Here is a 72,089-nt window from a genome sequence, read left to right as displayed (position 1 = left end):
ATTAGTAGTAGTCGCAAGAAGTAGTGGTAGTTGCAGTTAGTAGTAGTCGCAAGAAGTAGTGGTAGTTGCAGTTAGTAGTAGTTGCAAGAAGTAGTGGTAGTTGCAGTTACTAGTAGTCACAAGTAGTAGTGGTAGTTGCGATTAGTAGTAGTCGCAAGAAGTAGTGGTAGTTGCAGTTAGTAGTAGTCGCAAGTAGTAGTGGTAGTTGCAGTTACTAGTAGTCGCAAGTAGTAGTGGTAGTTGCAGTTAGTAGTAGTCGTAAAAAGTAGTGGTAGTTGCAGTTACTAGTAGTCACAAGTAGTAGTTGTAGTTGCGATTAGTAGTAGTCGCAAGAAGTAGTGGTAGTTGCAGTTAGTAGTAGTCGCAAGAAGTAGTGGTAGTTGCAGTTAGTAGTAGTCGCAAGTCGTAGTGGTAGTTGCAGTTAGTAGTAGTCGCAAGAAGTAGTGGTAGTTGCAGTTAGTAGCAGTCGAAAGTAGTAGTGGTAGTTGCAGTTAGTAGTAGTCGAAAGTAGTAGTTGCAGTTGCAGTTAGTAGTAGTCGCAAGTAGTAAGCAGCACTTGTAACTAGTAGTAGCAGTTGCAAGTAGTTGAACTCTCAAGTAGCAGTAGTAATTGCAGCTAGTAGTAGTAGCCAATACGAAAATAGCAGTAGTATCAATTTGTAGCAACAATAGCAGTACCATTCTTTAGTAGTACTATGCATAGTGTCATTTGGTTAGTTCAACATCCCCCTCAACATGCCCTGAAATTTTCATCTTAATATCCTTAACCGCTCCTGAAATATTGCTGATACGCCACTTTGGCTACCCCAGGGGCTAATTTTATCTCCAAAGGCAAATTTATTTTACCTTTCGACTATTATAAAAAAATTAGGTACCTCGAATTTTTTGATTAGTTGTCTTTAGGTGGGGGTGGGGGTAACTAAAAATGGAAGGGAAAGTAGTTGATTACCTTCTTATCCCTTTCGAATCTTAAATCTGACACAATAATTTTTTATTTCCGTTCGAAAGAGCCTCTCGGAAGTTTCTACGAAAACCATTTCCATTTAAAGTAAAGTAACTGGAAAAAATCAAGCCTAAACAAATAATTAATTTATTGAAGGCTAATGGGTCTTTACTACCGGCAATTACTTAAAATTCCGGTACTTTTGTCTTATAGCCACAACACTCGAGAACTTGTATCGTGAACATGAGCCAACAACTGGTTTTCACAGTTTTTATACCAGACAATTGGCTTCGCCTCGGTGGGACTCTACATTGTAGTTATACTTCAATTAAATATTTAATCGTTATTTTGGTTAGGTTAGTTTAGGTTACATATTTAATATAATGTGCTCTGGGCGGCCCCTTATTGTTTATACCATATTTTTATACCAGACAATTAGCGGTACTTTTCCATTATATGGGACTTAACAGGGAAACAAGTCACGAAAAACACCTTTTTGACGAGTCAATTCAAGAAATCGCTATACAGTAATGCAGTAATGCAACAGTTTAATACAGTATTTAAACTGTTGTTTTTTTGGGGTTTATGGGCGAGAAAAAGGTACCTAGGTTCGGTTAGGTTACGTATTTAATATACGCTATGCATTACCCCTCACCTCACCCCCTAATGTGCAAATATATAGCCCAAATTTGTTTTTAAACTATTATATATTTATCCTATTTTATTTATTTCATTAGCAATAACAAAACTTGATTTTTTTAAAAGGTCATTATAATGGGAAGATACCCAATTAGCTTCGGCTCGGTGGGACTACACTGTAGCTATATTTCAATTAAATATTTAATTGGTATTTTGGTTAGGTTAGTTTAGGTTACGTATTTAATATAATGCGCTCTGGGCGGCCCCCATCCATAATTCTTTTTGTTATAGTTTCCGTAATTTTGTTACTAAACTATTGTATTTCCATCATATTTTGTTTTATTTCATTAGCATTAACTAAACTTCACTTCTCGACAGAACTTGAGTGTGGTGGCTATAAGACATGTGGACCAAAATTCCTAAAATTCAAGGTATTTCAAAATATTAAGTTTCTGTAGTTTTTTGTTTATTTTCCTTAGGAGAATAGTCCCTCTAGACCCCCTCAAATGACGTCTTAGCGCTAACTTTCGTCCCTCCAAGCCACTAACTTGTTTTACATACATGCTTCATGTGTACTTATACCCAGTGCAATGCCCTTTGCGAATCAACGAAATACAGCTGAAAGCGTGATATATCAGTTTACACTATTTTCTTTCAATATCCAAACCTTGCTTCAATACAGACACAGTATATATAATTAGCAGCATGATCTTTCCCTATCTCACCCATTATAAAAACCCGGACCGAGGTGCGAGTGCTCCAGAGAACGTATAAACATAAGCGACATTAGATCTTTTCACGGGTGGCATAACAGACAATGGACTACCAAACGTTGCAAGTCTCGGTATAAATGTATGAGAAGTCCACTACATAAGGAGACATGTTAAGAAAACAATTCTTACTTCATAATATGCAAAATAATCCTAGTTAACATATTTTCCAGCAGAAGAACCTTTATCATCACTTCTTTCACTGTTGTACGATTTTTTAAACAACTAGGAAGTTATAATATAAATAACGATAATATAAACAACTAGGAAGTTACTATGCAATGGCTTTTAACCAAATAGGATACACTTGGCCGCCAAGTGTAACAGAATAACAAAGATACATATCTTGTTACGGTTTGTCTATAACATAATCACTTTCTTTAAAACTGGCCTTAACAGAACACAAAACTAAAAAATCCTTTTTAAAGTGGATTTTTATGGGGAGGACACACCTCCCCATTCATAGCAATTTCCCCAAGGAAAACTCCCCCAAGGAAAGTTCCCACTCGCAAGATTGTACCAGCGAAAAAAATCCTTGCTTGTATATCTTTAAAATACAGATATTCAATATATATAAAAAAAAAAAATCAGTTTTAAAGGAAAAGAAAATGAACAAAAAATATTTATTTGGTATTTAATTTAAAAAAATAAAGAGCGCTTATTTTAAATCGTAAATAGATAGAAACCTGACTCACCTCAACTTCTTGGAACTCATTACTCGCATTGACTGATTTGGCAGGAACATCAATATTACCATCATCAACAAGGCCTCTCTTCTGAGCACGCCACTTTGACCTCCTTTCGAGGAACTGCTTTCCAAATTCCTTTGCCTCTTTACCATCACCCAAATACGATCGAACGTAGTCATTGACATCATAGGCCGATTCCACTTTTTTAAGAAGGCAATAAAAGTAGGAACTGAAAAAACGCGAGTTACAATTAAAATAGGTTAGAATTAACTAGAATAAGCACGAGGTATACTGAACACTAAAAGCATATTACAACATTAAGCAATTTCTTTTCAGGGAAAAGATGGGGATGGGGGGGGAATAATAATAAAAAATTATTTTATTTTGCGAATAAAGATTAAACATAAAGTCAGAGAAATTCAGGATTTCAAGATAGAGACCTCAAGAAACTCCCACCTTTAAATCGCTGGAGAAGAGCCTTAATCTTTTCTCAAGTAAATATTTGAGTACAATGTCACTTGCTTTCTATTCCAATGAGACTCTAAAACTCAAATTTCACTTCCAAGATGTTGTATCTGAATACTATTGCATTTGGTAAGTAATTCTTATACCTTAGAAGAAAAACCCTTGCAAATACCTTATTCAAACATACATGCAGAACTTCATCTCCATGGAACAAGGAGGAGGGAAGAGATCATTTCTTCTATTAATTAATTTATTTCATAATAAAATTAATAAATTTAGTAATAAATTAATTTAATTTTAATCAGGTTAAAGTGAATTAGAATAAGCATGAGGTATAATGAACACTACAAACATATCACAACATTAAGCAATTTGTTTCGAGAGAAAAGAGGGGGGGGGGGCCAATAAGAATAAAAAAATCTTTTATTATGCGAATAAGAAGTACCCATAAAGTCAGGGAAATTCAGGATTTCAAGACAGAGACCCAAGAAACTCTCACCTTTACGTAAGTCGCTGGAGAAGATTTTTAGTCTGCTTACATGTAAATATTTAAGAACAAAGTCACTTGCTTTCTTTTCCAATGAGACTCTAAATATGAATGAAGGTATCCAGGACTTAATCTCGATGGGACAAGGAGAAGGGAGAAGGTTATTTCCTATTCTCTGCAGGAGGAAGGAGTGATCAGTGGTCATGACCCTATTCTCTACAGTTTAGCAATTATGCCGAGTTTTAAGGATTCATAATCTTATTTTACTCCCAAGTTTATGTTTTATATATAAACGAATGTGATTTCGGCAATTTAATAGTTACGAAAGCCGTTTCTCCATCCAGTATCATCTTATCCAATCAAGTAACTAGTCTCCAGTGTAGAAAACAGAAATGTAAATTTTGATAATACCAATTAGGCTGTCTTTGCAGTTTTTTCTTTTCATATTTATCTTTTAGTTTTCATTTGCTTGTATTTCATTTCTATTTCATGTATTCATTTCATTTCATGCATTCTATTGTATGTATTCATTTGTTTCAGTTTCTTTATTATGTTTTAGATGTAATTACTTGGCTTGAAAAAAAAAGGGGAGAAAGAGAGAGAAGAAAAATAAAAGGACTGTCATCCTACTCTAGCAATTGAGATAAATGTGCACTTGAACGAGGCTTTAACCTTACTCATCTATCCAATTACCTAGGACAAACAGTATAACCAAACCGTCAACTAAATCGAAATGTCCAAATTCATGCAAAGTCGTCATCAATAAATGTAAGTGCTTGTAAAGTTACAAGCAAAAGCACCTTAAACCTAGCGAAACATTTCCAAGTAATAACCTTTCATTAAAAGAATGAAAGGAACCTCTCATAAGAAGAATTCCACCTGCCTTAACGGGTTTCGACGCTTTACTTTCTTTACCCGGCATAGTCGAGCGTCTACCATAAATCTTTATGGTATCCCTATGTTAGGTAAAACTTATGAAATACATGCATACTAGTAAAACTATTCAAAAAATGCATACAAAATAAGATTGGTTCTATTCTAAATAAAGTCCCATGGGTCACTGAAACGCAAAAACAATTCTGGAACAATTAAAGACTGGTCCGGACTTGAGTTATAAAATAAAGTGTTTTATTGGTATCTGGAACCAATTATAGATTTAAAGTCCTTCAAGCTGGTTTGGAAACAATGTACAAATACAAAATTCCCCTGGCCTTAGACTTCCCAGATAAACCCTAAACAAATTATTGTGTATGATTATAGGCGTACCGCCGTCTTAATTGGCTAAAAATGAAAACAGTTTGCACTGCAAGTGGTCTTGCGTGCTTTATGTATTTACAGTTTTTTGTTATATCTTTGTTATTCTGTTACACTTTGCGGCCAAGTGTATCCTATTTGGTTAAAAGCCATTGCATAGTAACTTCGTAATTGTTTACATTGTAATTCATTGTGATCAGTCAGACAAATTCTTATTAATACTCCCCTGTCCTTGTTACAGCTTTTTTCGTACGTTTGTGCTATAAAAACGTGAGTTTACAAATAACTTTAAACATTTGTTAAAATTTCTTCATTAAAACATTTGTTAGAATTTCATTAATTGTAGAAAAATATAATATAAAAATTTTGCTACTAAGGATGAGGAGTAGAATGACGCAAAGGACTTTAACCCACTTGATGGCACTGGACTGCATTGTTAATAATCTTGTATCAGAAGATAAAAATTTGATTCTTTTACTAATTGTTTCGGTAATTGAAAATTGAAATTCAGTTTAGTGTTTTAGTTGTTGGCCGCTAATTTACATTGTCAGCTTTTTCATCATCTTTTCCTTCTTTTTTTTCAGTCGTCTAAGGGCTCATATGCACTACAAATTTATTTATCACACCACGATATCTGCCCACAAGATAGGAGGAATTTCCTCTTTTGGTAGGAGGAAATACCTCCTCCCTCCCTAATTAAAAATTGGTGGAATTAAAATGAATGTTTACACTCTCTCTTTAAAATTCATAACCAATGAACAAGAGAAATAGTCATACTATTACTATATATTCTTACAACAAGGTACAAGTGATAAAAGGAATAAAGCCCCTTGGCTGAAAAGTGAGCTTTGATCTATTGATTTGAATCGTCTCTTACTTGTATTAAATATAAAAAAACAAGTTTTTTAAACTGAAAGTAAGGAGCGACATTAAAACTTAAAACGAACAGAAATTATTCCGTATATGAAGGGGGCTCGCGGCGCCCGAGAAGCGCCGCGAAAAAAAACAGCATGGCTGATTTGAACACTTTGAAAATAAACTATTTTTTGAACAAAATCAAATTGCTGCCTTCTATGTAAAGTGATGTTTTAGATTGTAAATATCTTATATTAAGTTGGAAATTGACTGCTTTTAGTTGAATTAACCAAATGCTACTATGTGCATACTACTAAGCGCTGACTTTAAATAATAATCCAAATTTTAACAGTAGAGATGATTTGAACACATTGAAAATAAGCTATTTTTTCATTTATAGATTGGAGCATTGGGCCCTTATTCACCATCGTCATCAGGTGAAGGAGAGGAAGAACTCGCGTCTACGGAATTTCAGATCATTCAGGACAATTCACATATCAATGAATGGGATGGTATTGTTAATTCCGATGAAACACCTTTTAATAATTTTCTCAGTAATTATTTCAATGTAGAACCTAGCACAGTTGAGCAAGGTAATGTTCCTAGTTCAGAGGCGGACTTGCCATTGTTATGTAAAAACACCTTACAAATTTTAGACGATTTTACAGGGAACCCTCCTCTATCCCCCACTGATTACCTACTTCCACTTCAAACAACTGAAGTGGAGCATTCACATAGCCCAAATACTGTTGAACAACTTGGGGGAGGGGTAAAATACAAGAGGGGAAGGGGGTACAACATTTCCAGACTTTCAATTATCTAATACAATTTTAAATGCAATAGCTGTCTACACTGTGACTTTTGGCGATCCTTTTAATTCACTTATGGGGGGAAATTTTGTGTTTGATCCCGTAGAAATTGTGCATGACTATGTAGATAAAATTCTTGCACTACTGGAGAACCAAATTCAGTTGTGGGGAGGTAGGGATTCAATTAAGGTTTCAATTGTTTTAAAGGTTTTTTATTTAAATGAGGGGAAAAGTGGAGTCTATTCTCATTATATACATTCCGAGATGCGCGTAATTTATCCGAATTTAGAAAATTTTGAGGGTGTTTTTTCCGAGTGGGTAGGACAAATTACAGCGCATCTTGAGAGCTATAACGAAAATGGGAGCGGGTCTGTAGTTTTATAAACTAACAAATTACGCGTAAATATTTGTAAATTTAATAAAGATTTTATTTTAAGAGGGGGGCATAGGGACACGGGTATAGTTTCAAAATACAATCCAGATCTAGAAGGTTGTCATGGTGTCCAGCGGATCTGTTTTGAAACAGAGCAAAAATCTTTCAGGTATACTTTCCTCATGTCAGATTTCCGACCATTGAAAGATGAAGCCAACAAAATGAATTGAGATCACTGGGCTCTACATGAGACGGAATGATTTAATTTCTCCATTGTAGATTTCTCTTGTTTAGAAGGAAAATACCCAGTAAAGCTAAGATCCATTGATATTTTTGAAAGGGCTAATGCCCATTTAAATATCGGCATTACTGTGGTTCAGTATGAAACTGAATTTGAAGATGGGGCTCGTTCTAAAACGAAGGGGGTGGTTTTCCCTGTAAGGGGCCCGTCAGTTGATTTGGTCAAACACTGGGTTTGGTTGTTGTATACACCACCTAGTGACCCTGCCAATTCAATTGGTCATTTTAATCCTATTACCGACATCAGTAGAGTTCTGGGGAATGGTAAGCATAGGGGGACCCGTTTCTACTGCCCGACATGCCTGTCACAATTTCGTAGTGATATAAAACTAAGGGATCATATGAAGCATTGTAGACGGCATGGCTATCAGACAGTGGAAACGGTTTAAGGGGATAGGTCCATTCTACGCTTTAAAAATTTCCAAAACACCCTCCTCCAATGCAACAATATATCTTTAGACTGTGAAACTAAGCTGGTGGAGGTGAACGATCCACGATTTCCAAACCGAATCAAAGAACACCAAGCTATTGCAGTGTCCTATGCTCATGCGCAAAGAGACAGTTCTAACACGATGCGGTTGTTAGAAATAGTAGAAACATTAGATGAGGGGGACGAGTGCATGGTCAAGGCACTGACTAAACTAATTGGCACGGCTAATGGCGCTATTTCTCGTTTGAGAAATACCCATTATCCTTTGGTGCTATCTGCAGAGGATCGTGTCGCGATTAAAAATCAAAACATATGTGGGTTGTGTAAGGGTAAGTTTTAAGAGTGGGATACGGAGACTACAGGTAAGCGAGGGGGGATGGTGAAAGTCAGAGATCATGATCACTTGTGGCAGGAAATATCATCTGGGGGTAGTAATTTTAGGGGGGTAGCGCATCAATCATGTAATTTAAGTGTTAGCCAACAGTTTTTTATCCCTGTTTTATCCATAACTCAAATTATGACTTAAAATTTGTTTTACCAGCACTGGCACGTATGCACAGGGAGGGAGGGGGAGTAGACAGTCCATGGGTAAATAATTCATTTACCTATTGTATTATTCCCAAATTGGCCGAAAAGTTGTTGCTTCTCGAGCGGAAATGGCAGGCGGTGGATAATTGAAATACGTGCTGGAATAAAATCAGGTTTTTAGATTCTTTTAGTTTTTTCCCAAGGCATTGAGTCAATTGATTCAGGTACAGAAAAGCGACAATTTTGATAGCTTTCCCTTGCTTAAACAGCACTTTCCAGACAGTGAAATGTATGACTTATTAACCTGCAAAGGCGTATACGCATACGACTATTACTGTTCTGGCGCTCGCTTAAGCGAGGTGAAACTACCTCCAATTGAAGCTTTTTACAATTGACTGACCAACAGTGAATGCACAGCCGAGAGGTATGAGTTTGCCAAGAAGGTGTGGGCTAAGGGGAATTGTAAAAATGGGTGGGATTATTGTAGACTTCACTTGGCCAGTGACGTTTTAACTCTGTTGGATATAGTCTGTAAGAACACAGACCAAATCTATTCAGAGTTCGGGTTAGATATAGGCTATTATTTTTCCGCACCTCATTTAGTGATGGATTTGCTTTTCAAATTTAGCTGGGACGAAATAGGCCTAATCACAGCTGTAGATCACCACCTTATAGCAGAGCATTCAATGAGAGGTGGGTATATTTTTCATGGGTATTGCGTCTTGTCGACTGATCCGAGTAGACAAAGCATCGTTACAATGTCAAATGCAATGCTCTTGGACATGAACTCATTGTACCCCTCGGCAATGTCCCACTACTCTTTGCCGTGTGGGAACTATCAATGGCTTGAGAATCCTATTGAGTTCCCCGACATTACCACCGTCGAGGACAATGGGCCACAAGGATGGTTCTTTGAAATTGATGGGCACATTCCACTGGCGCTTCACGACTCCGTCAAAGATTTTGTTTTTCCCTGTATCAATCGAACAGTGACCAGGGACTCGCTGAGCCCCTACAATCGATCATTGGTTGAGGATATGGGGATGTATCGGACCCCCTCTAAGCAAAAACTGATTGCTGATTTGGACCCTAAGGAGAATATCGTTGTTCACCATGTGCTTTTGCACTGAATGGTGAACAATGGTTTCAAGATCACCAAAATACATAGGGTCCAGCAGTTCAATCAGAAACCTTATTTAAAGACGTTTATCGATACTTTTGTCGATAAACGCTCTAGGGAAAACTCAAAGGTGGAGAAGGAATTGTACAAACTCATCCTAAATTCAGCGTTTGGCAAAATGTGTGAAAGCGTACGTAATAGATCTCGCTGCGACGTCGTGACTGACCCTCTAGAGTGTGCACGAATTATTGCCGATCCCAATTTTACATCGTTCACGAGCATAGAGGCTGGCATGGTTCTTCTACACAGGAAAAAGCAAAATGTGGAACTGAACAAGAATATAGCAGGCGGCAGTTCAGTCCTAGAAATTTCAAAAAAGCTCATGTTGTCGCTTTTCTACAATGTGTGCAAGGTGTCATGGCCACGGGCGGGAGAGGCTTAAGTCTACTATGGGTATACAGATTCTCTGCTGTTAAAGGTAAATGGGACTGAAGATTTATTGGGTGATTTAGAAAAGGGGGAAAACATCAGCTCGCGGATGGATTTCACCAACTGGAATCCATCCCTCTACCCCGAGTCAGTAAAACGTCAAGCCCCCAGCCAATTATCCATTTAAATATCAGAGACGGGGGACGATATGATATCATGGGGGGTGTTCCCAGTCCCTAAAGTTTATTGTGTTGAAAATAATAGTTGGATTGAAAAGCAAGCGTGTAAACGAGTATCTACGCATTTTGTAAAGAGCAATTTCAACATGAGTGTGTACAGAGACTGTGTAGAAAGTAGCCTAATGCCAAGAGCACAGGTGCTTGAAATTCACTCTCTACAGTACAGAAATTATACTGTAAGAGTGGAAAAAAATACAATGTCATGTATATCCTACATGTTCTATGTGATCGAGACTGGTGTGGGTACCATACTTTATGGCCGCTATCCTCTTTAAGATCAAGTCGAATGCGTTGACTATTGTAATCAACTTGGTCTTGATAAACTAACCTAATCTGACTAATCTACTAACCAACTAACCACCAACCTTTCATAAATTAACTAACCACCACCACCACCACCACCACTGACCCAACTAACTAACCCACCCACTCCCCTCTAGCAGGGACTCCAACGATTTTTTTGCTTTTCCAACGCGGCTCCCGGGGGGTGGGGGGGCCCTTCCCATGGCCAGCTCCCGGGGGGGACCCCACCTTTAAATTCACTGTAATGTTCGTCTTCGCTAGTTCGTGTTCCAAGTTTATTTTGTTGTTGTATAAAAAAGTGTTGTTGTTGTACAGAAAAGTGTTTAAAGACACTAAGTGTTCTTGCTGTTGATGGAAAAAAGTGTTCTTGTTGCACAGAAAAGTGTTTAAATACAGTAAGTGTTCTTCCTATTGATGGACAAAAAGTGTTTTTATTTTTATTGTACATAAAGTGTTATCGATGTTCATGTTAAACAAATATTTGTTTTCATATTGCCGAAATAAATGCTGCCATGAAATATTGTTTTTTGTTGTTCTTGAATAGATAGATCAATGGGAAAATTATTGCTACTACTTATTCATTGGACACATATGATTTACAGTTAGTTGTAGTCCGACTGTTGTCAGCAATATGTACCAATTTAAAACACCCTTAAGATCGTTTCTGTGTGGGCCCTCAATGTCGGGGAAAACAACACTTAGCTAAAATAATTCGAAATTGCGATAAAATGTTTTTGGAAAAACCGAAAAAAATCTACTATTGCTATAGTATTTGGCAGGAGTCCTATGATAAAATAAAAGCTATTGCCACCACCATACCAATACAATTCATACGGGGACTTGATGTTTTAAATAGAATTGAACCGAACTCGTGGCTGATTATTGATGATTTGGCTGAATCCATTGGACAGTTCTCAAAGGAAATGCTACAACTGTTCACTGTCCGATCTCATCTTTAACACATTTCCAAAACCCTAGTTCTACACAATCTGTTTCATCAGAGCAAATGTATGCGAACCCTTGCTTTGAATTGCACTATCTATATTATCTATCGAGTTGTTCGTGATTCTAGCTCGCTAATAACTCTCAATAAACAGATATACCCCGGCGCCCCAAAATTTCTGTTGTCAGCGTACACTCAGGCGACTAGCAAGCCCTAAGTTACATTTTTCTGGATCTTAATCAGAGCACGCCCGAGTATCTACGTGTAGTCACCGACATTTTCGACAATGAAATTACAGTAATCTCCAGGTGAACAATAGAAATGTCTATTAGTTGCCATTATGACACTGAAGAAACTACACGAACAACGGCATGTATTTTCCGCTTTAAGCACTTCAAAACCCTTTCTCAGGAAGGTCATACTCAAACATGGGGTTGACACAGATTTCATTAATCTAATATCTGAACTATGTTTAAATTTAACTGAGGGCAATGTTCAACTGCCAGAAGGTGTTAGACAACAGACAAAGCAACATCGTTCCACTGCACGTGCCTTGGCTTTTAAAAACAAGGTAAAAAAATTTAAAAGAAAACGACTCCTTCAAGCAGGCGGTAGCTTTTTCACACTTTTACTGCCAATAATTGCAGGACTTGTAAACAGTTTTCTCTAGAGAATGGCAAAACCCTACAAATTGACACCATTTGAACTTGTCCTCCCGCCCGTCGAACATTTTGAAGACAATCTAAGCAAATTCATTAATGACGAGAATATTGCCGATGACAAAAAACTGCTTTTACTCCAAGATGCATTGCGACGTGCGGACAAACATAAACATTATCGTGAGAGACCCGCCGCTGTCGCCGATCCCTCTAAACAGGAAACATCTCCTCTAGATTCTGCTCATCCAAAGGAGATAGAATTGAATTCGATTATATCGAGAATTCGGAACCTATTGCTACTCACCTATTAAGAAAAGAATAAAAGAATATTATCATATCTCATGTTGGAAACTGGTGATCAAGTTCAGGTCAACAGCACAGGGAAACGAATTATAATTCAGGGAAAAAGTTATAATCTAGTTGATTTAATTTGTGATATGGTGACGAATCGTAAAGGACTTTTATCCTTTGACAATAATCTATACACCTTTCTAAATGTACCAAACTTTCCCAAAAGTCCTCCGGCAAAACGCTTTCCCAAAACGCTTTCTAAAGTTGTCTCCGGCACCACATTGAAAAATGCAAAAGAGTATCTAGAAAATGAACCGAGTTACACACTACATCGGAATCATAGGCTTCGTGGCAAACAATATCGACAAAATAAAGCCTTTTTCCCTCTGCATATAATGCAAATGGATCTTTTAACTTTAGACGCAGTTCAATGGTGCCACAATGCACCCTACAAATATATTCTGGTGGCAATCAGTATCTTTAGTCGCTATGCATATGCCATTCCATTACGGTCAAAGAGAGGTGTTGAAGTTGCTCGGGCCATTGAAAGTATTCTTGAACAGGATTCGTATAGAAAAATTCAATCGGATCGTAGTAGTGAATTTGTTAATTCTCATTTGCAAAAGGTTCTATTGAAGTGTCATACGACATTATATCCTAGTCACAGTCCATTAAAATCTGCTCCATCCGGACGCTTATTAAGTAAGAGGAGTAAATGAATTACAAGATGTTACAACTTGAAATGAGAACCTAACGTTATTTATTATCAATATAAAGTAACGCGGACATGCCATACACAACAATAATGACATTTACAAAAATCTAGCTCGCGAGATTCTCACTATCGAGAGATCGCATTAAATGCTTTTTTAAAGCAATACTCCATTGCCAATGAGAAGAACAAGAAGAAGAAATTCAATGTTGGTGATACTGATCGAATTAATAGAACCACCAATTATTTTGAAAAGGGGAATTATTTATGGAGCACCGAACTTTTTAAAGTGTCCAAAATCCTGGACACCGAGCCCACGACCTATCGACTGCGAGACACCAAAGATGATGAGATTCTCGGTGGTTTTTATGAATATGAACTGTAAAAAGTTAGAAACACTAGTGAAATTTATCAAACTGAAAAGATATTAAAGAGTCGTACTAGTAGGTGCAATAGACAGTTGCTTGTTCGCTGGCTAGGATACAACTCGGATTTTGATTCTTGGGTCAGTGCTGAAGATATTAACAATGCCCAATGATTTCTATGTGACTTTCATGTCCAATGTTTCTGATCCTCTCTACAATGATCTGAATAGAACAAGTGATTTTTGGACGAAACTCTCCCCCACCATTAAATTTGACGGAAAGTATGAAGTGGCTCTTGTCGATTGTATTCTTAAAAATACCTATGACATCATGAGAAGGGATCGTGAATATGAAATAAAAATTAGACCCCATGATTGGCCACTCATTAGCGATCAACATGATGAGTGGCCACTCATTAGAGATCGAGAAAAAATTCAAAAGATCAATTCATTTGAATAACCATATGTTGTATACCCTACGAGGATCTCACCTGTATGAATGATTTATGTCGTACTATCAATAAAAGAATTTCCGCTCGTAAAAAAGGAGCTTTTCATTTCAACTATTCAAAGGAGGAGGGCAAGATCTACATTAGTTCAACTATTGCTAATGAAAAGATTATTCTCAATGATAACCTAAAGGATGTTCTTGGCTTTAAGCTCAATATAATCAACGGTAAAAGTGCCGGTAACACTAATTTCATTTTTGCTGACTACCCGCCTGCCTTCTCCAAAGACACTTGTATATTTCTCTACGCCTCATTTGTGGAAACATCTCGGGTTGGTAATTGATATATTCCCCTTCTACGTGTTCTTAAATAAAACAAGAATCGAGAGGATATTCATCATTACAATATAAGGTATCTTCAGTATATTCCTGTAAAGAATTCCTGTTTGTAGCACTGTCAGTTAACATTAAAAACTGATTTAGATGATCCCAGATCCCTATAAAAAGGTTTTGGTTTAATTACATGTCATTTTCGTCCCATCGTTCAACAGCAAGATGTCTAATAGAAAAATGGTATTTACTTGTCCTGATATTGACTGCTATGTTAATACTCTTAGCCCAAGACAACTGGGCAATGGATTGGACTATTACAAGGGTCGCTCGTCAATGTCTGGCTATGGTCTTTGCAGCTGGTTTGCTAAGCTGTTTCGCTCTGCACTACCTCTGACTAGAAAATATCTTGTACCGGCTACGACAGATTTTGCATCCTCTACACTATACGATTGGGGCCCTGGCAAGGATTTTAAAAAAAAGAGCTTCGGAAAATCTTAGGTCCAATGCGCGAACCCTTGGCGAGAAATTGAAACAAAATGGTAAAGGTTTAAAAAGGTCAAGAAACAATGCATCATTCATCAGTCTCTACTCAGGTCGGAAAAGAAAGACATCACCCCTTTTGTCAAAGAAAAGAAGGAAAAAGCTGACACGTAGTGTAAGCAGAAGCCCCAGGAAGAAAATTGTTAGATCAAAACTAGATTTCTTCTCTTAAGATGTCCTACCTGCCGCATAAGGATTCTCAACCTTCAATCACCGACTCATTGAATCTATTCAATGCAGAAAATGTTGATGTGAGAGTCAAGCATGGATGATATGAACACTTTTATCCACAAGAACCCCTCTCTGATAATATCCACTTTCAAATTTATTCCAATGAAGACTAATTTATGGACATGTCTTCAACATTTATAGATTTACAAATGAAAGTCCGGAAATCCGATAATACAATGCCAATTCGAGCCGATGGGATATCCTACGAAAATTGTATACTACACAATTTATTTCGTCAAATTAGTGTCTACATCAATGGCACGCTGGTGAGCACAAGCAACAATCTCTCAAACTATACAAGCTATATGCAATTAATGTTGATGACACCCAAGTCATACAAGGAATTGAGAGGCACCTCCATTGGATATGAATACATTACTAATACTGACAGTACAGATTCGATTCAAACCGCTAAAGCAACCGATGTAAACCTACTTTGGCAAATATATCACGGAATATCTAATACAACCCAATGTTTGCTGTCGACTGGCTAAGTGGATATAAAATTGATCTGTTTAGCCTACAATTTTATACTGAGAAAGGAACTGGCCGACTATCTTGATGTAAGTCTCTTCCTCACCTCAGCACTACTCCATGTACGCAGACAGCAGGTTATGAGTTCTGTTGCTTTGGCCGTGGAAAAGCTAAGAGTCAGTGGAAATAATATTAAACTACTTGTTCCTAATGCAATCACAATCACCTTCATAGTGCCATAGGCTTACGTACCGATTCATCCCTTATTAATGGTGGCAACCACACGAAATTAATTATAAAAGTTACAAAGAATGCCGGTGCACCAGGGTCGTGGACTGGATGTCCACATAAATTCGAGATGTTTGGACTTTCATCTCTTGTGTGTAAAGTAAACGGCATCCCACTCTACAATCTTTACTTTGATAAATCCTATAGAACATTGTATGAGTTGACCATGCAAACCCTAGATCATGTTTTGCAACTATTTGAAAATGGTATAACCGAAGAAATGTTTCTAAAACACATGGTATCATTGTACTGGATTCGTCTGGCACACAGGATATGAGTATAGTACGTACGGGGACTGTGCGTTTAGAGTGTACATTTGCCAACCCATTGGCTGAGAGTATTGCACTAATCTCACTAAATCAATGTGAAGCCTATTGGGAAATCACTCCCGAAGGCAGTGTTCTACTAGACTTGGCGCCATGAACACCAGTCAAATAATCAATGTATTTAATATGGACCCCTACATGTCCCAGTACAAATCCTATTGTCTACCCTCAGACTATCTTGTAAGAATCCAAAGTGCCAACAATACTCTGATCATTGTTAATAGCAGTCCGTCTACTGTACTGACAGGTCATTGGCTGTGCATCCTTCAAACAATGAAAACGATTGAATTTTTTGATCCTCTTGGCCTACCCTATACATTTTACACACCCCACATCAGCAACTATATTGAGAGCAGTGGGAAAACTATTATTCAAAATTGAAAGAGGGTGCAGGATCTAACGACTAAAAGCTGTGGCTTCCACGCACTACTATATTTTGTGTTCCGATGTCGTGGCTATACTTACAAGCAGTTTCTCCACATTCATGGTGACAATCCACGTCTGAACGACTTTCTAGTGGAAAATATACTCTCAGACCTATACAGTATTGATTTCAGTGCCTTAAGAGTAAAGTGCTTAAAAATGTTTGTGAATTTGTTTATTAATAAAAAGCATATATATACAACAATGTCTTTAAATCTTCACCTTAGATTTCCTCATCGGTGTATAGGCAACTGTCGTGAACCACGAATGCTGGTAAATCATTTGGATTCACTGTATATTGATCTTGATTTACTGCAAAGTCAGGGTCACATTTTCAACAGTATAATGTAACTTCACTCTTGTCATATCTCTTTGCATAGTCAATGATACTATTTGCATTCATATTATGAAATTCACGAGTTTCAATCTGTCTATTTCAAACAATATCACATACTGTGTTTTCAAGTGGTGAATCACATTCGTTGGCCGCCAAATAAAAATCACTTGGTTTATAGTCGTAGTAGCCAGTGTCGTCACAGCGATGACTAATAAGTTCAATAGTCTTGTTACCCCAACAGTTGAATCGTAGACCAGATTCCTCTTCCCAGAATAATTTAAATCCACGACGATACCAATCTCGTAGAAATAAACTAAAATCACGTTTAGGATTCTTTCCAAATTTTTATTTATTGATTTTTTTTTTGTGTGGTTAAGGTAGCTGTGCTTTTGGGGAGGAAGGGGGGAATCTCTTAGATAGTGATTGTATGGTTGAGGGATGTGGTTGTGTTGAGGAGTAAAGCGAGAGTCGTAAAGCGTGATTAGGAGGAACCGTTATTTTTTTAAGGGACTCAACGTGCATTTTTTTTCATAGAGAAGTTTATTTAATTTTATTTTTTTCAATTTGTTTTAAATAAACACCAATGAATCTTAATCTGGAAGAGGGTGCAGGATCTAACGACTAAAAGCTGTGGCTTCCGTGCACTACTATATTTTGTGTTCCGATGTTGCGGCTATACTTACAAGCAGTTTCTCCACATTTATGTTGACAATCCACGTCTGAACGACTTTCTAGTGGAAAATATCCTCTCAGACCTATATAGTATTGATTTCAGTGCCCTAAGAATAAAGTGCTTAAAAAATGTTTATGAATTTGTTTATTAATAGAATGCATATATATACAACAATGTCTTTAAATCTTCACTTTAGATTTCTTCTTCTTCTTCGGTGTATAGGCAACTGTCGTGATCCACTAATGCTGGTAAATCATTTGGATTCACTTTATATTGATCTTGATTGACTGCAAAGTCAGGGTCACATTTTCTACAGTACAATGTAACTTCACTCTTGTCATATCTCTTTGTATAGTCAATAATACTATTTGCATTCATATTATGAAATTCACGAGTTTCAATCTGTCTATTTGAAGCAATATCACATACAATGTTTTCAAATGGTGAATCACATTCGGTAACTGTAAAATAAAAATCACTTGGTTTATAGTCATAATAGGCAGTTTCGTCACAACGATGACGTAGAAATCAAATTGTCTTGTCACCCCAACAGTTGAATCGTAGACCAGATTCCTCTTCCCAGAATAATTTAAATCCACGACGATACCAATCTCGTTGAAATAAACTAAAATCACGTTTGGGATTCTTTCCAATCATAGAGGGGTAAGTATTCTCCCACTGATCACATTTATCATAGTGACAATTTGAGCACAGGTGCCCTCTAGGGTGAGAGTCACAAATCTCTTCAAGACATGAAGTACATCCTTTAATTTGTACTGCATAGCCTCTATGTAATTTACAAGGATTACATAATTTACAATTTTCACTATAGTCATCAATAATTGTACAATTCTCACATTGAGTCCAACTGCCAAGATTGTACATGTATAATTGCAATGTATAGAACATTTTTCGGTTTCCGATGTCAACTCTCTCAAAGCTAAAACGAAACTGATTGTCTTTACTCGATAAATTCAGTGACAGGAATGGACAGGGAAGTAACCCTGTGACGTTACCTCTTTCGAAGGAGGAGCCATCTACATTGAATCCATTGGCAATGTTTTCAAAAGTGTATCCACAATATGATTCTGCTTTGTTCCAATTAATATATCAATAAATTGAGTATAAGCATTTGAATCACATTTTAAAAGTTTCATACCATAGTCCAATGAGGGGGAATTACTCCTCATTATATTGTCAAGTGTTCCCTGAGAGAATATCCTGCGTTGAAGAGATAACTCGAGAAAATCGTCATCCAAAATCAAATGTTTTTCCATAAACACTAGATTTGATCTAATTCTCTCTCTCTCAAATTTTTTCATTTTTCAGCCCTTTCACTCTGACTGCCGACTCTAGACTGACCCTGATTCGTCAGCTCTAACCAGAAAAGCATGTACAATTAGCGATACTGTTTATTGTCTTCGATATGTTTCACTAATGCACTTAAAGCACATTGAAGTCTATTCACATGTGCTATATCGACTTTTGCGGCAAAACATAATTGATCTTCCATTTTAAATTTGCTCAAGGATGTCACATATCTTGCATATACTGCATCCCATTCCAGACAAAACCGCGATCCTTTCGTGATTTCCACCGCAATGTTTGGTGCTCTTGTATTATTATCATCAACTCCACTATCAACTTCTAATATGGTAAACATTCCACTCATCGCCATCAACACAAATATATATCCAAATGAGTAAAGTCAAAACTGTTCTTCTCACTCCTTTGAATTCTATTCACAGACTAATAAAACTATAAAACTACAGCAAAAATCTCTTCCTTATATTCCCTCCGGCGCTAATATGAGTAGAGTAGGAACTACCATTTCTACGACTTTATGTTCCTTCCGGTTTTTCCGGTAGGTAATTCTATTCTACAGGAGCATTACACTCTTTCTTTGCCAAGCGATTTACGCAATTTCAAAGTTCAATGTCTTTTTTTTAGTGATAAACCAAAACCAGCACGTCTTGTTTCGTTGTTATGCAATTATTTTTTTGTATATATTCAAGTTTCAGATTAGATTGTTCAACAGTTTTGAATAGTTTATTCAACATAACACAAAAGACATTTTTTGTAAACATTTACATAGAAAATGGATAATTCTAAGCAATTTCTGGTGAGTAAAAACTTTCTCATTATTATAATAAAAAGAAATTGTCTTGTCATTAAGTTAAGGAAGAAACTCTTTCCTTACACTGTGTGGTTACCTCTTTTAAAAAGTTTTGACTACTTAAGACAGACACTAGAACTAAGGCTACTTATACACTTAGAAGCCTATTGTTCAGGAGCTGAAACCTCTACATAGTTCTCTTATAGAATGAAATTTACGGTGCGATTTTTATCAAGATCAGTGAGTCCTTTTAGAGTTTCGGCTACTATTAACCTGATTTATTCCTTACTTATAGTTCGTTACCATATACTGTTGGAAAATGTATTTCAGTGATATTTTAGATCATAGTAGCCCAATGATGCTTTTAGTCTTTAGAAGAAGAACCAAAACAATTTAGAATCTATGCTGCTTACCTTAGTTTAAGAGTTGAAAATCATTCTAAAAAAATCTAAATTTGTAACAATGAGTATTTTTATTTTGATAATAAAGGAAAATATAAATATTAATTTAATTGAAAAAAAAAAATTCCAGCTCCCCCTATTTTAACACCAGTTTTTTAATGCAAAAAATAGGCACATATTGCACCCTGTTTAAATCAGAATAATCCATGGATTCTTAATCTTTATGACCCCAGGACCAAAATGGACCCATTCCCCCTGCCGGATTTTTAGCAGAAAGATAAGCATCTTGCAACTTTTTTGAAGCAGAAGGCTTAGCTTTCGATCGGTAATTTGGGGTTAGAATAAAATGTTGATTCTTTTAATGTATTAATGCTTACAAAAGCTTCCTTTTTAGAGTTTTGGTTACTATTAACCTGATTTGTTCCTTACTTATAGTTCGTTACCATGTACTGCTGGAAAATGTATTTCAGTGATATTTTAGATCATAGTAGCCTAATGGTGCTTTTAGTCTTTAGAAGAAGAATCAAAACAATTTAGAATCTATGCTACCGCTTACCTTAGTTTAAGAGCTGAAAATCATTCTAAAAAAATCTAAATTTGTAACAGTGAGTATTTTATTTTGATAATAAAGGAAAATATAAATATTTATTTAATTGAAAAAAAAAATTCCAGCCCCCCCTATTTTAACACCAGTTTTTTAATGCTAAAAATTGGCACATATTGCACCCTGTTTAAATCAGAATAATCCGTGGATTCTTAATCTTTATGACCCAAGGACCAAAATGGCCCCATTCCCCCTGCTAGCTTTTTAGCTGAAAGATAAGCATCTTGCAACTTTTTCAAAGCAGAAAAAAAAGACTCAAGTAAGGTTTTGTAAAATTTCGTGGCAAACCCAGTTTTTGTCGAATTAAGATTCAGTTGCTCAAAAAAGTAATTGAAAACCCCTGATTTTGAAATCAAGATGTTTTTTTACACTACTTTAGATGCCTAACATAAACTGAATTATTTTCCAAACCCAAAATGCATTTTTTCTAAATTATAAATTTTGCCTTTTTTCAATGAATCGGATGAGTTAAATAACCCCAATTCTGAAAATAAAGAAAAATATAGATAATCTGAATTAATGCAAGCTTCAAGACCGTATATTATCAAATTTGCCGGAAGAACTACACATGACCTTGACCAGCCAATGGCCGTGAATATCTTAATGGCAGGGCCCTCTGTCCCCAGTGTTAGCTGCACGCAAGATGGAAGGAAGTTGAAAAGGGAATGGGCTGCTTCATATAATGCCTCAGCCTCATCAGATCAAGATAAGAGCGACACTCTTCTTCAAGCCATGTCAGGGACTTCTGACGTACAGCCAGAACTTGTAAGTATATGTATTTTTTCTATCCCTATTTACAAAAATAAGGTAAAGTTTCCCGGGTACATAGCTTTTGATGAGTAAAAATTAAAATTTGTTTCTAAACTATTTCATTTTCTTTCATTAACCAAATTAGCGGTATATAAAGGAATGCTTATCACGCATTTATATAAAAAAAAAAACAACTTACCTTGTAACTTCTAACCAAGACGCTATAAATATTTCTTTTAAACAAAAACTAACTATTTGAAAAACAAAAACTTAACTAGTCACTATTTCACAAAATCGTTATCAAACTGCCGTACATTTTGTACTAAACCGTCACGCACATCCGGGCTCTTATCGCCAACTTCATCTGCTTTGAATTTTAATTAGGGGTTTCCTTGTAACAGAATGCCTTTTTTTGTGGTAAGACAGTCCTTTTAATAATCACCGATTATGCGTTTCACAATGATGCGAAGAAAACAATATTTTGAACCAACTCAGGCAATTATTTTCGTTTGATAAAGATGCATTTGAGAAAAGAATTTGAGACTGTTCTATTTGAACAGTGTTGTGAAGTCCGATATCCCCAACTCGAACGGGCATCGATCCTCATCCCTCAAAGGACGCTCCCGGTCCCCAAGGGTTCTCCCAGGGGGGAGGGGGAGGGGGAGGGGGAGGGGGGCTCTAAAAAGGACCATCCAACATTTTAATTGCACTGTAATTGTTGAGATGGATGGAGAAAAAAAGTTCTTCTCTCTTACAATCATTTATTTAGCCCAGGTCAACTTCACAAAAATCCGCTGGCAAAAGACAGAGGAAAATACGGATTATTGACAAGGTAACACCACCAACTGCTGACATATGGGGTTCGTGTCCGTTAACTGAAGCTGAGGAGCAAGTATTCATACAGCATACCACGTCAGTCGAACGATGGTCAAATTTCATTGAGAGTTATAATGACGAGGGTCAAGCACTCGAATTGGACTCATATTTTTATTTTTTATTTATAAAAAATTCTATAATAAAACCATTAGTTTTTTTTTATCATTTTCTTGTTCTAACTTACCCTCCAAACGGAAACACAACAATTTCCTGACTAAAAAAAAACCAAAAAAAAACAAAAAATATATATAAATATTTTTTAACATGTTCAGTTGACGTTATGAAAGACATAAGGCAATGTAACATTTTTTCTTCTTCTTTTAATTGTTCAGGTGGTGGTGGTGGGACAATGACTATTGTCCCATATATAATGGTGGGACAATTGAAGGGGAAAGGGCCATGGGCGTAGGCAGAATCTTGTGTAGGGGGGGCAGCCGCTTCTGTGATGGAGGGGGGAGGGATCTTACTAATACTTACCGAGGTCCTTTGAATATAGGTCTTTAGAAACTAGTCATTCTATATTTCACTAAAACTCGGCCTTTAGTATTTTCCATGTTCCACTTTTCCTGCAACAGTATAACATAAGAGACCCACTATCCTACTTCCAATTTCCAGAAAACATAAACATCACAAAAGCGATTTGACACAAATCGCATTATGGTTGGATAACAGCTTCTTCTAAGAATTCAACTCAAAAGTTTACAGTTAGGCAAAATTAAATATTAAAATTGGTATAGGGGAGACCGGCCCATGTCTAGCCAAAGCAAATAGTTTCAATACAAAAACCTATGGGGCTTCTGGTGGATTATAAACGCTCTGACAGATTGCAGTGTGTTTTTTCTAAAAAGTCTGACCTTAATTAATACTTTTACCAAAAATTTCAGATTGGATCAGGTTTTATGGTGATTAACTCTGGAATTTTGTTCAATTTTGTCTGAAAGCTTTTATGCCTAATTACGAATACTAGAAAACTCGCGTTGTAAACTCGCATTGTATTCTCCTATTATTTGCCTGTTTTTGGCAGCTTCCGAGACGTGCCATCTTCACCAGTTTGCTGTTAGTATTTTTTCATCCTGTGAGATAGTGAACTCCCATGTTCGGACACAATACCCAAGGTAAATTCGGCATGCCGTACCAAGGTGTCCAAAAGTGGGCTATGCTTGTAAAAGCTGTGTAAACAGAATATTTAAAGGTTGAAGGCAAGCTTAATACCCAAAACTGTGTTATTTCTGGCGTTGTTTAATCCTGTCAGAACAGTAGGTAAACTGAAATTCTTTTTTTTCCTGTTAAATTTCATTCAAGATAAAATGATTAAAAGTAAAACAGAAGAGAAAAGAAAGAAAGGTGGCTGTGATCCAGAAGAAAAGAAAATATCAGTTTTTTCTGTCTTCTTCTACAAGAAGTCAGTTGGATTCTCTGGAAGTACCATGGGTGTCCCTGGAGGAACGCTGCAAGACTACATAAAAAAAAGTTGAGAAGCTGAATATCCCTCTAAAAAGTCTGGACCTGAATTTCCTTACACCCTGTTACAACCCATGATCAATATTTACAGAGGAACAAGCAAAAAGACTGAAAACTTACTTGAAAACGATAGCTGATATGCTTTCGACTGTATTCCCCTAGAAGCATGTAAATTTGCATACACTTATGCCATTATTAAGAGCATAAAAGTACCGGATAACGGAACTGCAAAGGCAGTGGACACAGTGGTGGAATTACAGGTAAAGATTTGGTACCGCGGTTTTATGGATTGACTTAAAACTCTATCAGTAGGAACGCCAATAAGTACAAGCCTATGACGGACAACTGCTTTCAACTGTCACAGTTTAGGATCTTTCTTTAACAGCATGGATTGAGACCTATATAAACAAATGTTCAGACCACAAGATATTTGAAATTTTGACAAATCAGGTCTGAAAAAATCCACAAGCCTGGTAAAATCATTGCATAGCGAGGCCAGAAGTAAGTAGGGAAGGTCACGTCAGCAGAAAGAGGTCAGTTGACCATGATTGGTGCTAGTGTTAATGTGTTGGGAACACAGTCCCTCCTCTACTTATTTCCCCACAAAAAGTGTCCGGAAATTTTACTCAGGGGAGCTTTACCAGGAACCATCATGATCAGCTCAGAAAATACTTCTGGCTGGATGACTGCCTCTCGTTCTTTGCTTTACTTGCAGCATTTTATCAATCAAGTCAAACCCAAAAATTCAACAGGAGAAAAATATGAAAAAGTCAGATGTGCTCACTGACACCCCTGTGAAAGAACGCATTACTGCTAGGATAAAAGCTCTATCTGCCAAAAAGTCCCTAGTCCTGGAACGGAAGAAAGTCAGAGAAGTGAAAAGGCTAAAAAGCAAAAGGCGTGTCTCTGGCAACAAGAGGTACAGTTAGAGTGACGATTCTGACGTAGATGATCCTGTATACAACAACTCTTCAGACCCCAGCATAGACATTGAAGACAAGCCCCCTACCAGCAACTTCTAATTTGACACTGAGAAAGTCAAGGCTGGTGATTACATTCTGATTGAGCTGAAGAGCAAGAAAGGGAATTCTGTTCACAATGTTATCATTATCAAAAGTAGCAATTGAAGAACTTAAGGTCCACTTTTGGAAGAAGACTGGAGCAAGAGACTGCGCTAACTGACAAGATGAATAGTGTCTTAAAGACAGAATTTGAAATAAAACTTCCACCACTGAAAGTTAGAACACCAAGATTAGTGGAGCGGCTTACTTTTGGTGTTGATCAGTCAATGTATAATTTGAAATTAATAGTCTTTATTTTTTTTAAACCTTAATGGAATTTATTTTGTATTTTTTTATGCTGACCATATTCTTTCTTAATTTTATAGCTGAAAAACAAGCTTTAAGGTTCCCCTGGTTACTTTTCTTTTTCTTTTGTCAGGTGGCCAAACTTAAGGCAGAGAAGACCGAACCAGTGCCAGGATGGCCCAGGTTTGGCCCTCTTGACCACTTGGATAGAGAGGCATCCAGGTAAAAAATGGCGGAGTATTTCTAATTGTCTTTTTCAAGGATGGTATTGAATGAGTTACTTTTGCTTTAACATGATCAGCAACTTCTTATCGCTTGAATCAATTCATGGAGAATTAAACAAGTCAAAATCAGCCGATGATGGGCCAGTCTCTTATATACATAGCGCACCGAAAATAAATATTGAAGATCGAAACGTAAATGTTGAAATCGTAAATCATATTTGAAAATTTCTGTTTATTTCCAGCTTTTTTAACCATCTACCAGGTAACATCCAACAAAAAATTCCAACATACAGAAAGTTCTTGCTAAATTCTATTGTAAATTTGAAGTTCTTGGGGGGGGGCAGATGCCCCCCCCACCTTCCCTACGCCCATGGAAAGGGCTTATTATATTTTGGAAAACAATGTCTTTCACTGATTCATGGCGTTGTATAGAAACTTCTCCGTCCACTCTGGAAACCACCCAGACCCATTCTTGTCAGCAGTGGCAATGTCGGCCGGGAAATTTGGACAAGATTTGAACAACTCAACCCCTGTGAAACTGAATCCCGTTCAGGTGAACCCAACAAAATAAAAAAAGCTCATTTAAACATTTGTAGTTGCAGCAGCACGGTAGAGAAAAATGAAATGTTATAAATTCCTCATTTTAACGTCTGTTCGTTTGAAGTTTTAATAATGATATAACTATATTTCTACTCGTTTTTAGTTTAATATATTTATTTACTTCGCTTTGAAAAACTTTTTGAAGCTTCTTTTAATCGATATTCCGTAAAAATAAACTAGTCTCTACCCACCACAGCTGGTACCCAACTGTTCAATACAATATTACCGTTGGTTTCATTGGATTTATGGTATATAATTACGGTTCATTAATAGTCTATAAACATCTCATAGATAATTTATTGAGGGGGGGTCTGAAATACGTAAAATAAATCTTCTTTTTTTTTTGGGTATTTTGCAAATGGCTTCTTAAAAAAAACTACTTGTAACGGAGCACAATTTACATTTTTGGATGTCCTGTTTCTGTTGCTAATTTATTCATGGACGGTTATAGATTAATTTGGCCAAGAAATGGCAAAAGTCATTAAGTATTGGAAAATAACGTATCATTTTTTTCATTGCTGGAAGAAATGTTTGCCACAGACAAGTTTGCTCATGAAAATTTCTCCTTGTTTAGCCAAAATAGTCATTTTTTAGCCCAAAACTCGTACGTCTCGTACTGCGTAATGTCCTTCACGAGGAAAAAAGAACACAAGGATAAAATGTAAGCTTGAATCAGCCTCCACCCACCTAACCGTCTAAGACTTTGCAGTTACGGTCGAAATACATGGAAAATGGTTCCATTGCAATTGAACCCATGTAATTGAACCCTCGTGCAAGTTTAACTCCGTGTAACTCAACCGTTGTGCAACAGAACTCAAACCCATTTAACTTAGCTGTCACGCTATTCAACCCCCGTGCAACTCAGCCTCGTGCAACTGAACCGTCGCGCAAATCAATCCCTATCTAACCGAACGCTCGTGCAACTCAATCCGTTTAAGTGAATCCTCCTGCAACTCAACACTCATTCTGGTCTTTATTTTGGAAATAGCTTTTTAAGATTAATATTTAACAGAATAAAAAAGACTTGGTTTTAGATAAATCAATGGTTTGATACGTGTAAAATGCACAACCGCACAATGGTCCATACAAAACAACAATGTTCTATCAAGGGCAGTGGGAGGGGTTACGACTCCTTTACCTCCCGTGTCTAAAAGTCGTTGAAACTTATTTCCCTTTGTGCTTTTTCCTTTCGGTAATGCATCCTGAAGGTTTGGGCTCAGATGCAAACCACGAACTTCACTTTAAAGTTCGTGACTCACCCTCTTTGATGGAGGAGGGTTGAAAATTACTTAATACACTTTTCTTGGGATTCTATAACAAGGCTCAAAACTTGAAAGCACATGAAAATATGGAAAGTTGATTAAGGGTTAAAATGAACATCATAAAAAGTTACCGATAAATCTAATCAAAAACAAAGAAAAAGATACATCTACCGTGAAACCTCATAGTTTGCAATAAAACCAAAGTAATATTTTATCGGGCCATGATTTTGGCAATAGACCCATTCCTGAAAGTTTGTTTCAGTTCGTGAAAGTTCTGGGGATAGCCAGATGGGCAATATAAGTTACAAACTGCAAACGCAACGAGAAGCAAATTTTGAGCTTCTAGTCAACGCTAGTTAAAACTTAATCTTAGACCTTGGGATGAGTTGAGTCAAACAGGGCTTAATTTAAATGGGGATTGAATTACACAAGGTTTGAGTTAAACGGGGGTTCTGTTGAATGGGGATTCAGTTAAATGAGGTTGAGTTGCACAGGGGTTCAGTTAAATGGGATTGAGTTAAACGAGGGTTCAGTTGTTCGGGGGTTGAGTTAAATAGTTAAAACAAGTTAAAAAAATGAGATAAAACATGAGGGTTCAGTTACATGTGTTGCACGAGGTTTTAGTTGTACGGGGCTCAGTCACACGAGGGTTCAGTTACATGTACATCATGGAAATTTAAGAAACTGGATTATTCAGCTGGGTGAGATGGGGAGGGAGGGTGTACGAAAGAGAAGACATGAGTAAATATATTCAATCGATCAGGATTGCTTCATTTAAGGTTTGTGATGTAGACAATACATGGCAGAAAAACATATCACTGTATAATGCAATATTAACAATTTCCGTCACCAAAAAAAGCAACTAAAAAAGGGAAAAAACGTCTGGTTTTATAGTGTATTAATGATCATTAAGAGAGAAAACAGACTCATGACTTCTTATGTGTTGTATATTACTGCACGTGTTTTGAGTACAGAGATTCTTGCACGTTGCACGTTGCTATTACTTGCACGTGTCTGATCACAGAGATTCTGAGACCAGTAATTGCAAGATTGTTTGTTATAGCAGTGTGTTTTTAACATTGTTATTGTTTAATCCGTTGCATGTAGTTGATTTAGGAGAAACTTAATTTAGTGGGCCCGAGAAGTTAAGCTTCCAGGAAGGTTTCGCATATTAAGAATAACCTCGTAATCAGTTTCTAAAAATAGAATTTTCTGAACTGACTCCACACATCAAAACTTTCTTGTAGGCGTTGCAAAAAACGTTGATTAAAAAGCAAAGTATGCTTATACTGAAATTTTAATCATGTGACAAGTGACTTTAAAAAACTCAAATTTTACCATTTTAAATTATATTAAATTTTTGGTTTAAAAAGCAACTCTATACATACCAACTTTCTTATTTTTTCCAATCCAAAGCTTTTATTTTTTCAGCAACTTGTTTTTAAATATTTAAATAAAAAAAAAAAACGTCTGTTTGGGAGACATTTTAAGAACAGTTGTCTTATTAATATCATTTCAACAATTATGCAATCGGGCAAGTACCCAGAAATTTTTTTTTGGTGGGGGGGCCGAGGGTGAATAATGAAAAGAGTACTTTTTTATAACCTGAATAAAAACTACTAAGAAATGTGGCAAAATTCTATACTAATTCTATACAAAATTCTATACTATTCTATAAAATCCTATACTAATAAAGAAATTTACGTATCTTATATTTACTTCCACTTCAGTCTTTGGTGGGCACTAAATACCATACCAGTCCATACCATGGTTCCAGTTTCCGATTTAGAGATCGGCGCTTCTCTGGCTCAGGGCGCAGTTCCACATCCCAGCTTGCTTAATACTTCCGTAAACTGATGATATCGCCATTGGCTAAAGCCTCCTTTAAACTGTCGTTTTTCACCCTTAAAAGCAGAGTCAGTGTCTCCATAGCCCACTTTTCCCACCCTTGGACACTGTGTTGTAGCTATGTTATACAGAAAGTCGAACATGATCTTTTAAGCTATTCTTTTGATTTAACTACCCACTACTTAATTTTTGTTTAAGGGGATGTGGTTCCTTAAGGAATCTCTATATCCCGTCAATTGTAAACAATTTTTAGTTCCTATGGCCGAACTATTTAGAGTTAATTGGGTAGTCTTTCCATAACCTGTAGAGCTTGGTCAAAAGATCCGAATTAACGTAAGAAAGCTAAAAGCCGACTGCTGATTTCCTAGAAATCTTAGAAAAACCATCTAACTTCTCCCGTTTTGTGCTAAAGCTACAGATATTCAGTTTTGATAAAAATTTACATTATCAGAAACCGTGGTTTGTGTTTTTTCTATTAAATGGAGCAAGAAATTTCAAAGTCAAACCACCGATTCTCAATAGTACTCAATCATGTCCTCTGGTCAGGCTAGTCTCCTGGGACAATTTGCTTATTGATCCTTTGTGTTTGCGATGGTCAGCCGACGCTGAGCCTTTTTTTTCTATTCTGGTGCTAAAACACCATGTCTGACCCTATGATTAAACGACCTGAAATTTGGATTAACAATGATTTGTGTATATTCGTCTGAATCTGTTGCAACATCATACCTGTTGCGATGTCAGCAGATTCGCACATTTTCTCAAAAGTGAATAAAAAATCAGTTTAAATTTGTCTTTTTCGACTTTGGATTCAGTTTCTGACTTTTTTTTTAATAAAGGTGTATAATTGTTTTCATATACTATTTTTTTTATCTAATCGGAGCGTTTCGTGGTTTTTTGTAATTTTAAAACCATTTGCCCCATACCATTTCGACAGAAAATGATGTACCAGAAGGTTCCGTTTTGTGGTAGAAGGTCTACCATTGGTTTTTGTTTGATGGTATCCAGTACATCTCTCAATCCATTAAGGAACAATTATAGAAGCTACAAAATTGAAGGGGAAAGGGCTTATTATATTTGGGAAAACAATGTCTTTCACTGATTCATGGCGTTGTATAGAAACTTCTCCGTCCACTCTGAAAACCACCCAGACCCATTCTCGTCAGCAGTGGCAATGTCGGCCGGGAAATTTGGACAAGACTATTACAACTCAACCCCTGTGAAACTGAATCCCGTTCGGCTGAACCCAACAAAATAAAAACAAAAGCTTATTTAAACATTTGTAGTTGCAGCAGCATGGTAGAGAAAAATGAAATGTTATAAATTCTTTATTTTAACGTCTGTTCGTTTGAAGTTTTAATAATGATATAACTATATTTCTACTCGTTTTTAGTTTAATATATTTATTTACTTCGCTTTGAAAAACATTTTGAAGCTTCTTTTAATCGATATTCCGTAAAAATAAACTAGTCTCTAGCCACCACAGCTGGTACCCAACTGTTCAATACAATATTCCCGTTGGTTTCATTGGATCTGGGTCGGTCGAAAACAGGATCAGCCGCTTTGTGGCATGTTTGAAACAGGTTTTTGTGTGGCATGGCCGCATAGAAACAAAAATGAATTCTTGTCGAAAAGGGGCTTGTTTAAGAGCTGACGTCACAAGACTTGTTTTGTTTCTTAAGCTAATACGAAGGTGATGACATGCCAATTCTAAACCAAAAACGACTCTATCAAAATGTGGCACGTATAGGCATCATGTCAAAAAACTGGTTTTTGTTCTATAAGCTAATATGAAACCAATGGCAAAAGTTCATTTGCATTGAATAATTAAGTGGTTGCTGGAATTCAGTGGTAGAGTAAGTACTTTGAAATAAAGATGGCAGTGAGAGATAAACCCCTTTTTAAAAAATGGATGTCTTTTCAACTTAGGATTTATAAATACCTACTTCTAAGGTGTAGAATGTACAAAAATAAAAGTAGACATTTTATTTGTAAATATATTTGTTTCCTTTATGTATAAATTATATTTTTTGGAAGGATATTGTATAAAACATTTAGTTAAAATTTTTTGATGGTTTTCGTTCAAATAAGAAATTTTGTTTATCACTGGTTTCATATCAAGTGGGACTCTTGTTAAAACGGATTTAAATCGCCATGTTCACTGGAAAAGGGTGATTCTAACCCTCTAAATAGCTCCCTCTGGAGCTATTGTTTTATCCTTATATCCTTTCACTCTATACCTTCAACTCTGTTTCTACTTAGCCTTTAGTGTCATTCCTATCTAGTAATCATTCATATAGAAAAAAAATTACAAGAAACGTTGAATCGATAAATACTTTATTTTAAATAAGAGATTATTTTATAAAATACATGGTTGTGTCTTCTTCCACTGTCAAATCCATAGACACTTTGAGTGTCTGTTTTGTCATTGTCGGGTAAACTTCGAAAGGTTAAATTTTCGGTGTTTTTTTTCTTCCTTCTTTTTTGTTTAGCACTGAGGACAGCTTCAGGGAGGTCCTTGTAGAAATATTTTCTTGTTTCTTCGTCATCATGGTTTGCCACTGGCTGACAAAATCCTTGTTTTCTCACCTGTTTTGATTTTATTTTTCATTTTATTATTTTCTGATTATAGAGCCTAAGTGTAGAAGTTTTAACTCCTATTTTCTATCTAAAATCTTGAATTTTGTACTTTTTCCTTGAAGAGATACGGTTTTATATGTTTCATTCCCCATGCCCAATTGTAGCAAACCAAACCTAGAAGATTAGAAGAGGGCTTATTTGATCGTGAATCACAAATATTACTGACCTTTGAGAATAACCAAACATTGGAGGGTAGCTAGCAATTGTTCCACGCCTCTTTTTACCCATATAATGACATATCAAAATTTGGCATTATTAATTTGATTTAAACAGTAGAAAGGTCCAATAATTTATCTTTGGGGAGGAAATGATCCCTTATAGTCCCAGAAGAAGGAACTACAATTTACGCAGTTTGCCCACCGTTCACATATAGTATTTCTCATTGCAGAATAGGAAAAAAATTATAATGGGAAGTGGTATTTTTTGGTGGGAAGGGGGTCCTTGAGTAGTATAAAGCCCTTCCGGGGGACTAGTTTTTCATGGTAAGATTCAGGGAAATTTCTGAGCCAAATTTTACACAGAAAGCAGGAAAGGATTTCTTGTCAAAATTTGAAAAACAATCAGAAATTTCATTTATAAAACCAAGTTTTAAGCTTAAGAGAAACAAGAGCCATTTTAAATATGAGTGGAGCGGCTCCTTTCTCAACCCTTGCTCTTTAAGCAAGTCAGTTTTTGTTATCGTTCTATGACTCGTTCCTTTAGGAATGAGTCATAGAACACAAGGGCTGTTGAATTTGAAGTATTTTTAAATAACTTGCTTTTCAAACAGTTCGTGGCAACGAACTGTAAGTAAGGAGCGACCTGGCTCAATGGTAACCGAAACTCTAAAAAACGGAATTTGGTACAAATAGATACATCAAAACAATCAGATTTTAATTCTGATTTCAAATATATAAATTTTATCAAGTTTAATATTACTCATCAAAAGTTACGCGCCTGAGAAAATTTGGCTGGTTTTCGAAAAAAGGGCGAAAGACCCCCTAAATGTAATTAAACTTTATTGAAATTCACACCATCATATTTGGCGTATCAGAAAACCCTACTGTAGAGGTTTCAAGCTCCTATCTACAAAAATGTGGAATTTTGCATTTTTTGCCAGAAGAAAGATCACGGGTGCATGTTTATTTGTTTTTTTTCCCCAGGGGTAATCGTATTGACCCAGTGGTCCTAGAATATCGCAAGAGGGCTCATTGGAATGGAAATTAAAAGTTCTAGTCCCCTTTTTAAGTGACCAAAAAAAATGGGAGGGCAGCTAGGCCCCCTCCCACGCTCATTTTTTTCTCAAAGTCACCCAATTAAAATTGTGAGATAGCCATTTTGTCCAGCATAGTCGAAAATCTAATAAATATGTCTTTTACGATGACTTAATCCCCCACAGTTCCCAGGGGACGGGCTACAAGTTATGAACTTTGCCCATTGCTTACATATTGTATTGGTTATTGGGAAGTATACAGACATTTTCAGGAAGAATTTTTTTCTGGTGGGGGGGGCTGGAGGAGGGGCTATCTATTCTAATTAAACGGCCTGTGTGATTCAGGGGTTTGTGAATTAAAAAATTTTTAAATTTTAACGTAAAGAGCGTGGTATTGACTAAGGGGAGAACCCCATCATATACGTAATAAAAAAAAAAAACAATAAAAAAAAACAAGCTAAACGGCTCAAAAGTAAGCTCAAAATTTAAAAACGTAAATTTTATGTCAATAAATGTATAAAAATAATGGGCTTATAATTTTGATTCTAAATATATGAATTTTATTAAGTTTAGTATTACTCATCAAAGGCTACGAGCCTGAGAAAATTTACCTGATTTTTTAAAGAGGGGGGAAACATCCCCTAAAAGTGAAAAAAATTTAATGAAAACCACACCGTCAGATTCAGCGTATCAGAAAACCCTATAACATAGGTTTCAAGCTCATATCTGCAAAAATCTGCAACTGTGTATTTTTTGCCAGAAGAAAAATATACGAATATAGAAGTTCGTTACGTAAATTAATTTGTAAATTACGTCAGAACCAAATTTAGAGAGCCATTTAGCAAAAGAAAAGTAATTTTTTTATGCAAATTTTGCTTACTTATTCAATGCCGGCAAGCCAAAATAAAAGCTGCATTAACTAAAAAACGATCAGAAATTAAATAAAAAAAACAAGTTTTTTAAACTGAAAGTAAGGAGCGACATTAAAACTTAAAACAAATAGAAATTATTCCGTATATGAAAGGGGCTGTGCCCGATTTTCGACTATGTTGAACAAAATGGCTATCTCAGAATTTTAATTGAGTGACTTCGGAAAAAAAATGAGCGTGGGAGGGGGCCAAGTTGCCCTCCAATTTTTTTGTTTTATTTCATTAGAATTAATGACACTCCACTTCTCGCGTGTGTACCTAGATTCTAAACAAGTACCGTTGTTTCTTATGAAAAAGAAAGCACGAACTTGACAGCTGACAGTTAAAATTTGGGATTTGCAGGTTGCACAAAATATCTTCAATGTTTTCCAATAGCAAATCCTATCTGTAAGCAGTGGACAAATTATTAACTTAAAAAGGCCCTTCAACTTCTACAATAGAATCCTGTGAGTATTCTGCAGTTTGGGAGGGAGGGGGATATCTCAAATGGTGTATTTTAATACCAAAACATCACAGTTCTAATTGAACCATCAAATAAATACAGAATTAGTTCTAAGTGAGAGACAAGGGCATTGCGGGAAAAAACGATGTATAATCACCAGGGCCATAACCAAAATTTTCATTTTTTGGGGGATATGTTTTGTTTGAGGAGGGGACAAGAGAAACTTTAAAAAAAGAATTAAAATTTGATTCTTTTGATGTATCTATTGGTATCAAAAATCAGTTTTTTAGAGTTTCGGTTACCATTGAGCCGGGTCGCTTCTTACTTACTGTTCGTTACCACGAACTGTTTTATATATTTTTTGGGTTATTCAACTATGCTGGACAGAATGGCTATCTCAAAATTTTGATCAGACGAAATTGGGAAAAAAAGGGCGTGGGAGGGGGCCAAGTTGCCCTCCAGCATTTTTAGTCACTGAAAAGGGCACTTTAAATTTTAATTTCCGTTCGAATGAGCTGTCTCTTGATGTTCTAGGGCCAATGGGTCGGTACGATTACCCCTTAAAAAAAAAATAAACACGCCTCCGTGATCTTTCTTCTGGCAAAAAATACAAAGTTGCAGATTTTTGCAGATATGAGCTTGAAACATATGTAATAGGGCTTTCTGATACTCTGAATCTGACGGTGTACTTTTCATTAAAATTATTTCACTTGTAGGGGATGTTTCCCCTCTCTTTCAAAAATCAGGCAAATTTTCTCAGGCTCGTAGCCTTTTATGAGTAATACTAAACTTAATAAAATTTATATATTTAGAATTAGCATTAAAAAAAGTTTCTAAAAGTTTTCATTACTATTGAGCCGTATCGCTTGTTTTTTTTATTGTTTTTTTTTATTACGTATATGTTATTACCTATATAAGGGGATTCTCCCCTTAGTCAATACCACGCTCTTTGCGATAAAGTTAGTTAAAATTTTGTTTAAATCACAAATCGATGAATAACAAATGCTGTGTAATTAGAATAGATAGCTCTTTTGAAAGCACTAAAAAAAACTGTTGCGTAAAGAGCGAGGTATTGACTTGGGGATGATCCCACTCATATACGTAATAATTTCTGTTCGTTTTAAGTTTTTATGTTGCTTCTTACTTTCAGTTGAAAAAACTTGTTTTTTTATAATTTAATTTCTGATCGTTTTTAAATAATGCTGGAAAATCTGGCGCCCCCTTCACAGAAATGTCCCTTACCTCAAGGAAACATCCTCCACGGAAAGATTTTGCAGAGTAACCCCTCCTCCTGCCCCCCCCCACCAGAAAAAAATCCTTCATGAAAATGTCTGTAAACTTCATAATAACCAATACAATATGTAAACAATGGGCAAAGTTCATAAATTGCAGCCCTTCCCCTGGGGACTGTGGGGGATTAAGTCATCCTAAAAGACATATTTATTAGATTTTCGACTATGTTGAACAAAATGGCAATCTCAGAATTTTAATTGGGTGACTTCGGGAAAAAATGAGTGTGGGAGGGGGCCAAGTAGCCCTCCAATTTTTTTGGTTTATTTCATTAGAATTAATGACACTCCACTTCTCGCGTGTGCACCTAGATTCTAAACAAGTACCGTTGTTTCTTATGAAAAAGAAAGCAAGAACTTGACAGCTGACAGTTAAAATTCGGAAATGTGCAGTTTTCACAAGATATCTTCAAATTTTTCCAATTACAAATCTTTTCTTTAAACAGTGGACAAATTATAAACTTAAAAAGGCCCTTAAACTTTTACAAGAGAATCCTGTGAGTCTTCTGCAGTTAGGGAGGGAGGTGGATATCTCAAATGGTGTATTTTAATTCCAAAACATCACAGTTCTAATGGAACCATCAGATAAATACAGAATTAGTTCTAAGTGAGAGACAAGGGCATTGCGGGAGTAAAAAACGATGTATAATCACCAGGGCCATAACCAGAATTTTTATTTTTGGGGGGATATGTATTGTTTGAGGAGGGGACAAAAGAAACTTTAAAAAATATATCTGGATTACTTTTTGGTCTGCATTCTGGGAATATTTCTGGTCTACGCTGTTATCATGAAATGAAATTAGAGTATCATTAAATCCCAAAATAAGCAGGGATCTATTACATATGGAAGGGGGACTGCCCTTCGTTATCTGCAACTCCACATTGTGATCACTGATACTCTGGTGGATGCTGATTAGATTAGCAATTGAGAGCTCTAGTCCAGGGGCGGATCGATAGCAAAATATTGGTGGGAGGGGTGGGGCAATGTGACAAAAGCGCCAATGAGCAAAATCTTTGGGGGGGGGGGGCAAATTGACAAAGGGGCCAAAAATTTACCAAATATAAAATTTTATTATAAAGGAAGAGTGAAAAAAAAACAGGAAAAGAGGACGCCCGAAAATCGTGGGGGGGGGATGGTTGACTTAAACAAAAATTTTACACGGGGGGAAGTTTGCCTGAATTCATAAGCAAAATTTAATCATTTAACTCATGAGAAGTAATCCATGAAGAACTGTCATCAGTAATAATTCCCTGCTGTAAAATTTTCCACACAAGAAACTTCCTGTTGGAGGGGAAGAATCTTTGAAAAATGTTCAACATAGAGGTGATTTTTGGTATGAATTAAAAAAACGATCATAAATAAATTTAAAAACAAGTATTTTTTCGAGTTAGATTATGTTCAGAGGAATTTTTCGTCCAGAATAGTGAACAAGATTTTTTTTTTTGGGGGGGGGAGGGGCATTTGCAGGACGCATGAACTTTGACGAGGTAAAATTCATGGGGGTACTATCTTGCGCGTGGGAACTCTCCTTGGGGGAGTTTTCCTTTGGGAAATTGCCATGAATGGGGAGGTGTGTGTCTCGTTATTATTCGAAAAAAGATCAGAAATTAAATTTTAAGAAAAACTATTTTTCAACTGAAAGCACGGAGCAGCACTAAAACTTAAGAAAAAAACAGAAATTAATATATTTGTGCGGTGCCTCCTCCTCAATACCCTGCTCTTTACGGTAAAGTTAAACCTTTTTTCCTAAGTCTTAAAAAGGGCCTCCTGAATCAAATTTCCCAGTTAATAGTGTTTGACATGTGAAAGTTTGCTAAGCATTAGAGATTTTCAGGGCAAGTTTATTCAAATTTTTAATTAAGAACTACTTTTTAACCAACCCTCTAGATTAATAAAAATACCTTTTGCAAGAATTCTTATTGAAACAACCTGTTTTGGTATTTTATTGGAACAACACAAACAGTGGAAAATATCCCCCGCCAAAATTTTCATGAATTAGTGCTACCGGTCACTGATTTTCACTGCGAAGGACACATTAAAACCTGTATAAGGGATAATCTGCAGTACCTGCAAATATTTATCTAGATCTGTGAACGTTTGACACATCCAAAATTAGACTTCAAAATAGCACTTAAAAATAAGAGATTCGCGTCTCATATGCCATCTTCTATTCAAAGTACAAACTCCATAACTCGTAATTAGCAGACCCATATATACGATGGATATGTCTTTGTATCCTTGGCAAAAGCCAAAACAAGAGACATTTAAATGTTGTGACAGAAACCAGTCTTTTACGTAATGCCTGAACGTGCCGCATTTCCATAGAGTCATTTTTGGTTTAGAATTGGCATGTCATCACCTTCGTATTAGCTTAAGAAACAAAACAAGTCTTGTGACGTCAGCTCTTAAACATGCCCCTTTTCGACACGAATTCATTTTTGTTTCTATGTGGCTATGCCACACAAAAACCTGTTTCAAACATGCCACACAGCGGCTGATCCTGTTTTCGACCGACCCATTGGATCTATGGTATATAATTACGGTTCATTAATAGTCTATAAATATCTCATAGATAATTAATTGCGGGGGGGGGTCTGAAATACGTAAAATAAATCTTCTTTTTTTGGGTATTTTGCAAATAGTTTCTTAGAAAAAAACTTCTTGTAACGGAGCACGATTTACATTTTTGGATGTCCTGTTTCTGTTGCTAATTTATTCATGGACGGTTATAGATTAATTTGGCCAAGAAATGGCAAAAGTAATTAAGTATTGGAAAATAACGTATCATGTTTTTCATTGATGGAAGACATGTTTTCCACAGACAAGTTTTCTCATGAAAATTTCTCCTTGTTTAGTCAAAATAGTCATTTTTTAGCTCAAAACAGTTAACGGCTTTCGTACTGCGTAATCTCCTTCACGAGGGAAAAAGAACACAAGGATAAAATGTAAGCTTGAATCAGCCTCCACCCACCTAACCGTGTAAGACTTTGCAGCTACGGTCGAACTACATGGAAAATGGTTCCATTGCAACTGAACCCATGTAATTGAACCCTCGTGCAAGTTTAACTTCGTGTAACTCAACCGTCGTGCAACAGAACTCAAACCCATTTAACTTAGCTGTCATGCTATTCAACCCCCGTGCAACTCAGCCTCGTGCAACTGAACCGTCGCGCAAATCAATCCCTATCTAACCGAACGCTCGTGCAACTCAATCCGTTTAAGTGAATCCTCCTGCAACTCAACACTCATTCTGGTCTTTATTTTGGAAATTGCTTTTTAAGATTAATATTTAACAGAATAAAAAGGACTTGGTTTTAGATAAATCAATTGTTTGATACGTGTAAAATGCACAACCGCACAATGGTCCATACAAAACAACAATGTTCTATCAAGGGCAGTGGGAGGGGTTACCGACTCATTTACCTCCCGTGTCTGAAAGTCGTTGAAACTTATTTCCCTTGGTGCTTTTTCCTTTCGGTAATGCATCCTGAAGGTTTGGGCTCAGATGCAAACAACGAACTTCGCTTTAAAGTTCGTGACTCACCCTCTTTGATGGAGGAGGGTTGAAAATTACTTAATACACTTTTCTTGGGATTCTATAACAAGGCTCAAAACTTGAAAGCACATGACAATATGGAAAGTTGATTAAGAGTTAAAATGAGCATCATAAAAAGTTACCGATAAATCTAATCAAAAACAAAGAAAAAGATACATCTACCGTGAAACCTCATAGTTTGCAATAAAACCAAAGTAATATTTTATCGGGCCATGATTTTGGCAATAGACCCATTCCTGAAAGTTTGTTTCAGTTCGTGAAAGTTCTGGGGATAGCCAGATGGGCAATATAAGTTACAAACTGCAAACGCAACGAGAAGCAAATTTTGAGCTTCTAGTCAACGCTAGTTAAAACTTAATCTTAGACCTTGGGATGAGTTGAGTCAAACAGGGCTTAATTTAAATGGGGATTGAATTACACAAGGTTTGAGTTAAACGGGGGTTCTGTTGAATGGGGATTCAGTTAAATGAGGCTGAGTTGCACAGGGGTTCAGTTAAATGGGATTGAGTTAAACGAGGGTTCAGTTGTTCGGGGGTTGAGTTAAATAGCTCTGTTAAACTGGGACCCAGTTACATGAGGGTTCAGTTACATGTGTTGCACGAGGTTTCAGTTGTACGGGGCTCAGTCACACGAGGGTTCAGTTACATGTACACCATGGAAAATTTAAGAAACTGGGTTATTCAGCTGGGTGAGATGGGGAAGGAGGGTGTACGAAAGAGAAGACACGAGAAAATATTGTCAATCGATCAGGATTGCTTCATTTAAGGGTTGTGATGTAGACAATACATGGCAGAAAAACATATCCATTGCATTGCGTGTACATAATCCGTTGCATGTAGTTGATTTAGGAGACACTTTATGTAGTGGGCCCGAGAAGTTAAGCTTCCAGGAAGGTTTCGCATATTAAGAATAACCTCGTAATCAGTTTCTAAAAATTGAATTTTCTGAACTGACTCCACACATCAAAACTTTCTTGTAGGCGTTGCAAAAAACGTTGATTAAAAAGCAAAGTATGCTTATACTGAAATTTTAATCATGTGACAAGTGACTTTAAAAAACTCAAATTTTACCAGTTTAAAGTATATTAAATTTTTGGTGTAAAAAGCAACTCTATACATACCAACTTTCTTATTTTTTCCAATCCAAAGCTTTTATTTTTTCAGCAACTTGTTTTTAAATATTTAAATAAAAAAAAAAAACGTCTGTTTGGGAGACATTTTAAGAACAGTTGTCTTATTAATATCATTTCAACAATTATGCAATCGGGCAAGTACCCAGAAATTTTTTTTGGGTGGGGGGGCCGAGGGAGAATAATGAAAAGAGTACTTTTTTATAACCTAAATAAAAACTACTAAGAAATGTGGAAAAAACTTTGGATTTTGGGGTCTAATACCGTAGACTTTCTCCCTGAGGATGTTCCTGTATGCAAACTTAATTTTTTGGGGCATGAAAAAGCCAAGACATGTTTTTTTTCGCTATTAGAAAAGTTCAATTCTGAGTCAGGTTTTATATAAAATAATGAAAAATCCATAACGTCGAATTTCTAAAAATTAAATTATAATTTCCACTGACTTCATCAAAATGATTCTATTGTCATAATTCTTACCCAAAATATAGACTAGTGAATGCAGTTTTTTTCTTGTATAAAGATCACGTAAAAATGTGAGAACACCTTGACAAAAATGTTTGCTACGTTTCTTAAATTAAAATATATCGTATTGTAAAAAAAAACATGTTATGATTTCAAAATAAAATATTGTCCCTTTTTTTGCAGATCTTCAAACAAAAATGGATGGAGAAGATTTGAAAGAAACAAGCGGAATTTCAAGTACAGATCTTATCAATGGGAACTCTGTGACTAAATCGGGGCAACTTCTTCATTTGGATAAATGTGATGGAGAGGACATAGGGATTCAGCAAACATTTAAGGAGGAGAATTTAGTCAGTCTGTTCACCTTCGACTGTCCCCCGGCAACATCAAGTGTTCCATATAGACTTCTTCATCGTCTAGACTTGGATTTTTGTGATTCTGCTGATGCTGAAGACGAAGATTTCTTTTCTGTAGTGAAAGAAACAAACGATACAAAAAAGATTAATGTTTGTCAACTTCTTAGTAGTTATTCACCTCGAGATAATATAAATATTTTAAGGCTTTTGCTTGAATCCAGATATGCTATTTCGATACGTAACAAAGAAATTATAGAGTTGCTTAGGATTACGCAAAGAATAGAGGATTATGTGTTCCTTGGGGAAGATCTAAAGCTTCCGCGAATTGCAGTAATCAGCCAAGTGAAGAACTTTCAGAGCCATACAGGAAAAATAATGGAAGACGTTTTTAATTTGAGAACTTCTTTTAACACCGTCGATGAATCAAATATAGAGGTTGGTCAAGGCCTAGTTTGTCTAGGAAACAAGAAAAAGGAAGCTTGTATTGTCATACATATTCGGGGGAATTTTGAACAGTATTGGCATTCCTTGACTGATTTTGTTGATTACTTAATTGTTGAGGATGAATATACTTCTGAATCTGACCTTGTTGACCACGTACTAGTTGGGAATGAAGTTTCCTCTCAATTTTGCAAATTATCTCCTTTTATTCGTAAATATTCTGGTGAAACATCCATGCCGAAATTTATCACAGTCTGGATCCCAAACTTCTCAAATATAAAGAATATTTCAATTGTTCGTCCCTTTTGCCTTATTGAAGGCTCCTTAGATTATTTCGTCGAAATTCAGTGGAGTCGTCAATTATTATCCATATTTCGTGAAGCAACATGTCATAAAACACCTTTGCATTCGCTCTTTTCTTCGGATGGATATTTAAGTATGGAGATGAATGTTTTACGGGAAATGTACTTAAGAGTTTCTAAGATGAATGGCCTGGAAGAATACAGGACAAAATTTCTTCTGTTGCAGAAGAGTTTTGCAAAAGAAGGTGCATTGCAAGAACAGTTGAATGAGCTGAAATGTATCGGCGAGGACAATAAGCGTAATGAGATTCAACGGAAAATATTTGAAGAACACGAATTTCGCTTCAGTCGATGTTCTAAAATTGATCTTATCTCGTATTTCTTGGAAGGTCTTCGAAAGAAAAATATTGACGAAACGGTGCTTCATCTTCAAGTTCTTAATGATGCAATCGCAGATAATATTAAGGAATCAAAGACAGTTGCCCAACTAGCTGAAGAAGTGCGGAACAAGACAACCGAGTTTTCAGAAAGACTACAACTCTCTGTAATAGATTCTGAGTGTGTGAAGCAGGTAGAATTAAGCAGAAAAGAGCTGACTGTCGCAAAAGAGAATCGGAATAACGCTGTCCTTTCACTTCGTCACTTATGGAGGGAAATTTCATTGTTCTATTCATCAGGAAATAGCAGAGAATTTGAAGATTTACCACAAAGGGCGGCTTTCTGCTTAATAGCAGGTGAAACCTTAGAGCTCTATGACGGAGACGCAAATATGCTAAATGTTGAATGGATTGCTGCTATTTTCAAGAACCTGGAATCTTTACTGCCTAAAAAAAGAGTTTTCGTATTGTCTGTTTTGGGAGTGCAAAGCAGTGGGAAGTCAACATTGCTGAATACTATGTTTGGCATTAGACTCCCAACCAGTATTGGTCAGTGCACGAGAGGCCTTACAATGACCCTTGTGAAAACAGTAGAAAGACAAGAGTATGATTATGTTATGATCTTTGATACAGAAGGCGTTCGGTCACCAGAATATAAAGGTTTTCCTGGTAGTGTTAAACGGGATAATAAAATTGCAACCCTATCTATTTTACCGTCAGATGCAACTATTCTCGTTATTAAAGGGGAAGATGACAATGCTTTGAAAGATATCCTGCCAATTGTTGCATTAGCCTATAAAGGATCTAAGTTAGCAGAAGAAAGAGAGGGCATACTTAGCTGCAAAATTTTCGCAGCTTACAACCAAGTTAAGGCTGATGGGGAGAACCAGAATAAGCTTCAAAACATATTTTCCCAGCTATCGGCTACTCTCGTTGAATCTTTTGCAAAAACAAATTCTTTTAGGGATTTAGATGTGCATACATCAATTAAATTTCCACAGTTGTTAACTAACGAGCAAGATATATGGGTTTTGGGATGCAATTCTAAAGGAGACTCACCGCTTGATGTTCCGAATATGAACTTCAGCCAGCAAATGGTTGATTTCCGGGAGCATATTCACAAACAGGTTGTTAACCAGTTGGGATGGAATGCCCGGGAATTTGGAAACCTTGAACAATACTTATGTTTGTTTGGGACTGCTTGAATAATTCGGACTTCGATCTTTCTTTCGAGACAGTTATTGAGAGACATGCTTACACTGAACTTGAAAATAAGTACCAGAATCTGAGAAAAACATATTATGAAGAGTACGAGGAGCAGTTCAATCTTCTTAAAGACAAATATAAGGAAGATTATTCTGTACAAGAGGGAAGACCAATGAACTTCAGAGAAATTCATGCAAATGTTGAAGAACTCGAGGTTAAAATGAAGCCGCAAAGTGAAAAATTTGAGGAATATATAAACCTTATGTTTGAAGAAAAACAAAACCAAAAGTGGAAAACAGAATTTTCAAGGAAAGCTCTTGACACAATTTCTTCAGCAACAATTCAATGGGGTCATAAACTGGAGATTTTCTTGCGAAATCAATTTACTTTTGGTGCAAAAGTGAAACAATACGAAAGAGAAATGAGAGATGAAATAGCTGAAGAATTTAGAAAAGAGAGCATGAAAGATAAAACTGAGGACGAGTTAATCGAAATGTTTAATAGAATCTTTGATAACATAGTTAAAAGAGCTAAAGAAGAAAATCCTCCAATGGATGTTCAAGATGCTGTTTTGAAGGCCTACAGAACTAATTCAACGATTGCAAGCCTTGGAATTGATCTTTTGTGTGACAATGAAAAAACTTCCTTGTGGGGGAAACTCTGGAAAGCATCTAAAAATAAAGCCAAGAATCTAATCGATCCTATTGTGGAATGGTTGGCACATGGTAAAACCGATGAAAACCCGATTGAAAAAATGGTTGTTCCCATGGTTGTCAGGGCAGCGAATGGAAGAAAATTCTTCTCTGATGCAGTTGTGCATAATGCGATAAATGATATCGAAACCTTTATAAGGAGGCAAGATAAAAAGATGAACAAATGCGAAAGGAAACGAATACATAGGGCGGCATACGATCTTCTAGTCAATATCTTTCTTGACATTCAACTCAAGTGGGAGCAGGAGAATTCCATTTACATGCGTTTTCAGTCAATGAAGGGGGCTATGCAACGCTATTGTCTGAATGTTGCAAAGGGCTTTGAGGAAGTAGATCTAATAACGTCAATACTTGAAGAGTTCTTTTCAAAACACGCTGTGAAAGCATTTGAAAGTGAAGTTGTAGAAACTGTAATGACCAACTTGAGAAAAAAACGTTGGCCTCAATCACCAAAATATGTGCAAGGTCATATGGATTTATATCTAATCGACGAAATAGAGCCGAAAGGTATTGACGAAATACTACGGCTGATACAAAGACCTATTAATTTGAAAGAACTCACTACTAAGAGATTGATTCGCTTCGAGATTGAAATAGTTCTTGAACATCTGAAATGGGATAGTTTCAGGTCTAAACTTCAAGGTTGCTTGAAAAACACATATCATAACACTTCGCTCAATGTAGAGTCTGGATCTTTCCAATTTAATCAGTTTTTAAAATCTTTTCAAGTCTTTACGAGCAAATACATTCCTGATGAATTGAGGAAGGAAATGAATGCATTGGGATGGACAGGATTGGAACAAATGTCCGTACAATTCGAACCAAGACATATCAATGGCATCACAGATAAATTTGCTGTTTCCATTTTATCCGTGGATAAAGAAAAAATTATAAATTCTATTTTGCTACAACTTCAGGACAATCGTCTTTTTGCCGCAGTCTTTTGCACGTCATGCGTAGAAAAATGCCCTCTCTGTAAAAGCTTTGGCTTTCTTGAGCTTTCTCATGATGGCCGTCATGATTGTTTTCATCAGCCAATAGGTTTAACTGGATGGCGAAAATCAAAAACTAAAAAACTGTCTTCCAATGCATGTAACAAAAGTCCGCCAGATAATACATTCAGACTAAACAGCGATGAGAGATGTAGGTATGCCGACTTTTCTAAGAAATTTGACACCTGGCTTCAACCTGATAGCGCTCAACTTGTTTCGGAATATCGGAATATGTACGGAATGTCCGTACAATTCGAACCGAGACATATCAATGGCATCACAGATAAATTTGCTGCTTCCATTTCATCCTTGGATCAAGAAAAAACTATAAATTCTATTTTGCTACAACTTCAGGACAATTGTCTTTTTGCCGCAGCCTTTTATACGTCATGCGTAGAACAATGCCCTCTCTGTGCAAGCTTTTGCTTTCTTGAGTTTTCTCACGATGGTTGTCATGATTGTTTTCATCAGCCACGTGGCTTAATTGGGGGATATTACATAACAACCCGAAAATTGACTCAGGATGCATGTAATACAATGCCCCCCAAAAATTTATTCATACTAGCAAACGATGAGAAATGGAGGTATGCCGATTTTACAAAGAAGTTTAATACTTGGCTTCAGCCTGATCGAACTCAGCTTGTTTCAGAATATCGACAGTATTTAATCAGTAGGTATAACGAAGAGATTGCCAAGTACTATAATAAAAACCCTTCTGATCTGGTAGATCCAGCTGAAAGTCTGGATATGGTTACAAGCAAAATTAAAAGAAGACTTGATTTTTTTAAAGATTTTCCACAGCAATAGCTAACTAGAAGGATCTTCCTCAGTTTTTTGGATCTTTCCTATTAACTGAAATTATATTCATTCCTATCATAGTCGATTTCATTTCTAATCATTTTTAATTCATAGTTAAATAGCTTTAGTACCAGTGTCTATATTCTCTTTTGTAATATTTTTTATTATTGTTATTATTAAAGGAAGATTGTAACTGAAAAAAGCAACGTGTTAGAGCAACTCTGGTTATTACGATCAAAATTAATTTCCATTTTTCTAAAGGAGGCTAAAGTTATTTTAAATTTAGTCAGATCCAAATCCATAGAAAGTAAAGATGCGTAGTTTTTATTAAATCACTTCAAGCTTCAAGTCCTTCGCCCTTCTCCCTCTACCAGAATCCACTCAAATTGGAAAAGAAATAATGTGATCCTTCAATCTTTGACATAATTCAACTTATTTAAGGATATCGAAAATGGATAAAACGGATAACAATGGATAAGGATAACACGACTTGACAGCAAATTATTATTGAGCGAGGTCTTTCGATCTTTTGCCTGCTGAAAGTCTGCGTCATGTTACAGTACAGATTTTTTTTAATGAGGCGGTTATAGGGGTGGGGGAGAAGGGTCACTTGCCCTTGGCAAAGAAATTTTAGAGCTGCTTTATTTCAAATAAATAATTTAATGGTTATAATTATTTTGTAATCTAGAAATTTTATTTTGATTGAAATAATTTAGAGGATGCAGTTAATAAATGAAAATTATTATTAAACTATCAATTAATTAACAAAAATAAATAAAGAATAATGATTAAAATACTCAAATTAAAGTAATTTTAATTAAATAAATTAAAAAATAAATTATTGATTAATAAATTGAAAATAATCTTGTTAATAAATGGAAATATTCGGCCTTAAAATTTTTGTGAGGGAAATAGGGTGCCCGAATCACGATTTTGCCCAAGGCGCCAGAGAGACCAGCACATGCACTGTTATTAAAACTGAAATTATTAATGTAATAGCAATTCTGAGTATACAATGTTTCCTATATCACAAATTTTCGATCGCTCAGTGAACCTTTAGATGATTATAGAAGAAGATATCGAAGGGGAAGGGGGATTGCATTGAGGGATGAAAGGTGTCATTCTGATTCCTAGTGGTACAAAGTTGGAGAAGTGAAGGGGGTATCGTAAGCAACACCAGGAACATCCTCAGAGGTTGGGAGGGGGGTGGCAAGGTGCTGCAAGGAGTTTTGTTTTCATTCAGATTTAAATGGTAATATTTTTAATTTTCCTTTGTATATATTTCATTTGATACATTCTTGTTCCCCAGGGAACACTGCCACCTCCTAGTGTCCATGAGTTATATCCATATAAAAAAGGTTGGTTCAAGGAATCCACCTTGAAATTCAAGGAAAGGATGACCCTTTAATTGGATTTTGGTATAACACGCTCCCCCTCTTGTTGAATAATTGAAAGGGTTCTTTTTTTCAGGGATTAATTTCATTGTCGAAGCATTTTTTCCTACGAATATTAAACAACATACTTCTTTAGGCATCTTACGTTCCCCCCCCCCACACAGTGACCTATCACCCTCCTTTATATTTTATCACTATATTGTAAAGCAAATCGCTTTAGTTAAATAAAGCATTAAAATCAACGCCAGAAACTAGGGGTAATGTCACCTTACAGCACCCTTATGGACATTGCCCACATTTTCCAGGGAAAAGTCCCGCCAGACAATTTGATTCCCGTTGAAAATATCCCCGTGACATTCTCTCCATATGTAAAATTGTGCATCCAAAGAGAAAGAAAGACAAAAAGAAAATTGTACATGGATAAAGGGAAATTCCTCCCAGAAAAATTGTGGAAGAAAAAATTGTTTTAATCTTTTTGAAACATACTTACTTTGGATTTCGTGACTTCAGGGCAATATTGCCTTACTACTCAGAAGCTCATTCTGAGAAAAACAATTTGGAGAGGGACATGAATATGGGGAACATCTTAGGCGCCCTTCCCCCGTTTGGATCTGCCAGTGCAAAATCAAGATATGGTATTTCTTGTCACAATCAAAACACTGTAAGGCCTTTCTGATCCCCATCTTCTCTTTGTGGTCGTGGAATCTTTGGAGGATGCCCGTTCGGATACCGCTTCGTTCATGGAGGATACCGCTTAGGACATATGATTAACATTTTTAGATACCTATATTGTACTTTCGTTATGGTTGCTTAATTTTGCGTGTGGGGGAATTTTATAGAGGGAGGGACATTAGTCCTCAGACTAAGTCTCCCTCCAAGCAATATTCGCAATTTAAGGCCACCCCTCTTCTGAAGCTTGGCTTATGTTTATTACAGGTACATATCTGTCTTGTTTATTTTTTGTGCACGTTTTGTCGAAATCGTAATTCATTCTTAAAGTCAAATGAGGATCTCACTAATTTTCGACCTAGCTTTCAGAAGAGTCACATATATTTTGGGTATGAGCTACCCCAAAATTCTTATTAAGCCTTTTCTTAAGTACTGTGTATGAGGATGTCCGTATTTATTCTACAAAACCTATCAAATTTCCACTGTGGGATATACCTCCCTTCACCTTAAGAATTCCTGTAACTATGATAATGGTTTTTTTGGATGTTAAACTACAAACAATTAAAAGAGCTACTCTTCTGAAAAGTAAAACTTTGCTGTTTTACTTAAAATTTCTTTTCTAATTTCACACAGAAGAACAACTCCGGTAGAACTTTTTGTTCTTTTCACCGGCCAATCTATCAGTTCTGAAAAAGGCGGGTTTATTTGACTACCTTTTCTAACATATTCTTACAGCTATAATGTAATTGGCATACGAATATACGTCACGAACGTGGTCCAATGGAATAAGAACACATACGAAATTATTAGAAAGTAATCTTTCCTTTTCTCTGGTTAAACACTAATCCGAAGAAAGATTTTCACAGTAATAATTATCAAACTAATTACAGTGAAAAAACGCTACGTGCATAGTGACGCTTCTTTTTTAATTTATTTCTCAATAGGTCAACTTTTTTCGATTAATACCTATGGTCCATGTTCTGGATTCTCTGCCTTGGGCTGGGAAGGTTATGCGTGAATGGGAAAAATTATTCAAAACTTCTCTCTTTTCCCTTAGATTTTTCGGTACTGGTGCATTATATCTAACCCACCGTTATGCACGAAAGAAGTCAAATTTGGTTAATGCTAATGTAATAAAATAGGATGAATATATAATAAGTTTAGAAAAAAATTTGGGCTATATATTTGCCCATTAGGGGGTGGGGGGGAGGGTATAGCATAGCATATATTAAATACGTACCCTATTCTAATCGAGGTACCTTTTCCCCCTGCTAATCCCCAAAAAACAATAGTTTAAAAATTATAAACGCAATGAGAAATAACGCTTTGCAATCAATTTAGATAGCAAATGCCCGTTTGATGGGTCTCCATGTCTGGTTTCCTTGTACAGTCTATAGCGCTGGGTTAGATATAATGCACCAGTACCGATTTCTCTAGGTATCTATTTTGAGCTGGGTCAACTCTGGCTAGCTTACAGTCACAACGCTGAGCCCCTTCCTAAAATAAATAATCAGCAACAACAGGACTCGAAAACCGGTGTATTCCTTTGCACCAAGAAAAGGTGCAACTTTTTCTTGAGAAACGCTAGACTTTCTACCATTTTTTTACGATTTATACGATTTTATAACTAAGAAACTGACTTCTCACGCATGTAACACAATTCCGTCAAGTCGTGCATTCATTTTCATATTACTCAACGATGATGAAAAATATTGGTTTGCCGATTTTTCTAAGAAATTTGACGCCTGGCTTCAACCTGATAGCACTCATCTTGTTCCAGAATTTTGATCAGCAGGTATAACAAAGAGATTGCCAAATACTATTCTGTGTTCCCTTTTGATACGGTAGATCCACCCGAAAGTCTGGATGTCGTTGCAAGAAAAATTAAAAGAAGATTTGACTTTTTTAAAGATTTTCCCGAATAATAACTAACTAGAAGTATCTTTTTCAGTTTGGTGGATCTTCCCTATTAAGCGAAATCATATTCATTTCCATCACAGTCGAATAACTTTGTTTTCAGTGACATTTTTATGTAATTTCTCAATTCATAAAAGATTATTCGTGAAAAAAAGCAAAGAAGTAAATGTAGGTTATGTTTTTCACTCTGGCCATTGCCAATAGTATTTACTCATTTCTGTAAAGAGAGGGGAACTGCGGTCCTTTTAAACTTAATCATATCCAATTATATTGAAACTAAATAAACATGAGTTTCATTAAACCTTCCCAAACTTGTTGCAGATGGACTCAATCCTTCGGCCTTCTCTGCCCAAACAGAATCTACTCAGTATAAGAAAAACCTTTTGCAGTTGTGATACTTTAGTCCAAGAGACAAAGAGACATGGAAGTTTAATGATTTTCTTTAAAACATTTGATACGTGGCTTAAACCTGATGAAACTCATTTATTTCGAGAGTATCAGAAATGCAAACAGATACAACAAATGAATATCTGACTATTGATTAGCAAGCCTTTCAATCTCTGACCCTCGAATAAATAAACTTTCAAATGTCCAAAAATGGGATATATTCATTTATTTAGGCAGTGAAAAGACAGGTACAAAAGTCCAGATATTTCGATCACTATACAGCAACCGTCTTTAGTAGAAATATCTTCAGTAGTATTTCTACTGAAGACGGTCGCTGTATATGTGATCCAAATATCTGGGCTATTGTACCTGTTTTTTCACTGTCTAAATAAATGGATTTATCCCCATTTGAAAGTTTATTTGTTCGTTATAGAACAGCAGTGTGGTCTAAGAAACCAATACCGAATTAAAGGTGTTGCGTCTAAAATATTTCTGGCCCTGATAAAAGTCTAGGATACTGGATCTTCTTCCAAGCTTAGATTTCTCAGCTTTTGTTATTGGCACAATTTTTAATTTTTTCCGATCGGGCCGGCGCTCTCCATATTTTATATCCTCAAATAACAATACGCTAAGAGTGAATATCTGCCTTTTAAATTCCGTCTAGTTTTTTTGCCTTCCTTCGTACCCTCTATCTCTGTTCGCCAAAATGACACTTCAGGTTTGGCTTAAGACAGACCCTCATTTTGGATGACAGAAGTTGAAAGAGACAAAAAATACTTTTATGCTAATTTTATAGATTAAACAAAACAGTCGGCAACGTCACACGGAGCCAGAGCTAAATTGAGGTGATCTCCAATTTTGACTCATCGAGCACGAAACTAACAGCTTGCGAAAATTTAGTGTGTGTGGGAGGGGGGCAGTATATTACTCAAAAACTGAGGAGTACTTTTTGTTCAATAAAACGTACTCTTTACTTTTCATACTAAAACTTCATTTTTGATTTATGTAACTTACGTCTTTAAGTTTGGCTCTGGCTTTTAATTTTTGTCTTTTACGTTAGGCTTCATTTTAGAGTGTAGTTTATGCTGTTATTTCATGTCGTATCTTCTTCAATAGTAATTTCTGATGGTTTTTCGTAAGACATCTTATGTTAGTTAATTTCTCCATGTTTTGAATTTCCAAATCATTATTTAATTTTCTTTAAATGTTTTCTTTAAAATTTTATTCATACTCCGTTTATTCATTGGTAGTTTTATATTGATTAATCGCTCAATCTGATTGAATCAGGGTTAAGCACAAATGTCCCAGCAATGTGAATTACCTCGTATCAATGCCTTGTAAATAAATTTGCTTCTTCTTTTTCAACCGTGGATAGAAATGAGATTTTGACACAGTTTTATTTACATTATATAATTGAAACTACCATGTCTGTAAGCCCTCGTCATTTCTAGAATTTTCTCACGATGGTTGTCAAGATTCTATTCGTCAGCTAAAGTCTCTTCAAGGTAAGGCCTATATAGGAATGAAAAGACTGCCACTTAGCGTGTAATAACAAGTCCTGCTAATAGACTTTCCTGTCTTTCTAATGGAAAAGAACGCAGACACTCCGATATGTTAGATCCAGTTGAATGTCTGTTGTAATTTCTTTTCTGAATGTCTGTTGGAATGTTGTAAAATTGATTCTACAAAGATTTTACCCTCAATAATAACTAGAAATATTTTCATTTAAGATGTATTTTCTTCATCCAACGTAAAAAAAAAATCCATATTTGTCGTGCACAAACAACTGCTATCAATGCTAACCAATTTTGTTCTTCTGAATGAAAGAATGCTTATCAGAATAAAACAAATAAATATAACATATCAAATAACTTTCATCTCTGGTATTACCCTTAGTGACGAATTTACAAGTTTCGTATGAGATCGAGGTTCATTTTGAGTTTTATTTAAAGACGGATATAATAGAAAGAAGGATTTATAAATTCCTCTGAACTGTTTTACAGTTTTGTGACAGAACTTATTCTCAGTTGAGACAAAATTTGGGGAATTTTTCAAGGTCTGTCCACTCCACCTCTTCTGAATCTGGAATTATGTTTATTGCTGTTACATGCCCGTCTTGTTTATATTTAACGCATGTTTTATCATAATCTTAATATTTTTTTTGTGAGGACATCACTAAAATTAGGTGGACTCAAAGATAGTTCAGGTGCCAGAACCCTATTTTAAGAGGGCTGCAACCTATTTTGGGTTGAAGCGATCTCTTCAGGCAAAATCTGGTTACAAGAAGGTAGATCAAGTGGACAGCTTCACTTACCTAGGTAGTATTATTAGTAAAGGCGTCGGGGTGCAGTGAAGATATTATAAGTAGAATAGTCTAGGCCCGGGGTGTTTTTTTCATAGTCGAAAAAAGTATGGCAGAATAGGTATATAAGTCTACAGTCTATGATTAGAATATTGGAAACTTCAGTAATGACAGTGGTCAAGTGTAGTTCTGAAACGTGGGCATTTCGAAAGACAGAAAAGGAGTGGCTAGATATTTTCCAGAGAATTTTGCTACGGACAGTTTTGCGTACGTGACTGACTGATCGCATCTCACATAGTAAGTTTAAGAAAACTGTTGTTCAATCTTGCTTTCTAGGGTTATAATGAAAGAAAGAAAGGAGATGGCTAAAGCGGGTTCTACCGATGAAGGATTGCAGATTGTCAAATATTGTCCTTGTCGGTCAACGGTTGAGGCCCAAACAAACAGCAGGTTGTCCCTTAAGGACGTGGGAGGATGGCGTAAGGGAAGATTTAAGGGAAACGTAAGCTTCTTGGGAGGGTATAAAGAGGGAGGTTTTGAATAAATTGGCACGGAGGAGGAGCATGGTTATCTGTGTTGGCATTATGTTAATAGTAGTAGCAGAAGTATGAAATTTTCAAGGTGAAAGGAGGGTATTTGTCCTCCCCCTACAATTTTATACACCCCCCCCCCCCCCTTAGGTTTCAAAAAATACTTTTTTGTTATTTTGATTGATTTTTTTTTAGGTCGATACACAATTACTCCCCCTTGATTCTAAAAAGACATTAAGCCACCCCTCAAATATTTTTATGAATTGACACCGCTGTGCATACGTAAAAAGAGTTTTCCCATCCCTAAATCCACCTGGAGAGACGTCCAAGCCGAGGTATGAAAGCATGGGCGTCAAAAGGGGCAATGGCTCCTCATTCTGAAAATAAGGCAATATAATCGATATAATATGTCATTCTGAGACCAAGGGCCCATTGCAGTTGCCCTTTTCTGTCCTTGGATTCATATAAAACCGGGATATTTTTATTTCAAAGAAATTATTAATACCTATTAACACATTCAAAGCTATTTAATTTATTACCATCAAACCTAGTCAATGAAAAATTTCTTAGTGAGGTCCTTGACACTAGCCGACTTTGTACGTTGTACTTCTGCACATTAGTATTTTTAGTAGAATTTCTTAAATAAAATTCACATTTCCGATGCTGAACACAATCTTTTCTAGGGAGACATTGGCATTTTCGTTAAATTCCTTAGATAATATTGCTGTTTCCAAAGTTAGACAACCCTTTATTGAGAAACATTGAAATTTTTATAAAGTTTTTTTGGATGATGTGTTTTTCTTAAGTTAAAAGCACAGTTTGTGCACAGTTTTATATAAACTGTGCACAGTTATATAAACTGTGGTTAAAAGCAACCTTTTCTTGAAATAAATCTAATTAGGCTTCTCTATAAAAAAACGTTTTTCGTAAAAAAGTAAATGGTTACATTAAACCAAAGACGAGCAAATTAATTCGTAAATGAATATTATAAAACAAACAGAAATCAATATCAATAAATAAGTGAAACCCAAAACGAGCAGAAATTAAAATAGATAGACCAAGTCAAACTTATACGAAACATGCCAAAACAATCAAGTCAAAACATGGCTATTGTATTTTTTGACTATTTGAACAAAATGGAAATCTAAAAATGTTGTTCAGTGTTGAGGGCAGGGGATATGAGGGCTTTGTGTTTCCAATCGAACAAGCCCTGCTTTGAAGCTTCCACGATAACTTTCCGGTGGCCGGCGTTTACCTCCCCGGCGATTACCCCCCCCCCCAAAAAAAAATACCCCCCTTCGAAATAACTCCCCTCCAAAAATACCCCCCTGGAAAACACCCCCCCCCCCCGTGGAAAATAAGGATTTCCAAATTTGAGAAATTTAGTTGAGTTTTATTTATTAATTTCCGTAGGGCAAAGGAGTTTTGGTACTTGTGTATTATGGGCAACTCAACCAAGTTTACGCTGGGTAAAACTCGAGAACACACCGGTTTCTTCGTTAGTTTTTTTTTCAGCTTAGCACGAGACAAGACAAAGACAAGTGACAGAATATATGGGAAATATATAATTTGGGCTATATATTTGCACATAGGGGGGGGGGGGGAAGTATATGGAAATTTTGAAGTCAGAAAATAATTCATTCTAGATATGATCACTAAAAAATTACAGAAGAATAGCGAGGTATCTGGAAATTTTTTAAAATCCAGTATAAAGTGAATTTAAGGTTTAATTTAAGTGTTTTTTCAAAGTGTTAAGTGTTTTTTTTTTTCAATTACCACTTTTACAAGGATTAAGTACTATTATTAGGTGAATGTAGTGTTTAATTTAAGTGTTTTATGATCAAAGTTTATGTTATTTGTGCCTTAAAGTTTATGTTATTTATGATCAAAGTTTAAAGCTGATCAGGCCTTAAAGGCCTTAAAGCTGATCAAAGTTTATGTTATTTGTGCCTTACATTTATGTTATTTACTATGTTCATGGCCGCGTATTTGGCATTAAAATACGCTTTTCTATCTATCTATCTAATATGCAGAATACTTATACCTAACATATTTTGCATTACGACCCGCTTTACTTTACCCCCACCCCCCAATATGCAAATCTACAGACCAAATTTATTTCTAAAGTAACGAAAAAATTAACGAAAAAAACTGGTGTGCTCTCGAATTTTACACAGCGTAAACATAAGTGAGTGGCTAATACGCAAGTATCAAAATTCTTTCCCCCTACGGAAATAAAAGCAAATTTAACTCAAGTAAAACTTTCAAATTTGGAAAGCCTTATTTTCCACGGGGGGTATTTTCGGAGGGGGGGATTTTCCGCAGGGGGGGCATTTTCCGTGGGAAGGGGGATATTTTCCAGGGGGTATTTTGCGGGGGGTGCTTTCTGCGGGAGGGGGTAGGCGCCTAGAACCACTCTTTCCATACTAAGTGGCCTGGTAAAAAAGAACTTAAATAAATGAAAAGTTAAGCAAGAAAAAACGGGTTTCAATTTTAATAAAGCAGTGAATAAATAACAACAAAATAAACACTTAATTTAAAAAAAAACACTCCGAATATTTCGGCCCCATGTCCGGGAGCCTTTCTCAACGGAAAAAAAGAGAAAAACAAAAAAAAATGTTCTTTAAAAAAAATAGTAGGCCTATACATCGAAATACAACAAAACTAAACACACGAGAGAGAACAAAAGAAAAGAAAAGAAATATAAATAAATAAGTAGGAATCAAACTCACATCTTAAATACAACTTCCATGCACTGGCGTATTTAACGCAATAAACAAATTCTTTAAATAATAAAATTTATATTTCTAAAGTTAGGTGCAACGTTTTCTTGAGAAACACTACACTTTAAAGAGTTTTTTTGCTGAGATAAAATTGCGTTACGGTTTAGTGTGGGCAAAAACACAGGTACGCAGTCTGACTTCAGGAAGGGAATTTCTCAACTTTTACAAAAAATAATTTTTCAAAAGAATCTTTGGGGAGGGAACACCATCCCTGCCCTCTGTGTGTATTTGCAATATTTGCTTTTGCATCCATCCAAATTTTTACAGAAATGGTTAATGAAATTCAAATTTAGGCACAAATTCATTATTTAAAACCTGCAAAAGACAGGAATAAATGGGCTCAGTCAAATTGGTTTTTAAAAGACGTACTTGTAAGGAATGGCCTTACAACTCTTTGTGACGTTGGAGAAGCCAATGTGTAAGTTTACAAATCCAATTCAGTAGTTCCCATGCAGTTTCCTAAGAAAAACTTTACAACACACGGTTGTAAAAAATCAAATAAGGTCTAAAAAATTCATTAACAAAAAAAAAATCCCAGGATTTAGTATTGAAGAATTAGGTTACAAACGCAATTACTTACAGCCTGGATTTGAAGCAGCTTGGAGAGTTTACAACCGAAGAGGTTCTTTGTAACACTTCTTTACTGCCCTTTTCTTTTTTCAAGGAACGCTTCAATGCTATAAGATTAAACAGCCACCTTCTTTTGAAGCTACTAAATTCGGTCGCTCCCCTACAGCACTCGTATATTGCATTTAAATAATATTGGCAACTCGCAAAACAGAGAGCTGGCACTGCTGTCGAAAAAAAAGTCTCCAGTACCATCTAGCATTTGGCATCTCTTGACATTTTTTTTAAACTTCCCTTGTCTTGTTAGGATGTATTACCCTAGAGAAATAGAGAGTTTACTTGTAAAAACAATTTTGAACTCGTCAAATTTTCGTTCTTTTTAATAGTAAAAAGTTAACAAAGCAACAACGGGTGAAAATAGACGGAGTTATTTAATTTCCTTTCTGACAAGTGATAAGCTTGTGAAAATACGTCGAAAAAGTAGCCTTATTCTTCTTCCTTTTAAGTTCCTTTTTTTCTTCTTCCCATTAAAGCACAAAAAATTAGAGAGACTATTTTACTGACTCTAAAACTTCGTTCTTTTTACTGGATGTTTCCTCATATGGGAAATTTCAATTAATTAATTCAATGGGGGAAATTAGTTAAACTCTAAACTGATGGTTCACGAGTGGCATACCTAAGTGAAGGCGGAACTTCGTGTGTAGGGAGCTTAATTTAACTGTACAAATAGGGAGCTCTCATTAACGCACATACTGAGTCGAAATCAGATTGAATGGATTCATTTTCCCTTGGAAGCGTGTGGAGCCAAACTATCTCGAGAAATACTAGCATAAAGAGAATTACATAAGAAGATGATGCATTTATTACTCACAGAACTGGAACAGAGCTCGGTATATCAAAATATTTGCAGTAAATGGCACTAAGTTAAAACTGGTCACTGGTTCAATACTATTGTTCTGAACTGACAATCGACTGACTAGATAAGACTCATTCCGAAATAAGAGTGTCATAAGATTCCAAAATTAAGACTGACACAATAAGACTGCTCCAAAAAGACTGACTCCAAATTGCTAAGTTCGAAAATACTATCCTAACAGATTTTTGCCGAAGGTTACATACAGGCGTTACTAAAGAGTGCACTATATTATTGGTTCAAATTTTTTGTCTTCTATTATTATTGGGCAGTGCTGTCCCAATCAGCAACTCGATTTTAATTACTTTTACTAGGATTTATAACTCTTTGCAACTTCGCTTTGGAATTCTTCCTAGCGTGATACAATTTTTTACTTGATACAAAGTTTAACATTGTATTTCATTATAATTAATTTATACAATACTTTACACATTTTATGCAAATTTCAAACCTAAGATTTATTGTTGCAATTGTAATACAATGTTTCGCTACTTTTTAAATTTGACAATTAATTGTTACTTAAATTATTTGGGTTTATATTCTGGGCATTTTTACTCGGAAAACTTTTGGGGTATTGGAAATTGATTCCATTACATATCATCCTTCCCATTCTTAACGATGTCCTCATCGTTGTGTCACCCTACTCTTTCTACTCTTTTAAATTTTGATCTCGCTTCCCCCCTTTTTTTGACTTGGTATTTGTTGCTTTAATTAACTTAGCCTTGGTAAGATAAATATTTTTTTTTCATGTTCCCGATTATTCTGCTAGCCTACATGTATTAAAACATCACCTTAAAGTCCACCACCTATACACTCTATTTGACGAAAGGATCAAAGAGTTTCTATTGACTAACATATTTGATTTTATGATCATTTAATAATTATTATTCCCTCCACCTGATACTAAAGTTCCTTCACCTGATATGCTAATAATTTTACATAGTTCTAACTAATTAAGTATTGCCTTTGCGACTATTTTATCACTGAAAATGGTACATATTTATTTTCTTTCTCTAAACTTGACTATATTTCCACCTGACATTATAATGATACAATACATAACTGACTTCAAGGGCACTAATATATATATATAGGATAAATGATTGGAAATAAAAGGTTTCACAATATAATTTTTAAACTTGATGTCTGATTGCAACGCTGGGTTAATGTAATTTACACTTATTTTCAACTGATTATGAAAAGTTTCTCAGTATTCACTAAAGTTATATTTAGATACATAAGATTCACACTTACTTCATCATTCTACGTGTCTATAATACTCACATACGTTGTCACTTTATTTTGGGCTTCCGTCGAACTAATTATTGTGTCGGCTAATTGTTTATGGTTTGTCTTCATGGTGTTTCCTCTTTTGGAACTTGTTGCTTGGGATAAGCGTTTACAATGTTCCTAAGTATGACTACTTACACAAAATTCTCCTTGCGTGGTTCGTCATGTCAAATACGTTGGATTGATGTTACCGAGTCGTTGAAATGTTAACAAGGTAAAAAACTCCTCGGGAAATGGTTACATGAAATGGGTATCTTGATCAATGGGCTGGGTATCTCTTTTTGGATACTTTTATCCTCGGTAAAGTCTAATACTAGTATAGTCTGTGTTTCCCGTAAATTGTTTACGTACAGTCTTTCCTTTATTTGGACTATGGGTTATGTAAGATATGCAAGGGTAACTATGGATGGATTAAAACTCTATCTCAGGTTCTATATTTGATGCATTGTCTTTGATTCTTTTTATAATGATATATCATCATTGAGGGATTAAAACGATAATGACTGGTTGGTTCTCTTCTTTCAACACTTCATTTTGGGAAAAATTTAGCACAACCAGTTTATATTTCCCACAAAATTGATTATGATTGGTTCCTCTTCTCATGGAGGATAGTTTGGTTTCGTGACATCTAGTTAGGTATGTTCAAAACTTGATCTTGGCATCTTGGTTTAACATATTGTCTTTGATCTGAGGCTTAAGATATATAATCTTTGAGGTATTGGCTCCCGGGTTATTCTTGGTGTTATAAACATTAGACCTTAAGGACCTTGCCGTCTAAGGATAGTTATTTGACGGATATTTATGCAGTTTTACGACATGACCGGTCGGTTCTCTTCTTTTAACACTTCATTTTGGGAAAAATTTAGCGCGTACAGTTTATATTTCCCACAAAATTTATTATGATTGGTTCTTCTTCTCATGGAGGATAGTTTGGTTTCGTGACATCTAATAATGATTGGATAAAGTCAGAACTTAAACTTTTGATCTTGGTTAACATATTGTCTCTGTCTATATAATATTAGGAAAGATTGGTGAATCGATACTCTTAGAGCGTTTTTCTCGCTTAGCTCAGGTAATGGTTCGATATCTTCTTTTGCTGGCTCATCGGCCATTGCTAATCTAGCACAAGTGCGTTTACCGTCTATTATCCAACATTTCTTATGTACGTAATCGTCTTTTTCCTCTTTCTCATAGTTATTTTTTCTTTCTTCGGGTTTTACTACTTGTACTCTTATTGTTTGTGTCTCGGTATGTGTTGCTGGAGTTCCCACCTTTAGGCCTATAGTAAATATGAAATTTGGCTGGGTACGCGTAAACATGGGCCCTGTTGTCCAATTCCACTTTGTAATTGTCGTTGGTTTTAGAGATGTCAGCATGGCCAAATCTTCAGGTGAATGTTTACTAAGTGCGTTAATTTCTGGGATCGTGCTCTTCGTAACTTCTGACAGTAAAGATTGTATATCTCTTACTGGGGTCTCGTGTGTAGGTGTGGCTGTCTTGGTATTTCTTCTTTATCTTTTTGTACTATTTTTATTTTTATCATCTTGTTGTTTGTTTGAGAATTTTAATTCCTTTAGGCCAATAATTTGTCTTTAGTCTTTTTCATTCGTGATTTTTTATAATATTCGCTTTGTAACGTTCTGTTCAGGATGATTTTGCCATAATTCCTTGAGAAAAGTCCATCGGCTCGGTAGTTCATTTAGCATTGCGTAATTTCCATCATAGAGTCTATTTTTCCTGTAAGTTGCTAAGAAGGAACCTGTGGTATATTTTGCTGTGGTATATTCGCTCATAGATCCGTCCACATTACTTAATTCTCTTTTCCTTCTGTTTTCCCTGTTGTTGGTTCCTAGAGCTTTATCGATTTCTGCCATTTTCTTATCAAAGTTGTCTATTATGAATTTCGACTTTAGTTTGGGAAGAATGGGGGGTAGATTTCCTTTATTTTCCTTAAGGTGCATGTCTTTCGTGGTCTGCAAGCTTTTGTCAGATTTTAAGAATTGGAATATAGAGTCCTTTAATTCATTGGTATTCTTCTCTAGTCTCATCACTTGTTGAAATAGGGTTTCAAACGTTTTGGGATCCAGTTTCATAAATATCTTCCGGGCATTGTTGCTTGCAAGTAACGAATTCTCATGTTTGAAGATTATTCCATGTTTTACGATATCTTGGGCTATCGTTTGGGAAATGAAGATTATTATGACATTTGTAATCCACATCCTTTTTGCTGTCTCTGGAAATAATATTTCATTAGACATAGTACAGGGAAACTTCTTATGATTGTTACTCGAACGATAATTTAGATTCTTGTTATGTGTTCTCTTTTTTTTCTCTTTTTTTTCAGGGAAGGAAACAGGGTGCTTATGATATTATATTTATATTATTTTATGATAATTTTTTATTGCCCAAAGAAAACAAGGTGAGATTAAGATTCATATCCGTATAACTTATTACTTTGCTTATGTTGAACGTACGGTTGATTCTTAGGCTGGGGGGGATGGATATTTTATTTGTTTTCACACAAGGATTTATCTTTTAACAAACAAAAATGCGTACGTTACTTAATATTTCGATTGGGACAATTTTTTTTGATTTCTTGACTACTTTTGATTTTGCCTTATAGGTTTTTATTCTTTTGAATATAATTTCATTTCTTTTGGCTTTATAGGTCACACTTCTAGGATTATATAACTACTGTTTGTAGTATTTGATCTCTTGGAGGGGGTCATTCTTTCCACGGTATTTAACGCAGTCTGAATTTCCTTCAATCTTATAAACTAACTTTTGTTTTCTACATTTGTCAACAAGTAATAAGTCTGTCTGACAAGGACCTTTAACGTACCAGTACCGAATTTTGTGTTTTTTTGTAATTTCCTAATCTCATGTTGAATAAAATGGAGGTATTTCCCCTTTCTGCCGTTATATTTGATTCCTAGTTTGCCTCTCGCTGGTCGATATTTTGGGATGTTTGCGAAATTTAGTCTGAACTCATAGGATTTTACGTAAAATTTCCTTAAATCATACTTAACGTCCCATTTTTTCGCGAAGACTTCCTCCCCTGACTTATTCACGACGATCATTGCAGCCGAGCATATGACGTTTTCTTTTGCATGTCTTATACATATGTACTCCGTGTCAATAATTGCTTTGGCCATTGTTCTGAAATGAAAGGTAGTTTCTATTGATTCTTTGTCTAGTTAACTTTCTCAAGATTGGTTATAGTCATGGTACACTCTAGGTCGAGGTCAAACTACCTTTTTACCGGCATTTCCTCAATACATCGGGTACTCATTCATTCGACCGTAATTCGAGTCATCTAAGCTCCATATTAACCAATAATGAACTATTACATTGATTGAGGAAAAAAAGGCAACTTCAGGTCGTCGAGGTTGAACTACTTTTTCACCGGTGAAACCTTGCACCTGGCTATTTGTGTGTTCGAACATAATTCGGTTTCTTAAAGCTCCGTACTCTAGTTTAACGACTTTGCGGTCGTATTTTAACGAATTTCATAAAGGCTTGAAATTATAGAAACTTTCAAGGAACTACCTTCTCCTTTCAATATCAAGACTATGTATTTAGATTTCGTGACATTTGCTCTACTTCACAGTTTTATAAATGTGTATTCACTACTGGTTTATCCATATAACGCACTGTTTTTCTTTATTAACGATAATAATCGATTATCATAGCCATAACACTTCAGGTAATATCAGAGGGTTCTTTTATTATTCATTTCAACGAGATTATTTATATATACAGTTTCTACCGCTGATGTTGGGTTTTAATTTCAATATGGGTGCATCATCCGGCAGTGCCGCCTTTGAACTTGGAGATGTAAGCATATCGAGGAGTCGATAATTTTCCCATGATGAAACATTTGAGCTGAGAAATTGGAGTTCAAATATTATATCATTTTTACCGTTTTCAGGTATATTTAGGTACATTAAATACACCAATAATTGGTTTGGGAGGTGCAGGTCCTCCAGAGTGGCGGTTATGTCATTTCTTCGCATATTTTGTCGAATGGCTTTCCGGCACAACTGAGATATAGACAATGGGTCATTTATTATTTTTACCACAGAATAACTTAGGTTCACGTGCGATTGGCAACAGCATAGCTGCTCGCGTACGATTACGTCTAATCCAGGGACAATTTTTCTTCCAAAATTTTCATCTTCTTGGAAGAAATTCAGGGTTATTTTCTTTATGTCTTTATAGTCTCTTGGGATAACTTGAAAAATGGCGGATCCCATTGAAGGGTCTATTGGATTCAGATACGTGTTACTTACACAATTGACGTGCAACATTTTAAGAAAACTTTCACCTTTTAACATGTGTCCATGGTCTATTAGTATGGAGAGAAATTTAATGTACCAAATTGTAGTTATATTGTTATCATCTTGATCGTACCACATATTGTCGGCGATATAATTAGACAATGAGCTATATTTTGTTTTCGGGACACTTCGCATTAAAATTCGGAAAGCCAAGTTGGCGCTTAATCTGGTGTGTTCAAGCGTGCTTGTCATTGCACCTGCAATAAAGTTATAATGAACTAAGCTTGCCGTTAATCTTAGGATCAATCTTAGCTCTAACATCGTCTTTTGAGATTTTAGAAGGTAATATAGCTTAGGACAGTCGAGATTTTCTACTGTTCTGATAAGTTCCTCTTCCTTCATTAAGTTATCAACGAGTCCCCATTCCCTTAATGGAGCATTAATATTGTCTACGCTATGTCTTATCTTAAGATTCCATAAAATTACATTTTTCCGTCCACGATTATTTAATTGTTGATGGCTTGGGTATCTTATCATTGTTGCTTTTTTGACTATTTTACTAGCTTTTAGGTTTAACATAAGCACGTACCGTATGGTTGCGTGTTTCGGCGTTTCCCTTAACCAGTGGTTGAAGGTTACTTACGCACCGTATCTGGAAATGTGTTTTTATGTGAAACTTATCAATAATTATGACATAAATGATTACATAAAATAAAATGGCTATAATGATTTAAGGTATAATGATGGATTAGTTAGGTGCCTTCAATTTGATGACATTTGTTATTATTTGTAGCTGTTTTTAGTTGGCTCTTCTAATTTAATTTTCACTGTATCCTTGGGCTCCTTTTCCTATTTGAGTCGATCTTCGTAAGAAATACCCTGGCACGGCGTCCGACCGCGAAATTTAATCACTCGCGTACCAGCACCCTGTCAGCGCATACCCAAAGCATCGAAATTTTTGTCCATTTTTATTCCATATTCTTGAATGATCACTTGTATTATCAAATTTTCTTCTAATGTTTGGGGCTAGGTAGGATAATTTTTACGGATCGCTTAATTAATTTTACTATTTTTTTTGGCATTCTTCTTTCTGTTCTAGTTGTATTTCGTAAGAGATTCCTTCACTTTGCATGCCTCTCCCAAACAATCAACAGGAAAAGCATACAAAGCAAGGGCATCCCCCACGTATCGGGCTTCTGTCCATCCTCATTTCAGATTCCCGTATGGTCACTTTTGTTATCACATTATTTTCTTATGGTAGAGGTGAGTTAGGGTAATTCTTGCGGGTCACTTTTTATAGAGAGGTTTGTTGATTTTGTCATAAGAGTTCCCCGGCCAAACTGTAATGACCAATGAGATAAAAGGCACCACAGGTCACAACAGCTGTCTGTCGGCTCCCCACGACTTATGGTAGTTTTGTCCAATTTTAAAACTGTAGTTTCTCATTATATGACGATCCATTTTCGTACTGCCTGGTTGTTTCTCATAAGAGAGCTATGGCCCTAATGGAAATGGGATGTTATATAGACACCATCTACCATTTACGCTTGGCCACAACTTCCCATGACTGAGGGGCCGTCTGCTTAAGAATTTTGACGAGTAAGCGGTTGTAGTGTTTGCCAAGCGCTGTCTTGTTGTGCAATCAAGTCTCATAATCAAGTTAATAAAATGATGCACTCTCCGTCCACCCGATGATGACTACAGGTAAGCGGAAAATACATCACCCCAGGCTCGATCAGCCATCGAACTAAATTCCAACACAAAGTTTCGACACACTATTGAGCTTACTATCACGTGTCGTTTGGATACTTGAATTATTTCTCCTATACCCTTTTTAAGGTCTTTTGTTGGGTTGTTTGCTGACTATTCTTTTATCTCCTTATTATGAATTAGAATTGCCATGAATTCTGGGCTTTTATTAATCATTGAGAAAAGAAAATTTTTACATTCGAAGTGTGATGAGTACTACTACTGATTTTTGGTTAAAAGTATGCTTCGCTTTGTTTTAAGTGTGTTTTTTCTTTTTTTCTTTTTTTTTAAATAAAGAAAAAACAATTTTCATCACCGTGCGAAGCGCGTGAGGTATTACTACTACTTTATATAGTACCGCCTACTGTGATTAAAATATTTATTAATTTATTTTCTGCACCTTTCTACACATTTAATTAAAGGGAGTTAATTTATTTTGTATTGAATGCAATTCCTTCCTAATTTCTTATTTTGGTAGCTATTTTTTAAGTTGAATTGCATAACGAGTCGCGTATTGATATTTACTCAATTCCTTTTAGATTATGTAGGGATAAATTCCTTATTTCAGTGTATTCTAGAATAATCCTAAATAGGTGGGATTTTAAAGGTTTGTTTGCCAAGATTAAGTCTTCCTTTACAAATGAATTAAAAGTACGCGTTCAAGCATGCGTTCAAACTTATTAAAGTAATTATTAAAGTATGCGTTCAAGCTTAAGTTATTAATGAAAGGGTTGTATTATATTGTAGGCTAGCATATTTCAATTAATGTGATAATCATCAATTAGTTTGAGAGGGAACTTATATTTGTACTTAGTATCTAGTCTGGGTATTCGATGTCTTAATTGGCAAATCCCTATATACAACCAATTTATTTTTTTTGCATATTGTTAGTCAACAAGGCAAGTTCTCCCTTTTAACGATTTTTTAAGGTGGCCATGCTTATTTTGTACCTGTCAATGTAAAGAATTGTTATTGGGCTGAAGTTTGTAGATATGACTTATCTTTTAATTCTTTCAAACATTAGGCAGTTAATCTACCGATTTTTTTTTTATTTACCGTCGCACTTTACTCAGCTCTGATTACCTTCTATTAAATTTTATTGATTTTAGTCTTGTAGTTGATTAATTAAAGAGGGTTCATTTATTTTAATTGTAGGTATTTCTCCCTTAATTGCTTATCCCGGAGTTTTTGTTTAGGTTGAATTGAATGAGGGGTCTTGTTGACGTTTATTCGCATAATATCTTCAGGATATATATGAATAAGCTGTTTACCTCAGCTTATTTTAGAATTATGTAGATGTTTGGATAAAAAGGCTAGTTAATCGAGTTTAAGTGTTCCCGTATAAATGTGTTAAAAGAAAAACACATTCACCCTTAGGTATTAACTCATTTTTTTTCCTGTGGCAGAGTTATCGCCACGTGGCAGAGGTATTTATCATCAAGCGCGATATTATCTAAAAGTTTGTAGTTTGTCATACGGCATATAAATTTAATTTTCTTGTATTTCCTAAATGAAAATTAAAGTATATTTACGCTTTTTAGTGAACTCATTGGCTGGTTGAAACTAGTTTAAACTAATAAACATGTAATAAATTACCACACGACATAATTCTTTTGTTATAGATTCGTTGTAAATATGATTGAAAAATACGGGAATCAAATCGAAACGCGTTGTCTAAAACTTGTTTGATTTAAGTTTTTTTTTGAAAGCAAAGTCATTACGTGCAAGGAATTCTCATAATTGACGGTCTTGTTATATCGTAAAATAAAGTATTTTCAATCATAACCCTACTGGGTTGCAGTGGGGCACGTTATCCCTACTCTGGGTGCAAATAATTAGATATCGGAGGATTGGCCCGGTTTTCGCCTCAAAATGCGCGAATAGTTGCGTTTAGTCGAGATTTTTTTTTTTTAACATTTATTACCTCCCACCATTCTTCTTTTGTGGCAGAGCTTGTGCCACATGGCGCAAGTATGATATTATCTAAAATTTTGCAGGGATTTATTTATGCTTTGATGATTTTAAGAAGAATTTGTTTCGGTAGTTTCAGTTTTGAACTACAATTTTGCTCGTTACAACGAACTAAATTTTTGTAACGTTGTGAATTCGGTTCATTACTTGCAATTTTTTGAACTTTCCATTTCTGGGTTGTTTCATTGGTTTCATTATTTGGACATTTTGAGACCATTTGTTTGTCCTTCGTGTTCACGTATAAACACTAGCTTTGTCATCATGTAATTTAGTTCAAAACTTATTTATGTGTTGGTAATTACGTGGTGTTTTGAACTCAACTAGCCTATATTTTTTTTTTAAATTGGGATTTCCATGGATAGCATGTTGACTAAGTTGCGTTTCCTATTTATCGAGATAGGCTATTGCCATCTTAAGTGCCACGTTGGACTTAAGTGCCATATTGGAAGGTATATAGAAGATATCAGCCTAGTCCTATATATTGGTATCGTCACAGACGCCTTACCTAATTGCTCTATCTACGAAATACCATTTTTTGTAATTTCAATTTACTGGCTCTACAGTCGGTGATTATTCAACCTTTTCAAGTCCATCCCGCCGCGCTATTGACGTGCGTTGTCTATTATCGCCCATCATGCTTTAATGAGTTTGTTTGTTTGACAACGGGTCGTTATCGTAAAATACGATGTATGGTTGATATTTTTGGAGTAAAATAATTGGTTTTATGTTTTTAGCTTTCTGGAAAGTTATTCCAGTAATTGCGTATTATACATATCATGCAATTGATAATTTACCCCTCAAAATTGCGATCCGGGAGTTTTTGAAATATTTCAGGCAAATAGTTTTATTTGAGGTGTGATTATTTCTGACTACGTGGCGATTTTTGCAAAGTAGGCAATTACTAGGCCCATTTCACAATGGAAGTGGCAATGGGAACTTTCTATGCCAATTTCAGCTAAAGCTATTGATATGATTGTTATTTTTTGACTATGCTTCCTTTGCCTGGCGCGAAGGAAATTTGCGTATAGTTGAATAATGATAGGAAGTTTACAAAATAGTTTGCGCTAGGCACATTATTCAGAACACATACAGCCGCTAGTTACGATCTTACTTCATGGTATACGATTTTTCGTCGTATAGTTACCTGGCAAAAGTACATTTCCTATATTTGCTCATCAAAATTGAAAGTTAATCGATGCATCTTTTTTTGAATTAATTTTATCTTAACTGATAATTTTTGATACAATATTTTGGAACATTGATAATATATCGAAAATAGCTATTGAAGTTGCTGGGCAGCGTGGAGTCTCTAGTCGTCAGATAAACTGTCCACGCTATAATTATCGAAATAATTCAAAGTACTTGACACACTTAACATGAATATATATTATTTAGCATTTAGCTAGGCTATGGAAAAAATTTTCTCTTTCGTTTTTTAAAGGTCAAAATTTACGTGCCTAAACCGGCACTTAAAGTTTTACAATTTGATTTGGTGAAAGTACTTCAGTGGCCTTTTTTTTAAGTGGTCAGTTTCTGAATATGATTTGTTATTTGCTTTCAGGGTTACTATTATTTTTGTTTTGCGCCAATTATCTAATGATATTCTTCTTCTAAGGACATATTGAGGCTACAGGGGCGGGGGAAACACTAAAAAAATGCACTTGTTAATTAGATCAGACTTAAATAATATTTTCGAAATTGAGAGGGAGGGGGATAAAAAATATACGGTGGGTAATTTACCGGAGTAATTTCAACTTTATTGTCGTTTTTTTTTGGATATTTAACGAATAGTTTATTTAGTGAACTTTTACCATGCTAGGATGTTACTTCTAAGATATTTGTTCTTGTTGAATAGACTTTTCACCATGGAGTCAAGGTGCAACATTCTGAGCTACCTTTATTATTTCATCTTCACTATTTCTATATATATATATATATATATATATATATATATATATATATATATATATATATATATATATATATATATATATATATATATATATATATATATATATATATATATGTATCTATGAATACTTGCTACCTAATCTCCTCAATTTACCCGTAAAGGAGGAAATAAAGTTAGGGAACTACTATATTCTTCTAGCAGAAATATAGTTATCTAGTTTAACGAGTTTTCGCTGGAATTATAAGTCTGTTCATCAAATTTTGTCGCTATGCGCTATATTCTATGAGGCGAAGTGATGCGCTTATTTTGAACTTGTAAGAAAAAATATTTTTTTTTTCATTTATCAATAAAAGAATTTTTTACCTCCCCTTTTTCTTTATGTTCAATTATTTCCATGATTGATATTCCTTAAACTTCCGTACCATCTGACGATAGTTTTGTTTTGGGCGTTCCTTGTGATGCAGATACTTCTGGGGAACTTTGGGGAGATGTTACAACGGGCCTAACATTTGTTCTGGCGTTGGGGTACTGGGTCCTCATAATTACATTACTGTCCGTCGGAGGATTCTGTTGAATAGCTTCTACTTGGTGTTTGGTGTATTGACACGGGGCCTGGTTTGGAATTTCAAAATACGCGGTTTGTGAATGCGTCGAACGTGGCCCTTCGTTGTTAGCAAGAATACTTCCAAAATGGGGGTTATGGGGTGGATTAATTTCAACCGTAAAATACGTCGCTACCATCATCTCTAGGTTTGAGCAAAATTAATTTTGTTTTTGTAATTCTCTGGCAATTTCGACTCGTTTTTCTTCAAGTTGGTTCTCTAGATTGTCTTGTTGGAGCTTAATTGTTTCTTTTTGAGCTTTTAATTTGTAGTATGTATGTCGTAATCCTGAAATCTTTACTCGTTCAGGAGCTAAGTGTTCTTGCATGGATATTGTTGCGGATAGCACAGTATTTTTTCTATACTCTTGCATGTTTTTGCCAATTTCTTGCATTTTATCGTATAAAACTTGTAATTTGATGGCCTTGTTGGGACGATATCCCTTAAAGATCGTGGCGTCACTTATTGATTCTATTTCAGTATGGATTTTTGCGATCCTCTCTTTGATTTCCCTAAATTGGGCTTCAAGTGATTTATCCATTTGTTTGCTTACTAGGACTTCGTTTAATTTTTTGTTCATTTCTTCCTGAGAAGCCTTAATTTCTCTAAGGGATTTAAGCGTAGCCTCCATCATATTTTCGATTCTCAGTCTCTCTGTTGTTAATTGTGCTGAAGCGTTTAGATATTTAGATCGTACTTGTAATAACTGGTCCATATTCGTTCTGTCTGTAATGGGATGGCACTAGGTGTTTTATTTTGTCTTTTGGAGGATGGGTTGTACAATATTCGTTCTTCTATCTTCAAGGATTTTTTATCGAATCGAATCCCGGCTCGATACAATTCATCTGGAAAAATTAATTATTAACTTCTTTTGACCTTTTACGGGTAGCTTTTGTTGAAGTGTTTTATTTATATACTTTTGTTGAGGTTTTATTTTTTCAAGTTTCTCATTTAGATTTTATGTTACCGTATGGGCTTTTGGGTTAGATGTCGGATACCCTAATACCTGATTTCTAGACGTATTTCCATTTGTCTGGTTTTTTCCTTATTCTTCCAGATTTGGTGGTAACTTCCTGTTCGCCTTCTTGTGTTTTATTCTTTTTTGATTTTCCCATAGAGATCAGATCAAATTTCTTATACTGTTTTAGTAGGAATTTTTGACCTTTTAATTCTTCGGCTTTCACATGGGCCGCGGCAGAAGCCGGTTTTTGTTTTGGTGCATCCTGGGGGTAGTCAGGATCTGATTCATCGTCGGACTCATTAGAGCTAGTATCTGAAGATTCACTATTTGGGCTTTCGGGGGCAGTCCTTTGCGATTTAAGGGTATCTCCTGCCCTTGCTTCATATATTTCGTCTCCTCTTGAGGTATAGGGCTTATTTTCCATTTCCTCATGCTGACGTCCTGTTTTGGGGGAGTTAAAAGATTCTTGGGAGCTCTGGGAGGAGTCAAATATTTTTGGAGAATGTCTCCATTGCTTGAATGCCATATCTTCCGGGGGGTGAGGTGTATTTCGTAGCATGGTCTGTTTCCAGGAGTGCGATTCCTTTGGTTTTACTTTAGATACCGTTATGTGGGGGTATTGTCCTAGATTTTCATCTTCAGGATGTTCCTGGGTCCAGGGCAAGGTGCTTTGCCTTGTTGTTATTGGATAATTTACCATGTCCATGGCTTCTCTTAAAAGTTTTGTATTTCCTGTATTTGTATGCTTGGGTGGAGTTTTCCTTATTGTTGCACCCGGGGTTTCCACAGCTCTGTTTAATTCCTCCTGTAGCGATAGGGGTCTTTCTATCGGGGTTGCTGGGGATACCATGTCATCAGGAAATCTTTTGGGGGGACATGGGGTTGAAATTCTATCTGGAAAAGATTGGGTTTTCGGTGACAGCGTATAGTCTAATTCTTGCTCCGAGCTTTCTGTAGATGAAATCTCTGGGCTTTTTGGGGTTCTTGCAGGCATGGGTACAAGGGGTTTTCTTTTAGGGATGACTATGTTTTTCATGGCCAGAAATTCTTCAAAATCTTCCTCTTCGCTTTGGTTTTCAAAGTAGTTTTGTTTGAAATTGAAGGGTTTTGATTCAGCTAGTCTCGATTTGGGAAATTCGTCTTCCGCATTTGATGAATCTGAAGATGAGGGTTTGGGCGTCCACCTAACTGGGTATTTGGCACCTTTCATACGGCTAACATGTGCTTTGTATGTTCTCCCGTTTTCTGGATTTATCATTTTAAAAGTAAAATCGTTGTCATATTTTTTTATTATTCTGTAGGGTTCCGAATATTTATTGGAAAGTTTTTGCCTTCCAGCTTAGCTTCATTTTTTAGATAGACACAGTCGCCTACTTTAAAATTTATATTCCCTTTGAATTTGGACTCGTTTCTCAACTCTTGGTTGGTCTTACATTTTTCCAACTCTTGTCTAACCATTTTATAGGTTTTTCTCATCCTATTTATAAAATCTTGTTTGTAGTCCTCGGTATTATTGTAATATTCTCTGGACTCTACAATTTCCTGATAAGGTATTTTAAAATCGCGTCCGAATAAAAGAAAAAATGGACTATCTTTAGCCGTCTCTGAATAAGCGATATTAATTACATTGGTTAAATAAGGTAGATACAGATCCCGATCGTTTCGATTGTCTTTTGAATAAATACTCAAGACATTGGAAAATACTTTGTGTCTATTTTCAATCTTTCCATTAGCTTGGGGATGGTAAGGAGAGGTTACTAATTTCTCTATTTTAAGGAAACTCATTAAATCTTTTGTTACTTTAGAAACGAAGTTAGTTCCGTTGTCACTAATAACCTGGCGAGGAATGCCAAATTTTAAAAATATTTTTGCTAACGCTTTGCTCGTGGCGTATGCGCCTTGATTTTTCAGTGCTT

General features: G+C 35.8%; 1 protein-coding gene across 1 annotated transcript; it reads left to right on the top strand.

The window, feature by feature from the left end:
• The first annotated feature begins 25,338 nt into the window (after nt 1–25,338).
• On the top strand, nt 25,339–45,955 carry LOC148949724 (interferon-induced very large GTPase 1-like). The gene is given in 3 exon segments (XM_089092767.1): nt 25,339–25,412; nt 40,945–43,419; nt 43,422–45,955. Coding segments are annotated over 2 exon segments (4,995 nt in total). The 5' UTR covers nt 25,339–25,412; nt 40,945–40,958.
• The last annotated feature ends 26,134 nt before the right edge of the window (nt 45,956–72,089 follow it).

Source organism: Artemia sp. Qi Xiang Cuo, chromosome 8, assembly GCF_049724085.1.
Source record: "Artemia sp. Qi Xiang Cuo chromosome 8, ASM4972408v1, whole genome shotgun sequence".
Taxonomy (NCBI): Eukaryota; Metazoa; Arthropoda; class Branchiopoda; order Anostraca; family Artemiidae; genus Artemia; species Artemia sp. Qi Xiang Cuo.
The sequence above is the reverse complement of the archived record's forward strand: the minus strand, read 5'-3'. Positions and strand labels throughout refer to the sequence as shown.